The sequence below is a fragment of the Gouania willdenowi genome, unplaced genomic scaffold (assembly GCF_900634775.1).
Source record: "Gouania willdenowi unplaced genomic scaffold, fGouWil2.1 scaffold_62_arrow_ctg1, whole genome shotgun sequence".
NCBI classification, from domain to species: Eukaryota; Metazoa; Chordata; class Actinopteri; order Blenniiformes; family Gobiesocidae; genus Gouania; species Gouania willdenowi.
In genome coordinates this window covers 593,310-665,398 of record NW_021145227.1, presented here as the reverse complement: position 1 = coordinate 665,398, position 72,089 = coordinate 593,310, and the positions used below count along the sequence as shown (strand labels likewise).

Below are 72,089 nucleotides of genomic sequence, written 5' to 3'. Positions count from 1 at the left end.
GATGGTTGCCGGTTCATGGGCTGGGGGAAGGTTCTCCCTTGGGGGCCTTGCCTTCGGGGGTTTCTGGGGCCAAGTGGGTGCCCTCGGGGGTCTGGCTGGCTAGGCTTGCCAGCTAGGCCGGTCTTGGTGGGTGTGCGGATATGGCCCTGCTGGGCTTGGGTTTGTGCCGCCTCTGGGCTGTACGCACCACATACCAGAATGATGGTCTGACTGGGGCCCCTGGGGGGGGTGAGTCTTAGTTGTTTGACAATAACTAAGGCTCATTGTGCTGGCAACATCAATGAAGGGTGAGGCCTGGAGCTTGGTTCTTGCACAAACATTGGTCATGGTTGCACTGGCCTTGGACTGTGGGATAAGTTCGTACTGGGCTTAATCTTAGACACGTTGATTCCAAATACCAGTTTTAGGAAAAACCACTCACCCTTTCCCTCTGTTCACAGCACCCCCCATAATAGCTAAGCTAGGTGCTGTCACCACCTTCATTTTCTCCACACTTGTCACCAGACTGGCTGAACTGATTACACAACACAATAGGCCCAATATGCACAACTATAACATCACATTTCACTCTCACTTTAAAACAGTCAACTCTTCCCCACCCCTTCCATTTTCCTAGTCTGACTCCCTCTCCCCTGTTCCCTTCCCCTTCACATAGGTATAACACTGCCCACTCTTTTTATATCCTTCTTTAGATAAAGTGTTTCTTACTTTTCCTTATGGAGGGCTGCTGCTGGTCACAATTATGTACTAAAATAAACTCATTTATTTAATTGCAATTAAAAAAAAAACATGCATTGTTGTAAAAAGATTGCACTTCATGTAGTGTTGACCTTAGACAGCATGTGCAGACAAGGTAAAAAAAAAAAAAGAACCACTGTGTCAGGAATGTCTGGCCCACAAACCATATCCTTCCAACATTATGGCCCACAGCAAGATGTAGTTGAATAGCCCTGCACTACATACTACTATGTATTTAATTATTATTATTTTTTCATTTCAAAGCATTGTTTTCCTTTCTTCTTATTGTCAGTTACACTTTCTAACCTTTTTACTTTTGTAGCACGTCATATTTTCAACTGCACACAGCTGTCAATTTTTTTTCATCGTCAATGATTTTGAATTTTCCTCATTGTGGGATTAATTATTTTATAGTTTATAGTCTGTGCTGTACAGACTTTGAGTTTAAAGCCCCTTCCACCAAAAAAGTAATGTTTTTACTGAGATGAATAAAACTGCTGTGAAATGTTTAATCATATTGTATTATTCTGCACGTCAATACATTAATGAACAGCTGTGTGATGTGGTGTTTTCCCAGAAATGAGGACACAAGCACTTTTAATTCACAGTTAGTTTTTATTTCATAAATCTTTAAAAGTAACACCATAAACAACAGGTAAAGTGTGATCGGTTCATATTTGATAGTTTCCTGCTTCACTGTTCTTAATTGCCTAACTTTAACTAACCTTTACACTATGTTTTAACCAAACTGTAATAGATGAGGTGTTTTATTCACATATGAAACATGTATGTTTTATCATTTCTATCATTTGTTGAACTCTACAGAAATCAACCTGCTGTGCATGTGATTGGTGCACATTTATCTCTACATCAGCAACTTCTGATTGTTCTTCAGATCAGTTTTACATAAAAATATAAAAACATGTCAGGTCTGTGACACAACAACAGATTGATCACTTCAAAGTTTTTTTTTTAAAGTTAGTTCACTCCACCATGCTTTCACAGTCATGAAAAATCTTCAAACATAAACAAAATAAGTAAATTGTTATAATATTTACAGTATGTTGGCCTCACTGGAGCCAGACTTCAGGATCTGAAGAGAAAAAACACATTTCACACATTTCCTGAACCAGGGATACAGAAACACACAGATCACAAATGAACTAAAAGTCTACCCTGAAAATCCTCTGCTATCAGATCACTTTTTAATATCTTTTAACATTATCCTAGAGGATCTCGCACTGTGCAATAAAATAGTTACGAGTAGAAATCTGTCCAATAGTGCTGTGGCTAAATTTAAAGAGGCCATTCCTGCTGCCTTAAACTCAGTGCACCATCCAATAAATAACTATGATATTAATTATAACCCCTCTCAACTGGATCGGCTTGTCGATAGCTCTGCTAGTCTACTAAAATCCACCTTGGACTCAATTGCCCCATTGAGGGAAAAAACTATTAAACGTCAGAGGAAAGCTCCGTGGTTTAGCTCTGAAACTCGCACACTCAAACAAACAACCCGTAAATTAGAGAGAATGTGGCGCTCCAATAAAACAGAGGAGTCACGAATACTTTGGCAAGAAAGCCATAGTAAATACATGACAGCCTTACGACATAGTCGATCTACATACTATTCCTCACTAATTGAAGAAAATAAAAATAATCCGAGGTACCTTTTCAGCACTGTAGCCAGGCTAACACAAAGTCAGAGCTCTATTGAGCCCATGATTCCTCTAGCCCTCAGCTGTGAGGACTTTATGACATTTTTTAACGATAAAATTCACAAGATTAGAGATAAAATTAGCCACTCCCTGCCTTCACCTGGGCCTGCTGTACCATTAAATGTAAATAGGCCTAACCTAAACTGTTTCACACATATAGGACTTCAGGAACTTAACTCTATTATTTCATCCTCCAAACCATCGACCTGCCTTTCAGATCCGATCCCAACTAAGCTGTTTAAAGAAATTATTCCCCTAGTCTGCCCATCTTTGTTGGAGACAATAAATATATCCCTATCAATAGGCTACGTGCCACAGTCCTTTAAAGTAGCTGTAATCAAACCCCTTCTCAAAAAACCTACTCTTGATTCCAGCACTTTAGCAAACTACAGGCCTATATCTAATCTTCCTTTTATTTCAAAGATTCTTGAGAAAGTTGTGGCAGCTCAGCTCTGTGAATTTCTTCAAAACAACAGCCTGTTCGAGGACTTCCAGTCAGGTTTTAGAGCTCAACACAGCACAGAGACTGCTTTAGTTAAAGTAACTAATGATCTACTCTGGGCTTCAGATGAAGGACGACTCTCAGTGCTGGTTTTATTAGATCTTAGTGCAGCTTTTGACACTATAGATCACTATATTCTACTAGAGAGATTAGAGAAATTACTTGGAATCACAGGGACTGCCCTAAACTGGTTTAAGTCCTACCTATCTGATAGGTACCAGTTTGTACACGTGAATAATAGGTCTTCTGTGTACACTAAAGTAAGCTACGGGGTTCCTCAGGGCTCTGTGCTAGGTCCAATCCTCTTCTGTATCTATATGATCCCCCTTGGTAATGTTATGAGAAAATACTCTGTTAACTTTCACTGCTATGCTGATGATACCCAACTGTATGTATCAATGAAGCCAGGTGAGACAAATCAGCTATCTAAACTTGAGGCCTGTCTAAAGGACATTAGGGCCTGGATGGACCAAAATTTTCTTCTTCTCAACTCAGACAAGACTGAGGTCATTGTACTGGGCCCACGACACCTTAGAGAAACCTATGCTAGCCTAACTGCCCTAGATGGCATTACTCTGGCACAAAGCACAACTGTTAAAAACCTTGGGGTTCTATTTGATCAGGACTTATCCTTCAACTCTCACATAAAACAAACTTCAAGAACTGCCTTCTTTCATCTCCGTAACATTGCTAAAATCAGATCTATCCTGTCTCAGGGCGACGCCGAAAAACTAGTCCATGCTTTTGTTACCTCTAGACTGGATTATTGTAACTCTCTTTTAGCAGGCTGCCCGAGCAAGTCGCTTAAGACACTTCAGCTGGTTCAAAATGCTGCAGCACGTGTACTGACTAAAACTAGGAGAAGAGATCACATTACTCCTGTATTAGCCTCTCTGCATTGGCTTCCCATAAAATATAGAATAGAATTCAAGATTCTTCTTCTCACTTATAAAGCCCTAAATGGACAGGCACCAGTCTATCTCAAGGAGCTTGTAGTGCCATACAATCCCCCCAGAACACTACGCTCTCAAAATGCTGGACTACTCGTTGTTCCATTCGTCTCTAAAAGTAGTATAGGAGGAAGAGCTTTCAGTTATCAGGCCCCACTTCTCTGGAACCATCTACCAACCACGGTTCGGGGGGCAGACACCCTCTCTACCTTTAAGGTTAGGCTCAAAACATTCCTCTTTGGTAAAGCTTTTAGTTAGGAACCAGCTCATAGCTCATAATTAAGATGCAATAGGCATAGACTGCCGGGGGGGGGGGTCTGGCATGCTCGGTTGGAGAGAGGTTGGAGAGGGCGTTAAGAGAGAGGTCATTTAGGTTAGAGAGGGACCGGAGAGGGTCCCATTCCTCTCTCAAACACTCCCTCTATGTCTGCTTCTTCCCTTGTGTGTTTGCTCCTGTACTCCTTCTGGCTTTTGTCTTGCAGGTCCGTGGGATCCTCAGTGTGGAGTTACAGAGTCTCAACAACTCTGTCTCCACCCTTTCCTCTGCACACACCCAACACAGCATAACGTGGATGGCTGTTCATCATAGGAATGGGATCCACACAAGGTTCCTGCTGCTTAACAGAAGGTTTTCCTTGCCGCCATGATGAATTCATGTTGGGTGTGGGATACATATGTATGTGTATATACGTATATATGCATATGTGTGTATCCATAAAATGAAGAGTTCGTCCTTAAGACTGCTCTACTGTAAAGTGTCTTGAGATACCATTGGTTATGATTTGACGCTATACAAATAAAGATTGATTGATTGATTGATTGATTGATCACAGGGTTAAGCAGAGAGTTGAAGAGTACCACACATAAAACAGAAGCAAAAGATGTTGCACTGATATCAGCAAATCCTGTTGTAAATGAAACAATGTAAAATGGAGTTAAACACAATAGAAACACAACAACCACTACACCCAGAGTTCTGGCAGTTTTCAGCTCTGACCTGTTAACCTTCAGTGAACTCTGAAGTGTCATCACTGTAACATGAGAGCGCATGGTCTGGGCCTGAGACACAGCCACCATAAACACTCTCACATACAGGACCAATATGATGCTGATTGGAATGATGTCATTCAGAAAAAGATTCACAATTTCACCAATGAATGGCATATACACTTTACAATCTCCAGCACAGGAATTAAACCTACCTGGATGTTCTAAATTATCTTTGAACATTGCACTGTAAAAGATCACAGAACAGAGCCAACACAGGACAATGTCTATCTTTGCTCTGTTTAGAGTAACTTTAGTTTGATAATGCATTGGATCACAAACAGCCACATAACGATCAACTGATATCAACACAACAGTTCCTATTGAAGCAGAGGCTACAACAAAACCTAAAACAGCATTAAAAACACACCAGTCTGCACCTAAAAACCAGCATCCATCAATAAGGAGGATCATAAAAACCCAGATGAACCCGACAGAGAAATCTGACACAGCCAGAGAGAGGAGGAGGAAGTTGGTGGGAGTGTGCAGCTTCCTGGAGGAGTTAGAGAGAAACACACTGATATCATTATATGATACAACAATTATCATCATAGCAGAAAACAGCAGGAGTCTAACAACATAACAAGTCTATTGTATATTGAGTCAGTTTCATATTTTTGTTATTTTGAAACTACACATCAGAATGTTTTGAAACTTATAGGGTCACATCATGAGGTTGTGTACTACAACCCTGAAGTGGAATGAGACTGTAATAACAGGGCGTTTTAAAAAAAATAATAATTCAAAATCATATGTAATAAGTCTCATATTTGAAAGTTTGACAAGCTTTTATTTTGAAACTACACTTCAGAATGTTTTGAAACTTATAGGGTCACATCATGAGGTTGTGTCCTACAACCCTGAAGTGGAATGAGACTGTAATAACAGAGCGACTTCTTTAAAAATGAATTCAAAATCATATGTAATAAGTCTCATATTTGAAACTTTGGTGGCCTTTTATTTTGAAACTACACATCAGAATGTTTTGAAACGTATCAGGTCACATCATGAGGTTGTGTACTACAACCCTGAAGTGGAATGAGACTGTAATAAAAGGGCGCTTTTAAAAAGAAAATGAATTCAAAATCATATGTAATAAGTCTCATATTTGAAACTTGGACAGGCTTTTATTTTGAAACTACACATCAGAATGTTTTAAAACTTATAGGGTCACACATTGGGGTCGTGTACTACAACAAGGTGGATTATTATCAGTCTGAACTGAAGTTAGTTTGTCAAAACAGGGACTTTCATCTTAATGTGGATCTGAACTTGTGGGAACTATATGTGACTATATGCTTTTATTTTGAAATTCCACATCAGAAACTCCAGCTACTGTGTTTATTTTTATGTTGGACCAATTATACACACAGATGAAATGTCATTGCCTCAATCTTCTAAGGCTTCAATGTGATCAGAATTAAAATGGTAATATTTCTGTAAATAATCAATAAATTAATTACTTATATGCTCAATTAATTACTTAACTAATCACTTAATAAATTCATCCATCAATTAACAGACTGACTGATTGATTGAATCCGTGTGAAATTGCAGACTGCCTTCATAAGTCTCTGCTTTTATTTTGAAGTACGTCCTCCGACTGCATTACCGTAAAACCGTCAATAAACAGGCACCGTAAATTGTCTGGTGGCTAGAATGACCGAGTATTTCTGAGTGGAGGCTGGCTTGACCACAGTTAACATCTAATGTTTCTACAGTCCAGAGGAAGGACTTCCTCAGCATCACTGGAACTAAGTGGGAATTATCTCCAGGAGACACAAACATGACATGTTCACGTCTACAATGAGTTTCTAAGCTGAGCTCCTGCTAACAAGAACATGCTCACAGAACATGTGGATACAGTTCCATCACGTGACAAAGATAAGGACTGATTGGAATTGATCTCATCAATATCTCACCATCTAAAGAAGACACGAGCACAATCTCCACCTCTGTGTAAACTACACAGCTGGTTTTATCATTAGAGTCTATCAAACCACGCTAACGGAATTCAGTCACCAGTTAAACACAGTCACTACTCAACCTATAACACCGGCTAGCTAGCGGGCTAAAGGCTAACCACGTGGCCTCACTGTTTCTAACCCATATTTAACAGTGAATAATAAGATGATCTGCTCCAGCTGTGTATGATAAACTACAGGAACTTTAGCAATGACTGTATCTTCATCATCACTAAGTCTATAAACAATAACATGATGAACACAGACAGGATGCTAACGTTAGCATCCTGTCTGTGTTCATGAAACCTCCACATCAGCCTTAATGCACTTTAAAACCATCAGAGGCTTTCAGTAAAACCATTAAAATAGTGTTTTTACTCTAAAACCATAAGTTAAACCATTAAAGTAGTGTTTTTACCTTCAGTCCTGACGGAAGGTGAACTTTAATCAGCTTCGGTGCTAAAGAAGTCATGGCTCCGTGTTCGCACAGTAAAAGATGGAGGAGGAGCTCGGAGACTACATCACTTCCTACACTTGAAAAAAAAAAAAAAAATTATAATATTCTGCCATGATATTTTAAATGGAAACAACCGTAAGACATTTTGAAAATATTGTTATAGTATAAATGTAAATATTTAACTGTTTTATGGTGTGTTTAATTGTTAATTGCAAAAAATTACCTAAAAAACCCATGATTTAGACGTTCACACCCGTAACATGCTTGTCAAGATGGATTCATCCATATACCAGCAGCAAATAACACGTTAATAAAATACTTTTAGATACTAAAATAATATGATTATACTAATAGAAAATAAAACTAATAATAATAATAATAATAAAAATAATAATAATAATGATAAAAGTTATTTATATTTGGTTTAAAAATTTAACACACTCCTTCAACTGGCAATGTTTGTTATTTCAATGATCAGATTTTTTAAAATTTTCTTAAAGGAACAACACACATTCATAAACGTTTCAGTAAAATTGTGATCGATAATTAATTAGAATTATGGTGTAATTATAATGGTAATTGTAATTTTAAAAATCTGTTGCTGTTGTAATTCCAATCAAATTGTAATTGGGTTCAGATAATTTACATTGTAATTGTAATTGGCATGAAAATTCTATAAAAATTGTCAATTACAATTGAACGCAAAACTGGGGAACCATGTTACAGTTCTATGTACAGTTCTACACATCTGTAATTAACAATTATTCAATTATATTTCAAATCACAAAACTGCTGGTCACTGTAGTAGTAAATTAATTGTAATTGAAAACGTAATTGCAACTGAAAAATGTTACCCTGGATGAAAGATTCTCAACTGGTCTCACCCTGGGACCCACATTTTACCACAGTCAAAAAATCGTGACCCACTTTTTTTTTTTTTTTTTTTAGAATTCAACCAAACAAATTTAGTTTTTCAAAAATAGCTGCTGAAAACACACATATGTAAAAAAAATTTAAATGTAAATCTATATCATATGCAACATGCATTTTACAGAATGCCTGTCAAAAAAAAGGTTCTTTCAAATTAAGAGAAAGTCCAAATGAGAGACATTATGTATTTATTTATTTATGTTTGACTAGCTGTCTGCGACCCAACCAGTACATGTTCAAGACCTACTTTCCAGACCCACCAGTTGAGAATAGCTGACGTATCTTAACCAGTTATATAAATAAAAAGATTTTTTATTTATCTCCAAAACTTTTCAAAATAAAATAGTAACATGCTGACTTTGTGATAAATATAAATAACACCATTTAAATAAATCCAGTGATGTTTGATTGAACCTGAGGAATTATTAACATTTTATTTTTATTGACATATATTTTAACTTATTTTGAAAAACAACAGGTTTTGCCGCTGGGTGGCGCTAATTTATATACTTGGGTTGGACGGACACGCCTCCGTTTCTTCTTCTCCACTTTTCTCCAAGTTTGGAGCAAACATTCCTTTACACAGGTGGTCGTGATGACGTAGCTCAGCCTTCATCATCATCATCATCATCATCATCATCATCATCATCATCACTGTCCGTCTCACTCAGCTTCACTTCCCTCCATAATATTTCTTCTTTCTCTTCTTCTTCTAGTTTAACGGTAGTCATCATCCAGCTCTGTCCGTCCTCCATTTCACTGCTTTGTTCCTGACTCTAGCTGGTTGCCAGATACAAACGACGATTCCCCGCATGAAATATGATGAATATCCACAGAAACGCCCCAAAAACCATCCGTTCATCATCTAAATAAAACATAAATATCACCTTTAACCAACGTTATTCACTGTTTGATCACTAAGTTAGTTATTTTATAATCTCACAATCAGCGGGAAAATACTCAACCTGGCAACCACTCTCAACTTTTGCGCTGACGTCACAACCAACTTTTTATAAACTTTATGACAAACCAGTCAGAATAAATGTGTTTAATGGTGATTTAAGAGTGAATAAAGTAGTTACAGCCTGAAGGATTTGGTCTGTGGATGATTTAATGAATTTCAGAAGAAATCTGTTGAGTATAAATTAATTTCAAAATTAAATTATGATGGTTTGTTCTCTGAAACAATAGAAAAATGTCTAATGAATAAATATTTAATGAGCAGTGAGAGTAAAGTCACTGTAGATCAAATTAAATCCACAGTTGCTTTTACTTTATTTGAAAAAAAATGTTTATTAAAAAAGAGAAATAAATTATTTAAGCAGACATTGAACCATAATGTTTTTCTTCTTCCTTTGAAAATAAATTATATTTTAAAAGTTATTAACTCTGATTTTAGTGAAAATATTCAGAAAATCAATTTGGAAAACGGTTTTAAAAAAAATTAATTCGGAAAACGGATTAATAAAAAAATTTAAATAATTCGGTAAACAGTTTTAAAAACAAAAATTCGGAAAACGGTTTAGAAAAATTATTCGGAAAACGAATTTAAATTTTTAAAAAATCGAAAAAATAATTAAATAATAATAATTCGAAAAACGAATTAAAAAAAAAAATATTTGGAAAACAGATTTTTTTTTTTTTTTTTTTTACTGACTACAATGCTCCATCGCAATCTATCAAATATCTGATTAAACGGTTCACATGAGCTCACTATGACTTTAATACAAAAATACAAAGACATTTTACTTAATAAAATAACTTTGTATTGGTCTTTTTTCCTCTAAGGACAAATCAAAGGACATAAGGACTGCTATTTTCCCAAGGTAAGTTTTAATCTCCCCAGATCCTCCAAAACTATGGAGAAACATAATACATCGCTAGACTACATAGGTGATCCCATTGGGAGTCAGTGTCTGTGAGCGGCTGACAAACAGAGTAAACTGTATACAATCAAACTAGTCACTTCAAACAGAATCAGTTTAGAACTCACTGGACTAGAAATACGCAAGAGAGGTAAACTGTAAAAGCACAAGGTCGTCCGTCAACGACGTTACTTCACCAGACAGGAGTGTACAAGTACTTCGTTTGACCAGTGGCGGCCACGGTTTCCCAACAATAGAAAGTGTGTTGTTACAGTTGCCGAAGTACTTAGGGTTAGTGTTAGGTTTAGTTTTAGTCATGTGACCTAAGCTAGCCAATGACTGACCTATCACGTCACCTAAACTGGCCAATGAGGGGCGCTGTGTACGGATAGAATGTTGGTATATTGATACATCAACCGTACAGATAGCATGATGTGTTAATCAACCCTGAGTATGTAAACCTTGGGTTACTAATGTGCACGCGCGCGATAAAAAGCCATCATCAATGGATCGAAGATGACTCGAGCTGCCATGGCAACCACCCGGAAAATAGTGATTTATTCACCGTAATGGGTGAAATAAGTCGGTGTTTGAGGAATATGAGCCTGTTCTAAAGGTGTGTTCAGTCTTCAGTGACTATAGTGGCTTAAATCACCTGTAATTAGTCACACTTTTTGGTCACTTCATCACTTTATTGCTTCAGTGACGTGACGAGCGGTGAATATTATGAATAAAATGTGTTTGAGGAGACATGTCAGCAGCATAGGATGTCTGCATAGAGAGTCCTCCTGTTACACTGGATATAAAGACAGTGATTGCCGCTTGATATCGCATCATTTATATTGATTTTAATGTAATATTGTCACCAGAGTCATCTACACGTCCTAAAAAATGTCATAAAAAAACACTGAAGCCAGACTCGAACCCGCAACCCATCATTTCTAAGCACAGCGTCATAATTCACTGCACCATCCCAGCTTCAAAGTTGCATGATCTACAGATTTAATTGTATAACAATACAAAACAACAATTGAGCCTTAAAAGTGGATTCATTTAAATGATCATCTCCTCCTTTATATTATCCACAGGTTTGTATTCAGTGAACTTTACTACAGACGTCAGTAGATGTTTTAATGTAGATCAACCTCTCAGTGACTTTCACTTAATGATCTACATCTACAATGTTAGAAAGAAAACTACCGTTATCACAAAAAAAAAAAAAAAAAAAAACGTAAAGCAACACAATATTAGTAATGATGTGTGTTGAGGATTATAACCTCTGATTGCTGATTTTAGCCTAACTAACCACTGCAGGGCTCCGGTCAGAGAGCACACGGGACATCAGATGAGAATTAACTGTTTACTGACGAACTGTATGTGCACAGCGATGCATCTGGGTACAGAATAGCAGTTTCTAGAAATACACAAGAAGAAACAAAAGACTAAATTAACATTGTGTACCACTGTAAATTAAAATGCTGAAAATAAACACAATAAGTAGAGATTACATTTGCCAATATCAACCTCCTAATATATACTGAAATCACATAGCATATACATGTAATCTGGAAACAATCTGAGGCAAACAGCCATACCAACCAACTCTGTTAGCTTAAACAATGCTAAATCACAATCATGCTACAGAGTGAAAAACTCACATTATAAAGAGTGCAAATACACACCAGGAGCTAAACAACACTATCAGTAGAGGTAAGTAACAGCTATATATTAATTTCACATCACTATAAACATAACTTACATCATCAGTGACTGCTGCACCGCTGTAAACATGTCCACAGACAAACCTGGGAAGAAAACAGGAAAACACTGCATAAACACCTTTCAAAATAAGAGCGCCCATTTCAAAATAAGAAAATGAATACACAGTAGCCTACAACTTGAAGAATTCTTAACAATGTGAGTACATCTGTGGTGTGTGATGTTACTAATGTGTTTCAGAGAAAAGTGTTAAGGTTCATTTAAGTGTTGAGAAATGGTGTTCAGGTGGGCGGAGCCAGGTAGAAACCCAGGGTTTCTTTGATAAAACCTGCCAGAGACCAGGTTTAGTTCATGGACAATGTTGCCATGATAACATACTCAGAGAAGAACATACCTCGTGTTTAGGAATGAGATACTCAGAGTTTTCCTCATTTGAGCCTGAACATACTCAGAGTTTGAACATAACCTGCTTTATGGAATAAACCTCTGCTCTGGTTTGTAACTGGAAGCTGTTCACTGATATCACTTCTAAATAATCCTCCATCTACTTTCCAATCAGCTGAATGTGTCCAAATGTTAATGATGAATGTGTCAGTGTCTAATGTGACTCTGCTTGGCTTTAGAATGACTAAGAACAGGCCACAGCTGTACATTGATGTGTAACATCACAAGTCTTTATGTGTCTGTTTGGATTCATAATATTAATAATGAAGTCACTCCAAACACTTTGTATTTTATTGAATCATCAGAGTTATGAAACATGTCAGCTAATGTGTTCTTCAGTGTGTCAATGCACCACCCTGGTGTTCTGTATATACAACTTTATATTATATTCATTTACACACTTAGACATGTGCTTATTAATGGCCTTAATTAATGTAGGAACAATCTCAAACTAAAGAATTCTGCACTTGTTTGACTCATTTTATCAGAATTTGTTGGAAAGACATCATGACTGGATGTGAAAGCAGCGGTTACTCTAAAAGTCACACTCAGTTTCCAGAGGAACCTTCACTTCCTGTTCTTAGATCCATCCAGTGGATGTTCTTCTCATGGGAACCATGTGTGTTTGATGGAGGATTATGTGCTATCCAATGAAAAGCTCTCCCTCTCTCTGACATGTTTCTCTGTTCAAAGAAATCCAGCACAGACAATAACACGTCTTTATTTAAAGGAACAAAGCTTCACTGGACATTTGATATCATTACATTTACATTGATTCAAACTTTATGTCAGAAGGAAGATTTAAGAAGAACTTTAGGATTTATCATGGTTACATAGAACATTGTAAGTTCTAAAGAAAGGCTGGACAGGCTAAAGAACAGATTAAAGAACATTTCAGAGTTAGAATAAATCTATGAGCTGTAATCACAGAGTTGATAGAAATGTAAATATGGTGATAAAATGGGAGTGTTTGGACACTTTGGGCTCCCCTTCCCCTTGTTATGGCAATTTTTATATTCATCATCATATCCTCAAATGTATGTTCATGTGTACAATTTGTCATGTTTTAATACATGACGACTCCATTAATCTTTACACTTTTGAACAGCTGAATCATGATTAAACAGTACAGATCGTATTATTCTCAGTGCAGCACAGTCTCTGCCAAGGCCAGAATCTCTGCTCACATGCAGACACACACTGACGCACACACTTATCAAGACAGATAAAGACTGGAGCCAAACCTTCTCATAACATCTTCATCATCCTCCAACATTTCCACTATGGGCATCTGACTCCCTCCCTTTTGTCTCTCACTGCTGGGACCTTTTCTTATCTGTATAAAAAGCTTAAGCTTTGAAACTGTTGGAGCGGGGCGCGGCACTTCCTTCGGACGTCCGCCTGGACGGACGCTAATTTTGTTTCACTTTGTTCCATTTTGTACCTTTTTACTTAGCAATAGAATAAACTTTTTATATAAAATCATCAATGCTTCTCCTGGATTCCATCATTCAACCAGAGCAATGAATCATGTCACTAAATGAGGTCAACCGTAAATTCTGCCGTAACAATTGGCGTCGACGAACTGAATCCATCTTCTGCTCTGTGGGGCGTCGATCGTGGACCAGCACTGGGTCGACACATTTGAAGCCCCGGGGCTGGCCCGCGGTGGTCCGCCCTCGGACAGAGACTGGAGCACGAACCATCGGTTGAAGCTCAAACACCAATTCGGACTAAGGTAAAGCTGCCTTTATAAACATATATGTATAAATTTTCATTTACATATATATTTGCTCTGTGTTGATTTTTTTTTTTTGGAACCAGTCAAGCATTGTATTGATTTTCAGCTTTGAGCTTTGATTTTGATCCTCAGCTGTTCTGTGTTTTGACGCAGTGAATAGCCATGAGAAAGGCTCAAATGGTTGAGGTTCTATGCTTTTTAATGCTGTAGGTTCTCTCTGGTTTTCTTCGGGCTCGGATATTTTGTTTAGGCATAAAATACGGCTGGTCATTATTTACTTTGGTTTTGTTCGTACACCCACAGCCTGTGAGGTCCTGACCATAGATAGACGGGCAACAAGGTTTCCAAAACATCCCAGCGGTGCCATGATCTGAGTTCACCTCTGTACCGAAAGATTAAAACCCCAAATCTAACCTAAATTGTGTTTCTGTGAATCAAACAGATGAACAACCCAATAAACAAATAATATATGCATACGCATATACAATCTTGGTATGATGTGAACTCAGATCATGCTTTCAGGCGAGTTTTACTTTTTTTTTTATCTTTGTTTTTATTTTGTTTAAACGTGGAATCAGATTTCTCCCTTTGGCTTGGCTTTAATGCTTTCATTTGGACGAGTGTCAGCTTTTGTTTTTTTTTCTCTCTCAAACACACACACACACACAAGAGAGAGAAAGGGAGAGAAAGACAGAGAGCTGTGTTTTTTTTTTTTTTTTTTTGGACGTGTGACCACACACACACACACACACACACACACACACACACACACACACACACACACACACACACACACACACACACACACACACACACGTACAGAGAGAGAGAAAGGGAGAGAGAGAGAGCACACACACAGGCACGCGCACGGGCGCACGCACACGCACAGCCACACCCATCCCAAGAGAGAGGTGGCGCCCCTCACTGGCCAGTTTAATGCACTACACACTTGTGACACAACATTGTGATTTCTCACCTCTCCTGTGCCTACAGAATAGTGCCATTACACACAGACACTATTTTTATTTTATTTTGATTTCATGTTTGATGGGCAACACACACTCAAACACACACACACAGATGAATACAGTATTTCATTTTATTTTATTTTAATATTACTGTTACCATCATTATCATTTTTTATTATTTAAATTGTTAGTTTCTGTTGGCTTTGTGGTTGCCCCCTGAAGAAACGACATCTTCAATGAAAGAATGAAATCACCTTCAACTCTTACGCTAATGGAATGTCAACATCATTCAAAGGACCAAGCATCAGAAGGAAATGGACAATCAAAGGTGTGTGACCTTTCAGGACTCAAGGACTCAACTCCCATTCAGCAAAGCAATGCTGAAATAACTCGCTCAGTCCCAAGTCAACTCTTCATCGTCTATGAATGGGCCGCATGCCAATGCCCCATCATCAAAGACTGAGAACCTGTGGGCGTCGGAGTGGACACTCCCCCCACCAATGAGTTGCGAGTTAAACGCCACGACTACTGCCTGAATGATGGGCAGCAACTGCAGACTGGTCACACGTCTGCTGGAAATCTTCACCAAAAAGACACTGTTTCAAAAGCCACAAGGATACCAAGCCACAAGAAGTCCACCACAGCCTTTGGTGGTAGTGCTAAATCACTTTAGCCTTGAACTTTGGCATGGAGGGGGACAACTAGCAAATAGCCAACAAGCTTCTCCTTCGCACAATACTAACCCCTCTATCTTCTGACTGTGCACTAGATTATTTTGTTTTCATTTATTCTCTCACACGCAGACAGACCAGGCATACAGTCACACACCCACATTCATAACTATGAGAAACACAGAACTTCACACAGAACCCTTCTGTTTGCCACATAAGACCATGTGTGCCCATCATTTATCTTTGCTTTTATTCATTATGTTGCTCATTTATTTACACTGCTTTGGCCTTTATGAGAAAACAACAAACAAAGGGGAAGAAAATAGTGTTACTGATAAGGTTGTTTTTGTTTGCTTTTCTTTCATTTATTTTCTTGATTGAGGGGAGGCCCCCCACAATGCAAGATATGGTTACATCCGCTGAAGACAGAGCCCTCTGTTGCCTCAGCTTTTGGAGCTGAAGTTTTAATTTTTATTGGCCATGATTTTTTTTGAGCTCACACGTTTTTCTCCTTTGTTATTTCTGAACGATTCTTCTTTTTCTCTTTTGTTTTTACTCAATTTCAGGAAAATTGAGACAGAGATTGAGGACTGCAGCCTCAACAAGTTTAAATTTTGACATTTTTTGACCGATACCCTCGTAAACAATCTGTACCTTACCCTTTTTGAAGCTGCTTGCGACAGACAGCCTAGTTCAACATTCATTGTTTTCATTTTGCGCGCTTCCCCCTTACCGCGTCGGACTGTCTGGCCGGCCCAAAGCCACTCGACAGCAGGGGGGGGGTACCAAATTTTTCCTGAGAAAAAATGTCCCATTAGTTGCTATGAGTACATAGGCAATTACTTTTCAAACAAGAAGTCCTGGTTTAATGTGCAGAAAAAGGATACACCTTGCTAGGGAAAGCACTCTTAGGGGGATAGTGGTCCACCTGATTTGATACATGCTTGGTAACCGAATACCGTTCTGAACAAATTTCTACGTTCCCTTAGAGTGAGGGTTATTAGAGGTTGCGTGCTCCGTTCAATGTTGAGTGATCTTAGAAGTGCCCAGAAAGTTCTGACAGTTGAGTTTCCCTCAGGTTGCAGACCGAGGTTGAGTTATTCCCAAACTCTTATTCTTCAAGAGTGGCGGTTGAGTTTCCTGCCGATTCAGAGGTTTTTTCTTAGACTTCTGGAGTTTATGGTGGTTGAGTTTTTCCCAAACTCTTATTCTTCAAGAGTGGCGGTTGAGTTTCCTGCCGATTCAGAGGTTTTTTCTTAGACTTCTGGAGTTTATGGTGGTTGAGTTATTCCCAAACTCTTATTTTTCAAGAGCGGTGGTTGAGTTTCCTGCTGATTCAGAGATTCTTTTTTACATTTCTGGAGATGGACAGCGGTTGAGTTTCCCCCAGGTTGGGTACCGGGGTTGAGTTTGGTTATTGTGCATGGCCGTGCGATTTCTGCCTGATCAGCAGCTAGTAGACTGTCAGTACTGCAAGGGACAATACTCTAAGTGTAGACTCTGCCAAGGCGGAAGTAAAAAGGAGCGTACCTCTTAGTAATCAGACAATACCAGTAAAAAGCAATTAATTAACACTAAAAGGTTGCCAAGCATGGGGGGGCAATAAGAGCTCATTGACCCCGAGAGACGAGGTGGACTGGCTATCGCCGCTGGTGGGTTAGATGAGACCTATATTCTACTTAGACACTATGCAGCAAAACCTTGTGAATGCATGGACGTGAAAATTGAGGCATGAACGTGTGCGGTGCATGAGTGACTGAATGATGACACGTTACGTATGCCTGAGAGAACCGCGTTGTGAGTGCGAATGTGCCGTGGACGTGTCATTGAGTGATTGACCGATGAATGGCTGTTTGACTACACATGTTCCTCTGTTTCACCTTCTTTTCCTCCTGGGTTCTGATGCACTTGATCTTCTCCCTGTTTTTGCCAATTATGTAGTGGGGTGTTCAGAAAACACTGCTGCTTGTTAAAAATTAAGGTTTTAGGCCTTGGGCCTTCTAAAAAGTTTACCAGGTTTTAAAGGTTTTTTTTCTGGGTGTTTAAAAACACCAAACGACGTTTTTATATATGATACCACTTTCAGTGGAATGACTGGCTTTGACCTTGACTGACCTTACTGTTCATGTTCAGTGTCCATGTTTTTTTGTTGTTATATGTGTATACTCGTTGTGGTGTGCACTTGTCTACGTCTTCGTCTTAGTTGTTGTTATTATGTAGCTTTTTCCAAAATACAGGTCGCTGTAAGGAGACGAATCAGATCCAACTAAAGAAAAGAGATATTTTAAATTATTCATTTAAGTCTTAATGTTTTCCTCTCTTTCTGTTTCTGAGTGTTTCCTAACAGAAAATGCCACCGCCTTCTCGACTCCGATCCTGCCTCCCCCAGCCGCCATGCCTGGTCACTGCTCTTATGATGAAGGATGAGAATTAAAGGGAAGTATTGTCCATAACTGTAACTGGGAAACAAAGGGGAAATAGATTGAAATAGACACGTGACAATATGACATATTGTGGATGTTCTAACATAATATCTATTCCAGAGACTACAGCGACTTCCAATCCAACTGCAAAAGTGGGGACAGATCTTCAAATTTCCAAAAGGAGCGTACAGTTGACCCTGGCTTTGACCTTTATGGCTGAGGAGAAGGAGGTCGAGGAGGTTGGAGGGCACAAAGGCAGGCGGACACAAGAGAGAGGAAAACGGAGACACATCCAAAATGATCAGATAAGTGATTTTCCAATAATATTTATCATATGGTTTTAAGAATCCAAATGTATTCTTATGTAAAAAAAGGGAAGGGAGCGGGCCAACGTCCCTCTGGTTTTTTATTTATATTTTATCATAGGAAAATATACATCAAACCCTCCAACTATTTTCTTCTTGTTCCACCAGCACTTAGCGTGCAAGACCATAAAACACCTTCACTGGGTTTAGACACTTTTAAGGGAAAAATTAAGTGTTCTCAACATTGGGTTGGTGGCCCAATCTGGGTCGCCTGAGATTTAAAAAGGGTCCTCCTGAAATTCTTGAAAATTGATTGAAATGAGAGATAGTTTAAAGTTGAGTAACTTCCAAGCATTTAAGGAAGCTCTCCAAACCGTGCTGGGGCTCGTCACCCCCACGAATGGGATAAATACAGAGAGCAAAAGACAATATGATTGTTCGACTCAACTTAACTTTAATTCTGTCTAACCTTAAAGGGCCAATAATCTTGCTAAACTCTGGTTCAGACACAGAATAGGAGACACTTTTGCCACCAATTGACCTTCAAAATTAAGTAAATTACATCTAAAATAATAATTATGAGAAATGAATGAAATAAATGAACTGACAAATTCAGCTCTATAAAAGAATTAGGCTCTGTAAATAGGTGTGGAGTGTTAACATTATTCAGAATAAATAAAGGATAGAATAAGATTTCTCCTTCACAAATAAGAGATAGCAACGAAAAAATGAAACAAACAATTTAAATAAATAAATAACATCATTTATTTATTTGGTTAAACTCATTTAGCTTTCTCACATCTCCATGTCTCCCAATTGTATGTATTCATCTTGAGAAGACATGTAATCACACTCCACACTTCTCCGTCTGACTTGCATGTCCTTCTCCGTCCGACTTGCATGTCCTTGTAAACAGTGGTTCTCAAATTGCTTCTCACCAGGTAAGTAGATGTACCACAGATAATCACTGCAACTCCAGCTATGCTTCTTCTTACTCCAGGAAAAGAAAATCGAATTAATACTTCCTGCTTTTCTTTCAGCCTCATATTTTCCCACTCGCGTGCGAATGGGCTACAGAGCTAGCATGGCTAAAAGCTCACTAACCCACACCTAACCATTGTGTGATTGTGCAGCACCTTTTAGGATCTGAAAAGCTCTCAGATCCTGACCTCTGACCTGTCTCTGCCTTCCTGGCCATACTAACTATTCATTTAGTTAGTTAACTAAACCTAACACCCCTAAACTTTTATTTTATTTTATTTTATTTTATTTTATTTTATTTTATTTTATTTTATTTTATTTTATTTTATTTTATTTTATTTTTTATTTTATTTTATTTTATTTTATTTTATTTTATTTTATTTTGGGTGAGTGTTTTTCCCCCCCACCCCCTTTTTTTTTTCTGTCCAGGTACCAGCTAAAGCCTACCAGGTACCAGGTACCAGCTAAAGCCTCAGTAGTGGGATCGCGCATGTGTTCAGGTACCAGCCAATCCCAAGAGTTCTGTTTCGGTGTTTTTCCCCCTCTTCTGTTCAGGTACCTTCCGATCCCAAGAGAGGTTGCCAGGTGTGTGGAGACTACCCTTCCTCAGACAACAACCAATCATCTACAACGCCGACCGGAACGACCCACACGGCAGTGAAGGTCGCGGAGCAGGCAACATGGATCCAAGATGATTGCCGACACCAGCTGATGCTGAGACGGAGGCTGACCGAACAATGAAGGGGGAACCGACAAGGCCACTGAGACACACACACACAAGAAAACGCTCTAGCTTTGTTTATACGCCACACCAAATGCTCATAGCTAGGTTGAGGGAGGACAACCTCACACCTAGCTGCAGGAATACAGTCATAAACCCTTCTGCTACGATTGAGGAAAATACTCAAGGTTCTTCACTCATGATGCTATTGGTTACCCCAGTTACCACTGAACTCAGCCGATGAAGACGAGTGATGTCCTTGATGCAAATGATGATTTTTGCTTATCTAGATGTAACAAAGGATGATTTTTGATGATTCATGCCATTGATAATAATGATGAAGTTTTTTTTAAGGTTTATTTCCACATTTTTCTTGATATATCTGTGCCTCACAAAAGAAGAATATATCCAATGTATGACAATAACGATGCTAATGGTTAACCCTGACAGACAGCAAAGGTGGAATATAATAATTTTGTTTCTTGATTTGGTCGTTGAGGCGACCAAAAGTGGGGAATGTTATGGCAATTTTTATATTCATCATCATATCCTCAAATGTATGTTCATGTGTACAATTTGTCATGTTTTAATACATGACGACTCCATTAATCTTTACACTTTTGAACAGCTGAATCATGATTAAACAGTACAGATCGTATTATTCTCAGTGCAGCACAGTCTCTGCCAAGGCCAGAATCTCTGCTCACATGCAGACACACACTGACGCACACACTTATCAAGACAGATAAAGACTGGAGCCAAACCTTCTCATAACATCTTCATCATCCTCCAACATTTCCACTATGGGCATCTGACTCCCTCCCTTTTGTCTCTCACTGCTGGGACCTTTTCTTATCTGTATAAAAAGCTTAAGCTTTGAAACTGTTGGAGCGGGGCGCGGCACTTCCTTCGGACGTCCGCCTGGACGGACGCTAATTTTGTTTCACTTTGTTCCATTTTGTACCTTTTTACTTAGCAATAGAATAAACTTTTTATATAAAATCATCAATGCTTCTCCTGGATTCCATCATTCAACCAGAGCAATGAATCATGTCACTAAATGAGGTCAACCGTAAATTCTGCCGTAACACCCTGATATTCATTCAGCACACTGCATGATCCATTCACAGGCTTTAGGCAGGGTTTCCCTGTCAGGAACCATTTCATCACATTCACTTCAACTGTAGAAAAACATACTTTATATAAAACACATCACATCTAAAATCAAGAAAATACTATTATGTGATGTATTAGATACTCATTTAAAACTCATTACAAATATGAATCCTTTATAAACACAGAGAAAAGAAACAGATTCAAAGGTACATGATGAAGATGGTCTGTATTAACACAGCATGTATATTCATCTACAAGTTAGGATCTGATTATTACATCTATTGGAATGTCTATAGTTTTATAGACTGATTATTATGTACAGTATACAAACACATGATGGACATCATAGACTGTCTTTCATACAGAATGTGTCAAACTTAAGGACCGGGGGCCAAATCTGGCCCTTTAGAACATCTAATTCAGCCTGCAGGAGAAAGTAAAAATGACAGAAAACATCAATTATTGTTTAAATTATAAATTAATTCAGTTGTAGATATCATGACTCCTCTAAAAACTAATAATTTTAGGTAAACTCTATAATATTAGCAGAGCTCAGTTTTCCCATGCTGATATCACATAATGGGAGTCATTTTTATATTCAAATTGTTGCAATAACTCTTCATTTTTGAAAAATCTGCAATTTTTCCTGAATTATTCCACAACATTTTCCATTATTAAAGTAAAGTTACTCACTAAGATCCTACAGGAACTGATATCTGTCAGTTATTGTATTGTTGGTGATTTACATACTTTATATTTTTTATTTATAGGTGGAAGTATAAACTATAATCTAGGGCGGGTTTTCCTATAATCTGCAGCCCTTTGGACCATAAACTGGTCCGTATTTGAACCCTCAACTAAAATGAGTCTGACAACCCTGATATAGAATCTGTCATTAGCGTATAATAATAATAATAATAATAATAATGTGAATCATGCTTCATATACATCATGTATGAACACAGAAGCTATAGAATGTATATCCTGTATAAAAAGTGAACAAAGGGAAACTTCTTCCTTTCCAACTGATCATTGTATTGATCTTTTCTTTCAGACCACACCTTCAAAGATCAACAACTTCCTGAACTGTTGGTGTCCATTTTCCAGCTGACAGCAGGTTTATGTTGGAATCCTGTGCAGCCTGATCTCTGGGTTCTTCAGTCCAACACTGGAACCAGAAGGTGTCGTCACCATCCGTGTGTCGCTGGGATCTGAAGATGATTCCTGCTCCATGTCTCCATCCACACAGAGATGTGAGTGGAGAACAGATGAAGTGCTGAAGGTCTTCCCACACTCATCACATCTGAAAACATTCTTCTCATGAACTCGTTGGTGGTAATTAAGGTGAGATTTCCACTTGTACGATTTTCCACATGTGTCACATTTATGAGGTCTTTCTGATGAGTGGCTGATTTGGTGATGTTTTAACTGGTCATATGTTGTAAAAACTTTGTCACACTGGTCACAGGGACACACTTCATGTCCAGTGTAGGGCTGCAGCAAACGATTATTTTAGTAGTCGAGTATTCTATCGATTATTCTGGCGATTAATCGAGTAATCGGATACAATTTTTTTTAAATTTCATTAAATTTCTTGAACTTAATTTAATAGTAATACATGGCAATGACAATAACAGAAGTCAGTTAAATGAATAACCAATTCAATTCCTCTTAAGATAATTTTTTTTATTGGCAGACTTAACATAGCCGAACTGGTAGCTGCTTCTTTCAAGAAAAAAGAGTGCATTTAAGTTTCATTGGCATATTCTGTATTTTAAAGATGACAAAAAAAAGTTGACAAAAAAACTGAAACATATTGCCACATTACACTCTTGTTTTTTTCTAAAGTACAAAAATAAATAACAGTAATTTCAAATTACTGTTTAAGAAGGTGTAAAAAAAAAATTAAGATAAAACTGAGGCATAATAATAAACATTAATGTCTTTCTCCATACTGTGTGTCTGTGTGCGCGCTCAGCTCTTTAAAGGAGCCTGTGGTTGCAATGAAGGAAAGTAAGCATATCAACATGCTCAGAACTGAGGCTCGCCCTGCGCTTCGATGCAATATTCCCTGCTGCAGAAAACAGGCGCTCTGATGGCGTAGATGTTGCTGGGATACACAGGAAGGACTGTGCTAGCTTTGACAGTGTTGGATAGCGCGCTGCATTCACTTTCCACCATGACAGCGGATTCTCCTTCTTGGATAGAGGATGTTCTCCAAAGTACATCAAAACTTCCTTCTGGACATTTTGACTCAACTGCTGCTCCTCATCCTCTTCATCACTGGTGCTTGAGTCTGATGACCCCAGTATCTTTTCGAGCAATGATTTAGCACTAGTTAATGGCTTGTCTTGTGTTGTGATGGGAGACCCAATTTCACTTGCATTCTTCTGCTTCGCTTCCTTTTTGGCAGCAAGTGCCAGGGTTTGTACTGTGCTTTGGACCTTGAAAACTTCATCAGGAGACAGGAACTTAAGTTTCCTAAACCTGGGATCTAAAGCAGCAGCAAGTAAGATATGGTTGGATTCAGGTTGAAACACATCTAGTCCTTGCCATCTTGCTGTGATCTGTTCTGTCACATCAGTATGGTATGACTTGACTGGTGCAGTCTCAAAGGCTGGAGTCTGTATGGACTTCTTAAGACTTTGCACAAGCTGTGGAAGTGCAGAGAGGGTAACATATTCTTGCCCACTCAGAAATACAGTTGCTCCTTCAAATGGCTCAAGGGCCTGGTTCAGCTCCTGAATCACATCCCACTGTTCAGGCTTGAGATCAAGGTAGTGTTTTCCTCTTGGTGTCACTGCTGGGTCAGATAATGCAGCAGTTACTGGCCATCTCTGTTCCAACAGCCTGGACAGCATGTGGAAAGTACTGTTCCAGCGAGTGCTTACATCCTGCACCAGCATGTGTGACGGTGTGCCCATTTGCTGCTGCTTATCCTTTAGTTTGGTGCATGCTAGCTCGCTCTTCTTAAAGTGTTCAACAAGACATCTTGCAGCAGCTACACACTTAGAGATAGCCTGGTTTTTCTTCAGAGCGCCCTGCACCACCAAGTTAAGCGTGTGTCCTGCACATCGCACTGATGCCCATCCATTTTTTTCAGCCAAAATCTTAGCTGCTGCTACAACATTAGCACCGTTGTCATGGACAACAGCTTTGATTTTTTCTGGTGAAATGTTAAACTTTGCAATAACATCCTCAATCCACTCTGCAATATTTGTAGCTGTGTGTCTCTCTTCAAGTGGCATTGTTGTCAGGCTGTGGGACTCCATTCCCCAGTCCTCCCCAAGAAAGTGGCACGTCACACCCAGATATGCTTCTGTAGCAACGCTGGTCCAGATGTCGATTGTGAGAGCGATGCTGTCGGTCTCTTTTAGCATGTTTTTTAACTTGCCTTTAATGTCCTCGTACTTTTTCTCCATAATTTTCATGAAGTAGGTTCTTGAAGGAAGCGCATAGTTTGGATTGAAAGCGAAAATCATCTTCTGGAATCCTTCATCCTCCACCATGGACAGTGGACGCATGTCTGTGACAATCATGTTCAGAATGCGGTCTGTGAAGTCAGCAGCTTGCGCAGTTGAACATGACGGAGCCCTCTGTACAAAGCTGTCCAAAGTACCACTCTGCGATTTACTGGAGAAAAACAAAAAGTAGTAGAGTATAATTAATTTTGTTATTTATTCATTGATTACCAGGCCTAAATTAATGGCAAATGTACATATTATGATGTGATCTACAACTGATGACCCTACTCTCTGCAATAGAATTAAAATGAATAAAGCCAATATATTGTCATAAAATAAATACCTAAACAAATAAATAACACGTTGACCAGGTCTGACAACCTCGTGTGTGCGCGCGCGCCTGTGTGTGAGTGAGATATAATATGAGACATAATCATAATAATCTCGTCATGTGGCCACTACAATTATTTCCCCTGTTAATCAGCCATTATTCGGCTACGTGTATGTTATTTACGTGCCGTAATCTCCAATCACTGATCTAAATCAGTGTTTTTCAACCTTTTTTGAGCCAAGGCACATTTTTTTCATTGAAAAAATCACGAGGCACACCACCAGCCAAACATGTTAAAAAATGATACTCTGTAGCCTATATTAACAATATAGCCATTCTCATCAAAGTGTCTTGAATAGGAATCAAATAAACACAAAGAATAAAGGACTTTATCATCATTTGTATTTCTTCTTTCAAATAAAAAGTGCACTTATCATGTCCACTTCAAAAATACAGCTTGAACATACAGTGATATGCAAAAGTTTGGGCACCCTTGTAAATGTTCATGATTTTCCTTAATAAATAATTGGTTGTTTGGATAACAAATTCCAGGTAAATTTATCATATAGGAGACAAACACAGTGATATTTGAGAAGTGAAATAAAGTTTATTCGATTTACAGAAAGTGTGCTAGAATTATTTAAACAGAATTAGGCATGTGCATAAGTTTAGGCACCCTTGCATCTTATTGATTTTAATACTCTTAGCACTAATTATTGGAACTCAAAATTGTTTTGGTAACCTCAGTGATCCTTGATCTCCATACACAGGTGAATCCAATCATGAGTCAGGGTATTTAAGTAGGAAAATTCTAGGTGTTTCCTCTTTGCATCTTCTCTGATTAGTGGCAACATGGGAGCCTCAAAACACCTCTCAAATGACCTGAAAACAAAAATAATTCAACATCATGGTTTAGGGGAGGGATACAAAAAGCTATCCCAGCGATTTAAGCTTCCAGTTTCAACTGTGAGGAACATTGTGAGGAATTGGAAGACCACAGGCACAGTTCTAGTTAAGGCCCGAAGTGGAAGACCAAGAAATATCTCCGAAAGGCAGCGGCGCAGGATGGTGAGAACAGTCACAGTCAACCCGCAGACCAGCTCCAAAGACCTACAACATCAGCTTGCTGCAGATGGTGTCACTGTGCATCGTTCCACTATTCAGCGCACTTTACACAAGGAGATGCTGTATGGAAGAGTAATGCGGAAAAAGCCTTTTCTCTGCACACGCCACAAACGGGGTCGCTTGAGGTATGCTAAAGCACATTTGGACAAGCCAGCTTCATTTTGGAACAAGGTGCTGTGGACTGATGAAACTAAAATAGAGTTATTTGGGCATAACCAGGGGCGTTATGCATGGCGGAAAAAGAACACAGCATTCCAAGAAAAGCACTTGCTACCTACAGTAAAGTTTGGTGGTGGTTCCATCATGCTGTGGGGCTGTGTGTCCAGTGCAGGCACTGGGAATCTTGTTAAAGTTGAGGGGCGCATGGATTCCTCTCAATATCAGCAGATTCTGGAGAACAATGTCCAGGAATCAGTGACAAAGTTGAAGTTGCGCCGGGGCTGGATCTTTCAACAAGACAATGATCCTAAACACTGCTCAAAATCTACTAAGGCATTCATGCAGAGGAACAAGTACAACATCCTGGAATGGCCGTCTCAGTCCCCAGACCTGAATATTATTGAAAATGTATGGTGTGCTTTAAAACGGGCGGTCCATGCTCGGAAACCATCAAACCTGACTGAACTAGAGATGATCTGCAGAGAAGAATGGTCCAAAATACCTCCCACCAGAATCCAGACCCTAAGATCAAGGATCACTGAGGTTACCAAAACAATTTTGAGTTCCAATAATTAGTGCTAAGAGTATTAAAATCAATAAGATGCAAGGGTGCCTAAACTTATGCACATGCCTAATTCTGTTTAAATAATTCTAGCACACTTTCTGTAAATCGAATAAACTTTATTTCACTTCTCAAATATCACTGTGTTTGTCTCCTATATGATAAATTTAACTGGACTTTGTTATCCAAACAACCAATTATTTATTAAGGAAAATCATGAACATTTACAAGGGTGCCCAAACTTTTGCATACCACTGTAACAAATGAAACAACAATGTGGTCTTAAAGGGACTGAAGCGATGCGATTACATTAAAAATCAATGTAAATGACGCAACGTCAATTTATCCCCCCCTCAGCGACGCGACTTGCATGATCAAAGTTGAAAAATTTTAACTTTTTAAGCGACGTGAAGCGATATCTCCCGTCCTCCACTGTCTGTAGAGCGGAGGCAGCAGCCCCTCCCTCCCGCTCCCGCTTCAGTGCTGACGGCTGCAGCGGAGGCTGTTCTACTTCCTCAAAGTATCAGGTTCAAAATTAAAGCGGTAAATTTCTTTAAAACCACAGTAACTACTGATCAAACACATTCTGAGTGAAGTCATCCTTTAATATCTCCGTTAAGTTGATCATTTAACCGTAGAAGCGGAGCAAGAAGGAAAAAAAAAGACGTCATCAACACTCTCTCTCTCTCTCTGTCTCTACCCTGTTACCGGGGCCACACACACACACACACACACACACACACACACACACACACACACACACACACACACACACACACACACACACACACACAGTTCCCTAGTGATCGCGTCGCTGGAGCGATGAAATGATGGACTGACAAAAAAGCACCACTATGTGCAAACTACCGATCAGGGACGATTTAAGGCAACGGCATCGCTTCCGTCGCGTTCGGTGTGCACGCACCTTTATTCACTACTGCAGCACGGACACTCGACAATGGTATATTATTTGCAGATAATAATTAATATGTTTTCAAATTTTTTTTTTAGACCAATTAGGTGAAATTGGATAATTTCCCACGGCACACCTGACGATCTCTCGCGGCACACTAGTGTGCCGCGGCACAGTGGTTGAAAAACACTGATCTAAATTAAATACTTCTGTGAACGTGACAATAACATTAGACTTACCTGTTGGATCCGCTCGGCAGACTTGATGCATAAAGCGGATGCTTTCGGCTCAGGTGTTGTAGCATTGAAGTAGTGCTGTTATGGTATGCTAATTCTGTTTTGCAGTACACGCATTGTACTGTATTTTGCTCCCGTTTTAGTTTATAATGGTCCCACACTTTCGACAGTTTACGTCGTTTTCTTTGCTCTCCTTGTCGCTCGTCTCCCTCGGTCTCCGTCTCCATTTTGTGTTCCGCACTTTGCGCGCACATGTAGGCATCAAAAGCGGAAGTGGCTTAAACGAAGCATCGAGTCAGAGAATTTTGCCTCGATGCATTTTTGTAATCGAATTACTCAAATAACTCGAGGAATCGTTTCAGCCCTAAATAAAATCCTACTTTAAACAGTGTTTGAACGCCTCATTTCACACAGTTTATACAATCATATCCTTTATAAGATAAAACGTTACTGCTTTGGTTACATTAGGCCTGGGTGATATTACGGAGCGTATTTCTGACCTGTTTAAGCACTTAATAATTCTTTGGTGTCTGTAATGCTGACATGCTGACTAGTAGTGGTGCAACGGATCAAAAAACAAACGGTTCTGATCGTATCACGGTTTTGATTCACGGATCGGATCATTTTTCTGATCAGCAGAAAAAAAAGAAAAAGACCAGACGAATAACTTTACTCTCCATTTATTTAGTAGAACACTTAGTGCAACATTTCTCTGCTCATTAAATACAAACAACATTTAACTTGGTGTCAATCCAATGCTTAAATAACATTTTTAATCATATAAGGTGTAATATAAGGCATGATACATCATCCTTTAAACAGGTAATTACATGTAATTATATACACATAAGTGTATGGAGAAAAAAAAGCAAGTTATGACACCTTCTTTTTTAAACATAGAGAGTGAATTAAAAACTAGTCTATGCCCACATCATCAAAAAGAATGAAAGAAGAAAAAAAAGCAGATCTGAGTTTATAATTTAAATTTCCTACAATAGTCAAGGATGGCCATCTGGACTAGAGCTAATATTTATTTAATAAGAGCTTTAAAAGACATGGATGGAGACATGACGACATTCATACAGACTTATTACGCACACAGAACTGTTCCTTTCTCTGCCTCCCTCTGTGTGTGTCTCTCTCTCTTCAACTCTCACACAATCACACACAGATACACGGCCAGGAGCGTGAACCACACATGCGTGGGTACGGTCCATCTGTCACGCACACACACACACACGGACGTCGCAAATGGAACAGGCTTCATCGAGGCATTACTAATAATGATTAAAAAAAAAATAATATTTCTTCCGTCAACCAATCCGCAGACCAAGTGTGTGCCGAACCATGGAGAGCGATCCGTGCCGATCATGGATCAATGATGATTCGTTGCACCACTATTGACTAGCAAATGGTGTGATTTGGCAGAGAAAAACCTTTGGATGTGCTGTGTATTGACCACAGACGGCACCGCAAGGGTTAAAATGTGAACTACAAACTGTTCTACAATCTCCGTGATTTGGGAGATCGTCATGTTTTAATCCTTAACTACGGTGGCTGGGAAGTGTCAGGTGAATGCATTTACAGAAACGAACACAAATGCAAACAGGTCACAACACGAATGCAAACCGGCCACAACGGAAGTGTTTCTGACGGACCGGTATTACAGACGGACGGGTATCCTAATCAACTTTCATACGCGTTTCGATGTCTTCTTCTTGTTCTTCTCTGTTCTGGTGGGTTAAAAACATCCGCCAGAAACGTGTCCGTCTGTAATACCGGTCCGTAGGAAACACTTCCGTTGTGGCCATTTTGCATTCGTGTTGTGACCTTTTTGCGTTTGTGTTCGTTTCTTTAAATGCATTCACCTGACACTTCCCAGCCACCGAGTTTCCGCAACTATAAGTTCCTGGACAGGAGTCCAAAGTAATATTTATCCATCATATTGGCTCTCATTATGATGAAATCACTTTTTATCAATAATTTACAGTTTTTTAAAAACAGAACATCTTTCTGTGTCTTTTTAAGAGATATACAGTATTTGTTGTGTGGATAGGAAGTAGCAGGTTATAGACCAGAAATGAGGGTATTTTATATTGACTGTTTTCTGTTTCCATCTTAACATATAATGTCTATGTTTCCACAGGAGAATCAACAGAAGTGTAAATGACATGGATGGCAGCACTGCACAACAACAGGTCAGTGTAGCTGCTCTCCACCTATTTTAACAACTGTACTGGCTGCACAACATGCTATATTAGCCAATCATACACAATAATACTTTGGTCATTTTTTAATTCTTCACTTTCATAAAAACACAATCCTAATATCACACAGTGGTAAATGAAGTAAAATACACTTAATATGATGCTACTGATGTCTTTTGTGTGTCTTGTTGCTGAAATGTGATTTAAGTAACCTTGTCTTACGTTGCCTAAATATAAGTCCTTCATTTAAAACCTGACTCACTGATCATGTGACAGTACATTTATCTCCCTGGTCCAGTATAAGAATTCATATCAACAGTCAGACGACAACTATAATGTAACAGTAATGATTTCATCTCCTTCCTAAAATCACCAGTTCTACAGATCAGTAAATGAACAATTATCAGTTGTATAATGATCCATGCATGCTTTAGAAAAGAAGGTACCACATACAATCATCACCATCAATCTATGATCAGCTGAATCTATACACATGATCAGTGTGAGTGAGTGAGTGAGTGATGTCAGTGTTTCTAAGGTGAGTGTGATATGATGAGTGAGTGAGTGAAGGACAATTGTTATTTGTTCATCTGTCTTTGTGAGTGGATCATTTCTCAATGACTGGTGTTAAAATCATTGATGTCTCATGTTATTTTATTTTTCTATTGAGATCATAACCATTGAGGCCATCTTATGTCATTATATTCCTAAGGAAATATTTGATCATCTTTAAAGTTAAGAAGCACATCAACATGCTGATGAATAGTTGACTTATAACTAGCGTACCGTAGTTTAATGAGATTTGCAAAATGTTTTAATGTTTGTGTCAATATTAAGTTTTCAAACAGTGGCTGAAATAACAGGTTATTTATTTTATATCATTTTAAAAGACGTAACAAAAATGTTTTAAATAACAGCAAAGCATAACAACAGGTTACATGTATTTTGTTTTTATTTTGCAGAAATTCTGTACTTGAATTAAGTTAACAGTAGCATAACTTAACATCTGCATTGTTTCACCCATGAATTAAATTCAGAGGGTCCAGCTCTGATAGTGGGGTCTCCTAACCCTCTTCCCCTGGTCAGGGGTCTGTAACCTTTACTCTACAAGGAACCATTTAACCTCATCTCACCTGGATTAAAGTCCTCCTGGAGCCATAAATACCTTCTCTATGAAGACAATACAGTGTATTACATTATATACAGTTAACATTATATAGAATAATGTTTGATTAAATTTGATTAGATTTTTTTATTGATCATGTAAATAGAAACCTAAGAACAGCTTAAAATAAAATAAATCAACATCAAGAAATAAAACAGTATCTTTCATCTTCAAATTCTTACACATCTCAGTTTACATGAACATAGAGCTCGGCCATTTTGCCTAAAAAAAATCTCAGATTTTTAAAAAGAAAAATTCAAGTTTCAATTTGATTTTCAATATTTTTTTTAATGCACTTTAAAATGAGTGCAGACATCAGATTTATTGTCAAAAGTGCAACTTTATTTCTGTGATTGTCCTCAAGAGTTAAAATGCATAGAACAATCTCAAAATAAAAGTAAATAAGGCTGTTATTCAACAATTTCAAACTTTAATCCAGGTTTAAGCAAAAGTGCAACAACAACTTCACAGTAGCTTAAATTTTCTAATAAAGAAATCATATAACTACATATTCTATAACATTACAGTTAAAAAAATAAACTCTGCCCTTATCATCTCAGCATAGTGTGAATAAAAAATTGAACATGCCTGTGGCACACACACACATATAGCCTACTCAATGGGTAAACAAATGTAAACAAAGAGGAGGCGGGCTCACATCGGAACGCGAAAAAGTAAAAAAAACTGTGGTGGGAAAAAAATAATAAAAAAATAAATATATAAATAATAATTGAAACTCAAATTTTCTAATTAAAAATTGTTTTTATCTACAAATTTGATTAATCGATTAAATCGTTTTTTTTGCCCAGCCCTAGTCTGTAGATGTTACAGGAGGTGAAGTCGGAAAGTGCTGAGTCATTGCACAACTTGATTTATTTTAGTTTAACAAATTGTTATATCATGATTTTATTTGTCATTAATCATTAATAGCCTCTGTAAAAAATAACTATTTATTTCAATAGTTTTTTTTAAAGCTATAAGGAGCCATTGCATAGAGTCAAAGACCCACATTAGGCTCCAGAGCCACAGGTTGCAGACCCCTGTCCTGAGAGAACCACAGCTGAACATCTGGCCTGGCTTTTACTTCATGACTCGAGCTGTTGGTAAAAGCAAAGTCAAATCAAAGACCCGCCCACAGCAAGGGATGTGGGCGGGTCATTCTGTCCAGGCTGACGAGTTGATAGCTGATCACACAATTCCTGCTTGTAGTCGCTATGTATTAGCAGGCTCGGGGAGTAACGGATTACAAGTAACAGTGTTACGTAACCAGGATACAAAAAACATGTAACTGTAATCTGTGACAGTATATTAAAAAATGTGTAATCAGATTACATGTTTTTTTTTTATAAAAACGGGGATTATTTTGAGGGATTACATTTTAAAAGCAAGCAGAATATGCATCAGTGCATCAACACACAGTGCACGTTCACTACAACAAAAGAACACGTAAAACAAGCTGTAACTATCTTGTGATGACGTAAACAGCGCGGACACCGTGCGCTTGTCTGGAAACAGACCAACGTGTCCGTGGACTCACAGAGCTGAAGAGTTTTCTAAACAGAGTTGATGGATCAGTACGTGTGTTTTATGGTTTTGTCACATCAACACTGTAGTACCGTGGGACCTCTACACAACAATCTGAAGCAGGGCATGTATGGCGTTATATTTGTGCCACAACTCTGCTGTCAGTGCCCGTCTGAACTTTATCACGACTGTAAATGGTCCACGTTATAAAGATTATCTGTTGATTGGATTAAAAGTAAACCAGCGAGTTAAAGACATGTACACAGAGCTGTGTGTGCATCTAAAGAAATAAATATAACCAATAGAAGCTGATTTTTCATCAATAACTTTAATGCACTTTGTGTTTTAATTAGATAAAATATTTAATGTGACTCTTCCAACAGCTCAGTTATAGGCCTGTACAACATTATTTAATGTATGAGTGGGGTCAGGTTAAACTATTTTATTTTATATTGTGCATTGTTGGAATGTCTGTGCTAAATAAACATTTTCTTATTTTTAATTTATTTATTCTTTAAAGCATTAACATTAATTTATACAATTGCAATGTTTTAATTTTAGTGGTTAGTTCTAAATATGGGCGATAATGATAAAAATCACAATAAATAAAAACTACAAATAAAAGAAATAAATAAAAAAATTCACAACTTAGTGTAAACAGGTTCCTTACAAACACAAATATGTGAATACATCACTAGACACATTTAAAAAGGCTACAATAAATGCTGACTCAAACAGCTCATGAGCTGATATTTTATGAAATATATTTGTGCATGTGGATCACTATTAGTGTTACTGTATGTAATTCATTTATTTCCTCACTTGAAATATAATTAATATTATTAAAAAAATCACAAATAACTTCAATAGTGTTTTTACTGCTGATGAAATATAATAAAAAATATTGAGCTCACAAAGGTGACCGTGGCTCAGGTGGTAGTGGGTCGTCCTCCGATCGAGAGGTTGGGGGTTCGATCCCAGTACCTGACTATGTGTCGAAGTGTCCTTGGGCAAGACACTGAACCCTAAGTTGCTCCCAGTGGTCGACTAGCGCCACTGTTTCAGTGGTGATAAAGCTCTATATAAAATCAAGTCCATTTACCAAGTTGGGATGAATTAATAGTGACATTAGTTAATATTTATTCCACACAACGTGTGACATGGTTTGCTTTTATTCTTCCATACAAGTGTTTAATCTGATCATAAACAAATCAATGGCTCAGTGGTTTTATGACAGTAAAAGATGTTTTTTTTTTTTTTTTTTTTTTTACTTGGTCTATTGGTCCTTATATGGAGTGGTTAGCATTAACCCTGTCTGTGTGTCGGTGGGTTAGCTTAGCATAGTTAGCTTTAGTTGAGTTTCCAGTTCATAATCGTTGCTACAGGTTCATCTCTGTTCCGTGTTTGTAGAACGTTGGGTGGATCTGATGGAGGAACTTGGACTGGTTCACTTTGTTGGATGGTTGTTTGGTTTTAACACAGTAGTGGTCCATGATGTATCACTGCAAGGCAGCTTCTGGTAGCCGTGACAAACACCTCACACACACACAGACAGTGGTGTGTGGGCGGTGGCGGTGCACGTCAGAGCTTCCGTAAACAACGTTCCGCTCCAGAGAATAATAAGTTGTTGACAACAAACAGTCCCAGTTTTGGTCCATGGAACATGTTTTTTTTGGGCATTTTTGGCTAAATTGAGGGACAAATGGCCCGTGGCCCTCGCTAATTTCTGAATTTTTGACCCTGTGGGCGGGTCATTGATTTGACTTTGCTTTTATCGACAGCTTGAGTCATGAAGTAAAAACGCAAATGGAAAAGACAAAGACAAAATGAAAAAAGCAAAATGGAAAAAGAATGACTTCATTTATATATTTTTTCATTATTGATTCTCTTTTTTATTTCCACATGCCTTTCCTTTTAATTTTGGCTTTCCTGTGATTCCATAGAATCTAACCTTTTAATATGTCTTGCTGCCTGTAGATTAGTAGGAGGGCATGGAGAGGGACCACACCACAGCTCTGCCCAAAAGGTTTTGTAAGGATGTGATTATCACAGTTGTAAAAGCCTTTTCTCAGAAAAATCCATATGCCTTACTATTGCCTTCCCTCCGATTGTGGGCATTTGCAACTTTTTGCTCTTTTTTTTTTTTTTTTCATTTTTTGTGAACACAATTGGGGATGTAGCTCAGTGGTAGAGCGCATGCTTTGCATGTATGAGGCCCCAGGTTCAATCACTGGCATCTCCAAAAAGTAAGAACTCATCGATTGTGAAGTTCTATGCCTTCTTTCTGCAATGGGTGTTTGTCACATTTTTCTCATTTTTCATGCCATTCTGCATATTAATCCCAGTTTAAGTGTGCACATCATATTTAGACTAGGTTTTAGGGTCTTTTGATAGCCTTTTCTCAGAAAAAAAAAAAAAAACTCCAAATTTTTTCAAGTCTTATGCCTTACTATAATCCTACCTCCGATTTTGGGCATTTGACACTTTTTTCTCATTTTTTTTTTTCTCATTTTTTGTGAAGACAACAGGGGATGTAGCTCAGTGGTAAAGTGCATGCATAGCTTGTATGAGGCCTCAGGTTCGATCCCTGGCATTTCCAAAAAACAAAAACTCATGGATTGTGAAGTTATGTGTTCTTTCTGAATTGGGTGTTTGTCACATTTTTCTAATTTTTTATGCTCTTCTTCATTTTAATCCCAGTTTAAGTGTGCACATAATATTTAGACTAGTTTTTAGGGTCTTTTGATAGCCTTTTATCAGAAAAAAAAGAAAACTCCAAATTTTTTTTTGTCTTATGCCTTATTATTACCCTACCTCTGATTTTGGGCATTTGCAGCTTATTTCTCAAATTTTTTTTTTCTCATTTTTTGTCTAGACAACAGGGGATGTAGCTCAGTGGTAGAGTGCATGCTTTGCATGTATGAGGCCCCAGGTTCATTCCCTGGGATCTCCAAAAAACACAAACTCATGGGTTGTGAACTTCTATGCCTTCTTTCTGAATTGGGTGTTTGCCACTTTTAATCAATTTTCATGCCATTCTGCATTTTAATTCCAGTTTAAGTGTGCACATCATATTTAGACTAGTTTTTAGAGTCTTTTGATAGCCTTTTCTCAGAAAAAAAAAAAAAAAAACTCCAAATTTTTTCAAGTCTTATGCCTTACTATTATCTTACCTCCGATTTTGGGCATTTGCAACTTTTTTCTCATTTTTTTTTTGTCCTTTTTAATCACAAAAACAGGGGATGTACCTCAGTGGTAGAGTGCATGCTTAGCATGCATGAGGCCCCAGGTTCAATCCCTGGCATCTCCAAGGAGCAAAAACTCAATGATTGTGAAGTTGTATGCCTTCTTTCTGAATTGGGTGTTTGTCATATCTTTCTCATTTTTTATGCTCTTCTGCATTTTAATCCCAGTTTTAATGTGCACATCATATTTAGACTAGTTTTTAGGGTCTTTTGATAGCCTTTTATCATAAAGAAAAAAAAAAAAATCCAAATTTTTCCAAGTCTTATGCCTTACTATTGCCTTTCGTATGATTTTGGGCATTTGCAACTTTTTGCTCATTTTTTTTTTTCCTCATTTTTTGTGTACACAATCGGGGATGTAGCTCAGTGGTAGAGCGCATGCTTAGCATGTTTGAGACCCCAGGTTCAATCTCTGGCATCTCCAAGAAACAAAAACTCAATGTTTGTGAACTTGTATGCCTTCTTTCTGCATTGGGTGTTTGTCATATTTTTCTCATTTTTCATGCCCTTCTGCATTTTAATCCCAGTTTAAGTGTGCACATCATATTTTGACTAGTTTTTAGGGTGTTTTGATAGCCTTTTCTCAGAAAAAAAAAAAAATTCAAAATTTTTTAGTCTTATGCCTTACTATTACCCTACCTCTGATTTTGGGCATTTGCAACTTTTTTCTCATTTTTTTTAAGACAACAGGGGATGTAGCTCAGTGGTAGAGTGCATGCATAGCATGTATGAGGCCTCAGGTTCAATCCCTGGCATTTCCAAAAAACAAAAACTCATGCATTGTGAAGTTCTGTGCCTTCTTTCTGAATTGGGAGTCTGTCACATTTTCTCATTTTTCTCATTTTTTTTTTTCTCATTTTTGTGAACACAATTGGGGATATAGCTCAGTGGTAGAGTGCATGCTTAGCATGTATGAGGCCCCAGGTTCAATCCCTGGCATCTCCAAAAAACAATAGCTCATGGGTTGTGAAGTTCTATGCCTTCTTTCTAAATTGGGTGTATATCATATTTTTCTAATTTTTTATGCTCTTCTGCATTTTAATCCCAGTTTAAGTGTGCACATCATATTTAGACTAGTTTTTAGGGTACTTTTGATAGCCTTTTCTCAGAAAAATCCAAATCTAAATTTTTTCAAGTCTTATGCCTTACTATTGCCTTCCCTCCGATTGTGGGCATTTGCAACTTTTTTCTCATTTTTTTTTTTTCTCATTTTCTGTGAACGCAATTGGGGTTGTAGCTCAGTGGTAGAGCGCATGCTTAGCATGTACGAAGCCCCAGGTTCAATCCCTGGCATCTCCAGAAAACAATAGCTCATTGGTTGTGAAGTTCTATGCCTTCTTTCTAAATTGGGTGTATATCATATTTTTCTCATTTTTTTATGCTCTTCTGCATTTTAATCCCAGTTTAAGTGTGCACATCATATTTAGACTAGTTTTTAGGGTACTTTTGTTAGCCTTTTCTCAGAAAAATCCAAATCTAAATTTTTTCAAGTCTTATGCCTTACTATTGCCTTTCGTATGATTTTGGGCATTTGCAACTTTTTGCTCATTTTTTTTTTTCCTCATTTTTTGTGAGCACAACTGGGGATGTAGCTCAGTGGTAGAGCGCATGCATAGCATGTATGAGGCCCCAGGTTCAATCCCTGGCATCTCCAAGGAATGGAAACTCATGGATTGTGAAGTTCTATGCCTTCTTTCTGAATTGGGTGTTTGCCACATTCAATCAATTTTTATGCCATTCTGCATTTTAATTCCAGTTTAAGTGTGCACATCATATTTAGACTAGTTTTTAGAGTCTTTTGATAGCCTTTTCTCAGAAAAAAAAAAAAAAAAAACTCCAAATTTTTTCAAGTCTTATGCCTTACTATTATCTTACCTCCGATTTTGGGCATTTGCAACTTTTTTCTCATTTTTTTTTCTCATTTTTAATCACAAAAACAGGGGATGTACCTCAGTGGTAGAGTGCATGCTTAGCATGCATGAGGCCCCATGTTCAATCCCTGGCATCTCCAAGGAGCAAAAACTCAATGATTGTGAAGTTGTATGCCTTCTTTCTAAATTGGGTGTATATCATATTTTTCTCATTTTTTTAAGCTATTCTGCATTTTAATCCCAGTTTAAGTGTGCACATCATATTTAGACTAGTTTTTAGGGTCTTTTGATAGACTTTTCTCATAAAGAAAAAAAAAAAAAAAAAAATTTTCCAAGTCTTATGCATTTGCAACTTTTTGCTAATTTTTTTTTTCCTCATTTTTTGTGAACACATTTGGGGATGTAGCTCAGTGGTAGAGCGCATGCTTAGCATGTATGAGGCCCCAGGTTCAATCCCTGGCATCTCCAAGGAACAAAAACTCTTGGATTGTGAAGTTTTATGCCTTCTTTCTGAATTTGGTGTTTGCCACTTTTAATCAATTTTCATGCCATTCTGCATTTTAATTCCAGTTTAAGTGTGCACATCATATTTAGACTAGTTTTTAGAGTCTTTTGATAGCCTTTTCTCAAAAAAAAAAAAAAAACTCCAAATTTTTTCAAGTCTTATGCCTTACTATTGCCTTCCCTCCGATTGTGGGCATTTGCAACTTTTTTCTCATTTTTTTTTTTTCTCATTTTCTGTGAACACAATTGGGGTTGTAGCTCAGTGGTAGAGCGCATGCTTAGCATGTATGAGGCCCCAGGTTCAATCCCTGGCATCTCCAAAAAACAATAGCTCATGGGTTGTGAACTTCTATGCCTTCTTTCTAAATTGGGTGTTTGTCACATTTTTCTCATTTTTTATGCTCTTCTGCATTTTAATCCCAGTTTAAGTGTGCACATCATATTTAGACTAGTTTTTAGGGTCTTTTGATAGCCTTTTCTCAAAAAAAAAAAAAAAAAAAAAAACCAAATTTTTTCAAGTCTTATGCCTTACTATTATCTTACCTCCGATTTTGGGCATTTGCAACTTTTTTCTCATTTTTTTTCCCTCATTTTTAATCACAAAAACAGGGGATGTACCTCAGTGGTAGAGTGCATGCTTAGCATGCATGAAGCCCCAGTTTCAATCCCTGGCATCTCCAAGGAGCAAAAACTCAATGATTGTGAAGTTGTATGCTTTCTTTCTGAATTGGGTGTTTGTCATATCTTTCTCATTTTTTATGCTCTTCTGCATTTTAATCCCAGTTTTAATGTGCACATCATATTTAGACTAGTTTTTAGGGTCTTTTGATAGCCTTTTATCATAAAGAAGAAAAAAAATCCAAATTTTTCCAAGTCTTATTCCTTACTATTGCCTTTCGTATGATTTTGGGCATTTGCAACTTTTTGCTCATTTTTTTTTTCCTCATTTTTTGTGTACACTATTGGGGATGTAGCTCAGTGGTAGAGCGCATGCTTAGGATGTTTGAGACCCCAGGTTCAATCTCTGGCATCTCCAAGAAACAAAAACTCAATGTTTGTGAACTTGTATGCCTTCTTTCTGCATTGGGTGTTTGTCACATTTTTCTCATTTTTTATGCTTTTCTGCATTTTAATCCCAGTTTAAGTGTGCACATCATATTTAGACTAGTTTTTAGGGTCTTTTGATAGCCTTTTCTCAAAATAAAAAAAAAAAAAAAACTCCAAATTTTTTCAAGTCTTATGCCTTACTATTATCTTACCTCCGATTTTGGGCATTTGCAACTTTTTTCTCATTTTTTTTTTCTCATTTTTTTTTCTCATTTTTTTTTTCTCATTTTTAATCACAAAAACAGGGGATGTACCTCAGTGGTAGAGTGCATGCTTAGCATGCATGAAGCCCCAGGTTCAATCCATGGCATCTCCAAGGAGCAAAAACTCTATGATTGTGAAGTTCTATGCCTTCTTTCTGAATTGGGTGTTTGTCATATCTTTCTCATTTTTTATGCTCTTCTGCATTTTAATCCCAGTTTTAATGTGCACATCATATTTAGACTAGTTTTTAGGGTCTTTTGATAGCCTTTTATCATAAAGAAAAAAAAAAATCCAAATTTTTCCAAGTCTTATGCCTTACTATTGCCTTTCGTATGATTTTGGGCATTTGCAACTTTTTGCTCATTTTTTTTTTTCCTCATTTTTTGTGTACACAATTGGGGATGTAGCTCAGTGGTAGAGCGCATGCTTAGCATGTATGAGGCCCCATGTTCAATCTCTGGCATCTCCAAGAAACAAAAACTCAATGTTTGTGAACTTGTATGCCTTCTTTCTGCATTGGGTGTTTGTCACATTTTTCTCATTTTTTATGCTCTTCTGCATTTTAATCCCAGTTTAAGTGTGCACATCATATTTAGACTAGTTTTTAGAGTCTTTTGATAGCCTTTTCTCAAAATAAAAAAAAATCCAAAATTTTTCAAGTCTCATGCCTTATTATTACCTTAAGTCCAATTCTGGGCATTTGCAACTTTTTTCTCATTTTTTTTCCCTCATTTTTCATCAGGACAACAGGGGATGTAACTCAGTGGTAGAGTGCATGCTTAGCATGCATGAGGCCCCAGGTTCAATCCCTGGTATCTCCAAGGAGCAAAAACTCAATGATTGTGAAGTTGTATGCTTTCTTTCTGAATTGGGTGTTTGTCATATCTTTCTCATTTTTTATGCTCTTCTGCATTTTAATCCCAGTTTTAATGTGCACATCATATTTAGACTAGTTTTTAGGGTCTTTTGATAACCTTTTATCATAAAGAAAAAAAAAAATCCAAATTTTTCCAAGTCTTATGCCTTACTATTGCCTTTCGTATGATTTTGGGCATTTGCAACTTTTTGCTCATTTTTTTTTTTCCTCATTTTTTCTGTACACAATTGGGGATGTAGCTCAGTGGTAGAGTGCATGCTTAGCATGTTTGAGACCCCAGGTTCAATCTCTGGCATCTCCAAGAAACAAAAACTCAATGTTTGTGAACTTGTATGCCTTCTTTCTGCATTGGGTGTTTGTCACATTTTTCTCATTTTTTATGCTCTTCTGCATTTTAATCCCAGTTTAAGTGTGCACATCATATTTAGACTAGTTTTTAGGGTCTTTTGATAGCCTTTTCTCAAAATAAAAAAAAAAAAAAAAACTCCAAATTTTTTCAAGTCTTATGCCTTACTATTATCTTACCTCCGATTTTGGGCATTTGCAACTTTTTTCTCATTTATTTTTTCTCATTTTTAATCACAAAAACAGGGGATGTACCTCAGTGGTAGAGTGCATGCTTAGCATGCATGAAGCCCCAGGTTCAATCCCTGGCATCTCCAAGGAGCAAAAACTCAATGATTGTGAAGTTGTATGCTTTCTTTCTGAATTGGGTGTTTGTCATATCTTTCTCATTTTTTATGCTCTTCTGTATTTTAATCCCAGTTTTAATGTGCACATCATATTTAGACTAGTTTTTAGGGTCTTTTGATAGCCTTTTATCATAAAGAAAAAAAAAAATCCAAATTTTTCCAAGTCTTATGCCTTACTATTGCCTTTCGTATGATTTTGGGCATTTGCAACTTTTTGCTCATTTTTTTTTTTCCTCATTTTTTGTGTACACAGTTGGGGATGTAGCTCAGTGGTAGAGCGCATGCTTAGGATGTTTGAGACCCCAGGTTCAATCTCTGGCATCTCCAAGAAACAAAAACTCAATGTTTGTGAACTTGTATGCCTTCTTTCTGCATTGGGTGTTTGTCACATTTTTCTCATTTTTTATGCTCTTCTGCATATTAATCCCAGTTTAAGTGTGCACATCATATTTAGACTAGTTTTTAGGGTCTTTTGATAGCCTTTTCTCAGAAAAAAAAAAAAAAAACTCCAAATTTTTTCAAGTTTTATGCCTTACTATTATCCTACCTCTGATTTTGGGCATTTGACACTTTTTTCTCATTTTTTTTTTTCTCATTTTTTGTCAAGACAACAGGGGATGTAGCTCAGTGGTAGAGTGCATGCATAGCATGTATGAGGCCTCAGGTTCGATCCCTGGCATTTCCAAAAAACAAAAACTCATGGATTGTGAAGTTATGTGTTCTTTCTGAATTGGGTGTTTGTCACATTTTTCTAATTTTTTATGCTCTTCTGCATTTTAATCCCAGTTTAAGTGTGCACATCATATTTAGACTAGTTTTTAGGGTCTTTTGATAGCCTTTTCTCAGAAAAATCCAAATCTAAATTTTTTCAAGTCTTATGCCTTACTATTGCCTTCCCTCCGATTGTGGGCATTTGCAACTTTTTTCTCATTTTTTTTTTTCTCATTTTCTGTGAACACATTTGGGGATGTAGCTCAGTGGTAGAGTGCATGCTTAGCATGTATGAGGCCCCAGGTTCAATCCCTGGCATCTCCAAAAAAACAATAGCTCATGGGTTGTGAAGTTCTATGTCTTCTTTCTAAATTGGGTGTATATCATATTTTTCTCATTTTTTATGCTCTTCTGCATTTTAATCCCAGTTTAAGTGTGCACATCATATTTAGGCTAGTTTTTAGGGTCTTTTGATAGACTTTTCTCATAAAGAAAAAAAAAAATCCAAATTTTTCCAAGTCTTATGCCTTACTATTGCCTTTCGTATGATTTTGGGCATTTGCAACTTTTTGCTCATTTTTTTTTTCCTCATTTTTTGTGAGCACAATTGGGGATGTAGCTCAGTGGTAGAGTGCATGCATAGTATGAGGCCCCAGGTTCAATCCCTGGCATCTCCAAGGAATGAGAACTCATGGATTGTGAAGTTCTATGCCTTCTTTCTGAATTGGGTGTTTGTCACTTTCAATCAATTTTCATGCCATTCTGCATTTTAATTCCAGTTTAAGTGTGCACATCATATTTAGACTAGTTTTTAGAGTCTTTTGATAGCCTTTTCTCAGAAAAAAAAAAAACTCCAAATTTTTTCAAGTCTCATGCCTTACTATTATCTTACCTCCGATTTTGGGCATTTGCAACTTTTTTCTCATTTTTCTTTCTCATTTTTAATCACAAAAACAGGGGATGTACCTCAGTGGTAGAGTGCATGCTTAGCATGCATGAGGCCCCAGGTTCAATCCCTGGCATCTCCAAGGAGCAAAAACTCAATGATTGTGAAGTTGTATGCTTTCTTTCTGAATTGGGTGTTTGTCATATCTTTCTCATTTTTTATGCTCTTCTGCATTTTAATCCCAGTTTTAATGTGCACATCATATTTAGACTAGTTTTTAGGGTCTTTTGATAGCCTTTTATCATAAAGAAGAAAAAAAATCCAAATTTTTCCAAGTCTTATTCCTTACTATTGCCTTTCGTATGATTTTGGGCATTTGCAACTTTTTGCTCATTTTTTTTTTCCTCATTTTTTGTGTACACTATTGGGGATGTAGCTCAGTGGTAGAGCGCATGCTTAGGATGTTTGAGACCCCAGGTTCAATCTCTGGCATCTCCAAGAAACAAAAACTCAATGTTTGTGAACTTGTATGCCTTCTTTCTGCATTGGGTGTTTGTCACATTTTTCTCATTTTTTATGCTTTTCTGCATTTTAATCCCAGTTTAAGTGTGCACATCATATTTAGACTAGTTTTTAGGGTCTTTTGATAGCCTTTTCTCAAAATAAAAAAAAAAAAAAACTCCAAATTTTTTCAAGTCTTATGCCTTACTATTATCTTACCTCCGATTTTGGGCATTTGCAACTTTTTTCTCATTTTTTTTTTCTCATTTTTTTTTTCTCATTTTTTTTTTCTCATTTTTAATCACAAAAACAGGGGATGTACCTCAGTGGTAGAGTGCATGCTTAGCATGCATGAAGCCCCAGGTTCAATCCATGGCATCTCCAAGGAGCAAAAACTCTATGATTGTGAAGTTGTATGCTTTCTTTCTGAATTGGGTGTTTGTCATATCTTTCTCATTTTTTATGCTCTTCTGTATTTTAATCCCAGTTTTAATGTGCACATCATATTTAGACTAGTTTTTAGGGTCTTTTGATAGCCTTTTATCATAAAGAAAAAAAAAAATCCAAATTTTTCCAAGTCTTATGCCTTACTATTGCCTTTCGTATGATTTTGGGCATTTGCAACTTTTTGCTCATTTTTTTTTTTCCTCATTTTTTGTGTACACAATTGGGGATGTAGCTCAGTGGTAGAGCGCATGCTTAGGATGTTTGAGACCCCAGGTTCAATCTCTGGCATCTCCAAGAAACAAAAACTCAATGTTTGTGAACTTGTATGCCTTCTTTCTGCATTGGGTGTTTGTCACATTTTTCTCATTTTTTATGCTCTTCTGCATATTAATCCCAGTTTAAGTGTGCACATCATATTTAGACTAGTTTTTAGGGTCTTTTGATAGCCTTTTCTCAGAAAAAAAAAAAAAAAACTCCAAATTTTTTCAAGTTTTATGCCTTACTATTATCCTACCTCTGATTTTGGGCATTTGACACTTTTTTCTCATTTTTTTTTTCTCATTTTTTGTCAAGACAACAGGGGATGTAGCTCAGTGGTAGAGTGCATGCATAGCATGTATGAGGTCTCAGGTTCGATCCCTGGCATTTCCAAAAAACAAAAACTCATGGATTGTGAAGTTATGTGTTCTTTCTGAATTGGGTGTTTGTCACATTTTTCTAATTTTTTATGCTCTTCTGCATTTTAATCCCAGTTTAAGTGTGCACATAATATTTAGACTAGTTTTTAGGGTCTTTTGATAGCCTTTTCTCAGAAAAATCCAAATCTAAATTTTTTCAAGTCTTATGCCTTACTATTGCCTTCCCTCCGATTGTGGGCATTTGCAACTTTTTTCTCATTTTTTTTTTTCTCATTTTCTGTGAACACATTTGGGGATGTAGCTCAGTGGTAGAGTGCATGCTTAGCATGTATGAGGCCCCAGGTTCAATCCCTGGCATCTCCAAAAAAACAATAGCTCATGGGTTGTGAAGTTCTATGTCTTCTTTCTAAATTGGGTGTATATCATATTTTTCTCATTTTTTATGCTCTTCTGCATTTTAATCCCAGTTTAAGTGTGCACATCATATTTAGGCTAGTTTTTAGGGTCTTTTGATAGACTTTTCTCATAAAGAAAAAAAAAAATCCAAATTTTTCCAAGTCTTATGCCTTACTATTGCCTTTCGTATGATTTTGGGCATTTGCAACTTTTTGCTCATTTTTTTTTTCCTCATTTTTTGTGAGCACAATTGGGGATGTAGCTCAGTGGTAGAGCGCATGCATAGTATGAGGCCCCAGGTTCAATCCCTGGCATCTCCAAGGAATGAGAACTCATGGATTGTGAAGTTCTATGCCTTCTTTCTGAATTGGGTGTTTGTCACTTTCAATCAATTTTCATGCCATTCTGCATTTTAATTCCAGTTTAAGTGTGCACATCATATTTAGACTAGTTTTTAGAGTCTTTTGATAGCCTTTTCTCAGAAAAAAAAAAAACTCCAAATTTTTTCAAGTCTCATGCCTTACTATTATCTTACCTCCGATTTTGGGCATTTGCAACTTTTTTCTCATTTTTCTTTCTCATTTTTAATCACAAAAACAGGGGATGTACCTCAGTGGTAGAGTGCATGCTTAGCATGCATGAGGCCCCAGGTTCAATCCCTGGCATCTCCAAGGAACAAAAACTCAATGATTGTGAAGTTGTATGCCTTCTTTCTGAATTGGGTTTTTGTCATATCTTTCTCATTTTTTATGCTCTTCTGCATTTTAATCCCAGTTTTAATGTGCACATCATATTTAGACTAGTTTTTAGGGTCTTTTGATAGACTTTTCTCATAAAGAAAAAAAAAAAAACAAATTTTTCCAAGTCTTATGCCTTACTATTGCCTTTCGTATGATTTTGGGCATTTGCAACTTTTTTCTCATTTTTTTTTTCTCATTTTCTGTGAACACATTTGGGGATGTAGCTCAGTGGTAGAGTGCATGCTTAGCATGTATGAGGCCCCAGGTTCAATCCCTGGCATCTCCAAAAAACAATAGCTCATGGGTTGTGAAGTTCTATGCCTTCTTTCTAAATTGGGTGTATATCATATTTTTCTCATTTTTTTATGCTCTTCTGCATTTTAATCCCAGTTTAAGTGTGCACATCATATTTAGGCTAGTTTTTAGGGTCTTTTGATAGACTTTTCTCATAAAGAAAAAAAAAAATCCAAATTTTTCCAAGTCTTATGCCTTACTATTGCCTTTCGTATGATTTTGGGCATTTGCAACTTTTTGCTCATTTTTTTTTTCCTCATTTTCTGTGAACACAATTGGGGATGTAGCTCAGTGGTAGAGCGCATGCTTAGCATGTATGAGACCCCATGTTCAATCCCTGGCATCTCCAAGGAACAAAAACTCTTGGATTGTGAAGTTCTATGCCTTCTTTCTGAATTGGGTGTTTGCCACTTTTAATCAATTTTCATGCCCTTCTGCATTTTAATCCCAGTTTAAGTGTGCACATCATAATTAGACTAGTTTTTAGGGTCTTTTAAAGGCTTTTTAATGGAGGTCATAGTAACCTGTAGACAATAGTTGATGCTAAAGATAAACAATCAAACACACAAAGAACGTCTAACACCGTCATTCACTCACACTTCCCTGTGAGAACGGAATGTAAGACACTGTGACTCTTTCTTCGCTTATGCCCCGCCCATTCCCCAGCCTTCCAGCCAATCAACACTCAGAATACATGTAAACAAAACTCACATTGGCAGAGAAAGCTGCATATAAACATGATGCCTTCACGACCATGGGAAACTATATTTGTTCCCTGTGCTCCAGCAGCAAATGATGAGAATGAGCAATGAAAAAAAAAAGGTGAAAAATGAAGTTTTCTTGAAGTTTACTGTTCACAGGAATTTTAAAGTATTTTCTTAGATTTACCAAAGACCTGACTTATTACACTTTAAGACAATTCAGAATTATTTTAATTTCTGGATGTTTGCTTTTATTTACAATTTTATTACATTGTCCTGTGCTTTGAATTGATTTAAGTCATTTCAGTTTTGGTGTGTGATCTGACGATATTAGATCATTAAGGATTAGAACATGACGACGATCTCCCAAATCACAGAGATCTTAGAACCATCTGTAGTTCACATTTGAACCCTTGCGGTGTCTTGTCTGTGTCATATGTCTGTGGTCCATACACAGAACATCCAAAGGTTTTTTTATCTGCCAAATCACATCATTTACTAGTCAGTGTGTCAGCATTACAGACATTACAGAATTATTAAGCACTTAAACAGGGCATAAGTACACTCTAAACCCCCCCCCCCCAGTGCACAGACACACTCCATCAGTTCTGAGTATTGAAGCACTGAGACACGTTTGAGGAAACACTGCATGTATTTCTCTTCTCTAACTAACTCTCTGTTGCTCCGCAGTAACAGAGCTGCTGCTGCTGCAGCTCAATGGGCTGTTTACACTTTCTTAAAGAGACAGTGTCCTGAATGTGATTTACTTTAAAAACGACTTTCAGCCACTCAGAGCTGCCCTGAAAGAAGCAATGCTACAGAATTAATAAAAGGGTCTTTGTGGCATTTTTCTCCATCGACTTTGGGCCATTATTGTTTTTCTTGTAAAACTATTAATAAAAATAAATGGTTTATATAACCTATTGCCATTTTAAGGAAAAATAGAGAGAATGAATATTGGTCCATATCACCCAGGCCTAATGTAACCAAAGCAGTAACGTTTTATCTTATAAAGGATATGAATGTCTAAATTGTGTGAAATGAGGCGTTCAAACACTGATTAAAATAGGATTTTATTAATATGAGTGTGTTACCTCAATAACTAATAGAAATCAGTAGATTGATCTGCTACCTGGTTATGTAACAAGTGTTGCTAATGCTAATGCTACACCACTTTAGTTAAACAAAGGAAAAAGACTGTGTGACTAAAATAACATGTCAGCCTTTTTGTTTGATGTTAATCGTACTTGGAACCAGTTTGATAAGTTGCTTACATACAATTTAAATGATCTTTTATTCCTTCTTTTCCATTTAGGGCGATGATTTTAAGTAAGTTTGTTTTATTAATAAATCACTTTAAAATGGTCTAAATTATTTGAATGAAAAAAACTGTGATAAAATTGTGATTGTGAATCGCCCACCCCTCTGCTCAGGTCATGTTCACTGTGGTCGGTTGTCATGCAGATATCTTGCAGTGAAGAAGAGATGCTATGCTAGCAGACAGAGCTCATAGAAAAACCTGACTTTTACAGATATTCACGTAATATTACAGATATCTTTTGGTGCTAAAGGGGTAAGGAATCATTTATGAACATGTTTAAAAGTAGAAGGCGGCCAGATAGAAAGTATTAGCAGATTACGCCCGCCGCCAACTCTTCTGAATAGCAAATTTAAATTTTCACAGTATCGATGTGAATCATGATACCTATGAATCGATTTTTACCTGCCTTCGTTACATCCCTAATGAAATTCAATTATTAATGTAAATATTCAAATTACTAATGCACCAAGATAAAGCTGTAGTTTCTACTATATACATCATTAGTTTTAATGAGAATGTTTTTCATATCCAAGTAAAATTGATACTGCTCGATATCCTTAAATCAATCAAAAGTGAATCGTGAATCAAATCGAATCGGGCACTTGTTATTCTAATCGATACCCAGCCCTAATGATACTGATACCGTTGCTATTTTTATCACACCACAGTTTTACCGTATTACTGCCCATGCCTAGTGTGTGTGTGGAGTGAATTTCTCCACGACACGGTGTCAGTTTGGCCTGAAACTTTTTTTAACAGCTTCCACATAGTGGAGTAACAATACATCGATCCACATCAATTAATTAATTAACGATCCATTTACATTGATGCACAATGAAGACATGGATGAACATCGTCATCTTTAAGATGCACCTTTATTTTGAAATAAACATACGTCCCTGCCAATATTTCCTGGTAGGAAATAGACTGTAGCTCCGGTGTTAGCCCCGCCCCATCGTGACCAATAAATGAATGATGAACCTTTTCCATCAGTGTTATATGGTTGGGTTTAGATCTTAACTTGTCATGTGGCAGTAGATTAATGGCCTACATTACCTACATGACATGTGACCTTTCATCTACAATAGTTTAAAGTAGGGACGTTACATTCTGATATAGATATCTGATACTAGTCCAATATTAGCAAAAAACTATTATCACATTATATAGGCCTGTATCTAAAATGTGTGATATAAACACTCTGATCTAATCAGTTCATTCCATATTCCGCTCCAGCTTTTCTAATTAATAGGGCCGTTTTTTTCTTTTTCTTTTTTTCCTCAACGTTGCAGAATCGGTAAAGTTAAACTGTTTCCACTGAAGACCTTCATTTTCCTCCACATCATGTGATCTCTGAACAAACTGATAGTTTTAGTCAATTTCAAAGTGATGACACTGCAAAGGATAGATGAATATTTCTAGATCCTTCATGTTCATTCTGTCTCTTCCATCCTTCAGGTGGAGCTGATTCCATGCTGATGTTACAGGTGAATGGAGGATTGTGGAACCACTCAGCCGTGACAGCAAACATGGACTCCTCAGAAAAGGTGAGAAATGAGTGGAACAAAACCAGTGAATGTAGAACCAGTGAAAGACACCATTATGGGTGTACTCATACTGCCAGCTCAGGCTGTTCCAAGCTCACAGCAGGAATCCCCCCTCCCTGTCCCTTTCTGGTACGGTACAACGGACGTGATCACCAGCTCAACTCGGTTCCCACAGAGAAACTCGTCATCTCGTTCATTTACGACACACATGGCATTACGTCATCATTAAGCGACTCTGTTCATACCTGTCAAGTTTTCGATTTGAAAATAAGGAAATTTTTCTGGCGTCCACTACGAGCCGTCCCACCCGCCGAACCGAGCTCCAGTATTTTATTTATTTTTTTCCGGAAAAAAAGATGTATAATACAAAATAAATACTAATGAATAAAAAAAACTAAATTAAACAAAAACGTATTTCAAAAATAAAGTAAGATACAATTAAAAGGTAGATATAAATTGTAGTGACAGTGATTATTCTGACTGCTCATTTTTAATTATTTATGTCATATAAAAATGTATGAGAACAACATTAATGTCACAGTCATCATATTTCCCCTCAGGGATCAATGGTTTACTGAATCTGATCAGGTTTATTGTTTAGGTTTATTTAAATTAAGTTCATCAAAACTTAATTTAAATGGTCCTGATGACATCATTCTAGACCATAATGATTACACAAAAACAAATGGAGGCAAGGATGCATCAGTTATTTCACCACTAGGGGTCAGAATATTTGACAGTATCAGAAGTTATCATTAATCTACGATGTTTCAGACTCTACAATCCCTGGTATTGATGGTCTAGTACACACATTATCAGTGCTCCCCAGAACATTTCCCCATAAAAAACATTCCTTGCCTCACGGTGACAGCGTTTCATGTTGATTCTGTCCATTTCCGCGTTTAACCGTTGTCATTGGTCGATTCCGTGATTTATAGTTCCCTATTGGTGTTCAGCTGCAGCTGAGGGGAGGGGCTTCACGTGTGTCTGTTTGTGTCTGCAGCAGCGAATGAAGTTGTCAATTGAAACAGGTGAGGGGGAAAAAACTAGAGATGAACCATAGATATATTAAGAGATGGACATGGTGCTGTTAGTATCGATACCTTTCCGAGAAAGTATAGTATCTGATACTAACTTTTTGGTATTGACACTTTATTTCGTTTTTTGACAACACTATTCTTACCAGTGGGAAAGTTCTTGATGATATATCTCTGCTAATCACGTCCATAACGTGCATACAGCTCTCAGCACAGATATATAGAAGGTAGATGAACCACTCCTCATGAAAAAACAATGTTCAGCTCCATCCACAGTATGAAAAAAATGATTGAACCATGAAAAAAACACATTTAAAATAAATACACAAGTAAAGGGAAGGGGGGGCAAGAAAAGCCCCCAGGTCTATAGAGCACTGGAGGAAACCCTGACCCACCAGTTGAGAATTACTGCTCTAAACAACTGACAGTCTGTAGTTGGTCTCCATCTACTACACCAAATATATTAACAAAACATATTTTTCTGTTTTTTGAAGAATTGTCGTTGACATAATCATTATTATTTATCATTAACTTATTCAAATATCATTCAACTACATGAAAACAGCAGATCATCAGTATTAAGTCCCTCTCTAACTACTACAGATGAGATGGTAATAAAATACTGTTTAATGGTTTTTAAATCATTTTTATTTGTAAATAATCATAAAAAATAGAATAACTTAAAAATGACTTCTTTAACAGTTACTGTAATAGGCTGAAAACAACCAACAGTCTGTATTATATCTCTCTATCCACTACAGCAAAGATATTAATAATAAAACACTCTGATTTTCTGATGGTTTTTATTGATTAAATAACCTTAAATACTGTCATTAATCAGCAAGAACTTTTTTTAAAAAAAATTACTCTCGTAGCATGAAAATAACTGACAGTCTTTATTAGGTCACATCTACACACACCTCTACTACACCAAATATATATATAGAAAAACACTAAAATATGATAATAATCAACTAAAAATATAACTTTTTTTCATTTAAAAATGATCGTGTTGATGTTTTGAACCCAGTATATCGTATGGTATTCTGCAAATTAAATATGATTAAACATTTGATTTATATTAATTAATTTATAAAACAAGTAAAGGAAACATCTCATTTTCTATATTCATAAAAAGATCATTTATGAAAAGATTTTTAGCTTGTGCTAGTAAGATGATTATTATCATTATGCAGATCTATCCTAGAATTTAATGTAACTAGAGACAGACCTGATAAAGGTAGTTTATGGTTTTCAGGTTAATAGTGACCTTAGAATAATTTATTGGTAATAATTACATTATTAATTAGTGATGCACTAAAAATCTAACCAAACATGATGTTATAAAGACGTGAGTAAACGACGCAGTCAGTGCACGCTTGTCTAGAAACAGACCAACTTGTCTGTGGACTCGTGGAGCGTCTGTATTTAATACATGTGAGCACTACAGAGTTGATGGAGCAGTAAGTGTGTTTTATGTGTGTGTGTCACTTAGACACTGTAGTTACATGTAGCCCTCCATTAACACAGACCCTTTAATACATCACAACTGTACTTGGTCCACGTTATAAACATCATTACTCTGATAGAATTAAACGGTGGAATCACAGCTTCAATGCATTTTGTGTTTTAATTAGGGCTGCACCATTTTCACAAAAAACCTAATTGTGATTTTTCTGACAGATATTTCGATTTGATTTACAATTTTTAAAAAGATTTCATACATTTAAAAGCATTTTTTTTTTCCAAATTCTGTTTTCCACATCAATTTTTTAAAATTCCGTTTTTTTAGAAATATTAATGAATTATTTCAGAAAATATTAGTTTTTAACTCCTGTAAGGAAACAAAATACTAATAAATAAATAAAAAAACCTTAATTCCTTTTGAGCACAATTATTGTAATTTTGTTATGTAAAATAAGTTTGTAATATGCTGCTCAAATGAATGAATGAATGAATGAAGAATAAAGTAGATACAATTAAAAAGAAGATATAAGTTGTACTGTGAGAAAACAAAATAAAAACTAATAAAAAGGAAACTATAATTGAACAAAAATGTATGTCAAAAATAAAAATGTAATTTAAAATAATGAGTAAAATACAATTAAAAGGTAGATATAAGTTGTAGTGACATGGATTATTCTGACTGCTCCTTTTTAATTATTCATGTCATATAAAGATGTATAAGAACAGCATTAATGTCACTATATTTACCCTCAGGGATCAATGATTTACTGATACTGATCAGGTTTATTGATTAAGTTTTGATCAACTTAATTTAAATTAACCTCATTTAAATGATCCTGATGACATCATTCCAGAACGTAATGATTAAACAAAGCTAAATGTGCAAACATCACGTGTAAGAAGTGTTTTTTCACCACTAGAGGCTAGAATATTTTACAGTATCAGAAGTTATCAATAATCTATGATGTTTCATACTCTACAATCTCTGGTATTAATGGTCTACAACAGAACAACTTTATCCAGATGTTCTGTAGCTCTGATCAAGTGAAGCTGATTAAAGCTGAGTCATGTTTTCACGGAGCACAGCAGCGCTATGAGAAACAGACAGAGCTTCACAGACATGTTAAAGTTAAACAGACACTGGTGTCTCTGATGTAGGAGTCAGTGATGATTTGTGTAGTTTTTTACCAGGTTAGACGGTGTTTAGGTGGTGTTTGAAACGACTACAAAGAGAGTTGGAAGGACATTTCTGCATAAAAAATGTTCTTTCCCTCACAGTGACGGTGTTTAAACCCAATTCTGTGAATTTCTGTTGTGTTCACCTGAGGTCAGGTGTAGATGTAGTTCTACAATTAGACACTAGATGGAGCCCCAACATAAGTATTAGGTCTAAGCTCCTCCTTCTACTACTTTGACTGAAAATCTATCACACCTGTGTGTTTGGACACTCAGATAATGTAGTGGAGGAGCTCAGAGATGTTGTTAGTGAGTGTCTTCAGATTTATTGAATTATTATGGTTTATTTTAAGCTCCTAAAAGCACGTATTTAAGTTAGAATATAGGTCATGTTAAAGTACACAGGCTGATTCCATGTTTATATGTATTTTGACCCAAATGTAAGTTAACTCTACAGCCAAAGTGTTTGGCTTTACCAGTTTGTTTATTTAGTGACATCTTAGTCAAAATACATTAAGGTACTATTTAATCCAATTGATATAATATATATATAGTGATTTCATAGTGTAATTTAGGTTAAAACAATGAAGAATAAAATCACAGATATGTTAAGAATAATAAATATTGGTTAAGAGTTTCAGATAAATAAGTTTACATAAATACTAAAGTTAATAAATAAGTTTATGGGTAAAATACATTGTTAAAAAGTTAGACTTTAATTAAAATGGATAAAATTTGTACAGCAAAGCACATGATTTAATTTGTCAAATAGAAATAGTTAAACATTGTAGGTTGATTTAAAAACATTAATTATTAAATAACAGAAAATTAATTTATTTAATAAATAAAATGTTTAAAATAGGAAAAGCTCAGGTTGTTCATTCTTTTAAAAACATTTGATTAGAACTCATTCTTCCTTTCTCTCTTTTTCATCCTTTTCTTTAAGGTTTTCAACCTGCTACAAAACCTACAACAAAACTGAATAAAATTTTAAAAGCTGAGGTGATCTCACGTCTTACTTGTTCTCCATCCATGTTCTTTCAAGCTGGACAAGCATTGTAGAAAATAAGCTTAACAAGTATCTGGTATGGTATTCTGCAAATTAAATATGGTTTAAAATTAGATTTAGATTAATTAATTGATAAAAGAAGTAAAGGAAGTTTCTCTACATTCATAAAAAGATCATTTATTTAAAGCGTGTGCAATTTCCCTTGTTTAATTTTATGAGACATGTGCATGATAAATGTGTGTTTTTTTTTTTTCACAAATCTATTTTATTTTGTTTGGTGTATTTTTCTGTAATGTATGTTTTTTGGAGCCATTATGTGTATTCAGAAAAAAAATTATGCCAACATTCACGACTCTGCCTACAAACACTGTAAAAGTTAACACAAATCCATGGATCTCTTTTGGTGTCCCACTTCTCTAGATGATCTGCAGCAACTTTGAACCCTGTCAGTGAAACACCCTATGAAAAGTGTGTTACAATAGGACATTTGTCTCATATTAAATTATCTTCACTCTGTAGGGGGCGCTAACGTGCCAATATCCATTTTTCCACATTGAGCTGGTTTAGGGCTGGAGGTTTAACAAGTGATTCACAAATGTTTGTTTGGTTCCTTCTCTGTGTTTAATCTCTAACTGTTCTACAGGACTCTGGAAGCCAGAACAAAGTGACACCTCAACGTTCTCAGGACCATGAAGCTCAGCCACAACAAAGAAACAAATCTAAGAGAAAAACTTCAGAGCAAAGAGTTCAACAGCAGAGCCAAGCTGGAGTTAAAGCTAAACATACATGTGACCAGTGTGGGAAGGACTTTAGATTTAAATCATTCCTCACTAGACATCAAAGAATCCATTCTGGAGAAAAGCCATTTAACTGTGACCAGTGTGGAAAAGCTTTTACCTACAGTTCTAACTTAATAAGTCACAAAGTCGTTCATACTGGAGTTAAAAAGTTTGAATGTGATGAATGTGGAAAGACTTTTAGTCAATCTGGACACCTCAGTCGACATGTCCTCAGTCACCGTGGAATCAAAGCTCACAGATGTGAACAGTGTGGAAAGACTTTCACACGAAGATCATCTTTAGCGAAGCACATGCAGACTCACTCCAGAACAGAGTTGTATCACTGTGACCACTGTGGGAAAATATATAAACAGAAACAAACCCTCACTGAACACCTGAGATCTCACACTGGACATGAAGTGTGTCCCTGTGACCAGTGTGACAAAGTTTTTACAACATATAGAGATTTAAAACATCACCAAATCAGCCACTCATCAGAAAGACCTCATAAATGTGACACATGTGGAAAATCTTACAAGAGGAAATCTGACCATAATCTCCACCAACGAGTTCATGAGAAGAATGTTCTCAGATGTGAAGAGTGTGGGAAGACCTTCAGCACTTCATCTGTTCTCCACTCACATCTCTGTGTGGATGGAGACATGGAGCAGGAATCATCTTCAGATCCCAGCGACACACGGATGGTGACGACACCTTCTGGTTCCAGTGTTGGACTGAAGAACCCAGAGATCAGGCTGCACAGGATTCCAACATAAACCTGCTGTCAGCTGGAAAATGGACACCAACAGTTCAGGAAGTTGTTGATCTTTGAAGGTGTGGTCTGAAAGAAAAGATCAATACAATGATCAGTTGGAAAGGAAGCAGGAAGAAGTTTCCCTTTGTTCACTTTCTATACAGGATATACATTCTATAGCTTCTGTATTCATACATGATGTATATGAAGAATGATTCACATTATTATTATTATTATTATACACTAATGACAGATTCTATATCAGGGCTGTCAGATTCATTTTAGTTGAGGGTTTAAATACAGAACAGTTTAGGGTCCAAAGGGCTGCAGATTATAGAAAAACCAGCCCTAGATTATGAGTGACTTTATTTTTATTTTCTGAAATGTTGTGGAATAATTTGAGTTTAAAATAACTCCCATCATGTGATGTCAGCATGGGAAAACTGTGAGCTCTGCTAAAATTGTGGAGCTTACTTAAAATTGTTTGTTTTTAGAGGAGTCGTGACATCTACAACTGAATTGTAGATACACAAATAATTCCTGTTTTCTGTCATTTTTACTTTCCCCTGCAGACTGAATTAGATGCTCTAGAGGGCCAAATTTGGCCCCCAGGCCTTGAGTTTGACACACATTCTATGTAAGTCTATGATGTCCATGTGTTTGTATACAGTACATAATAATCATTAGTCTATAAAACTATAGACATTCCAATAGATGTAATAATCAGATCCTAACTTGTAGATGAATATACATGCTGTGTTAATACAGACCATCTTCATCATGTACCTTTGAATCTGTTTCTTTTCTCTGTGTTTATAAAGGATTCATATTTGTAATGAGTTTTAAATGAGTATCTAATACATCACATAATAGTATTTTCTTGATTTTAGATGTGATGTGTTTTATATAAAGTATGTTTTTCTACAGTTGAAGTGAATGTGATGAAATGGTTCCTGACAGGGAAACCCTGCCTAAAGCCTGTGAATGGATCATGCAGTGTGCTGAATGAATATCAGGGGAAGGGGAGCCCAAAGTGTCCAAACACTCCCATTTTATCACCATATTTACATTTCTATCAACTCTGTGATTACAGCTCATAGATTTATTCTGACTCTGAAATGTTCTTTAATCTGTTCTTTAGCCTGTCCAGCCTTTCTTTAGAACTTACAATGTTCTATGTAACCATGATAAATCCTAAAGTTCTTCTTAAATCTTCCTTCTGACATAAAGTTTGAATCAATGTAAATGTAATGATATCAAATGTCCAGTGAAGCTTTGTTCCTTTAAATAAAGACGTGTTATTGTCTGTGCTGGATTTCTTTGAACAGAGAAACATGTCAGAGAGAGGGAGAGCTTTTCATTGGATAGCACATAATCCTCCATCAAACACACATGGTTCCCATGAGAAGAACATCCACTGGATGGATCTAAGAACAGGAAGTGAAGGTTCCTCTGGAAACTGAGTGTTTAGTGAAGCTGAAGGAGTTTAAAAATAGACTTTTAGAGTAACTGCTGCTTTCACATCCAGTCATGACGTCTTTCTAACAAATTCTGACAAAATAAGTCAAACAAGTGCAGAATTCTTTAGTTTGAGATTGTTTCTACATTAATAAGGATTATTTAGAAGTGATATCAGTGAACAGCTTCCAGTTACAAACCAGAGCTGGGCTTAGATCTATCAATGTGATCATCCAAACAATGTCTATGATGTCTTTATGTCCACATTAGTGATGCTACATGAGAAAAACTGTCCTTTAAACAAAGAGCAGGAAGCAGAAGCTTTAGAACAAGCCTTGGATTACTGAGGCCTTAGAGACTGTATGCACTAAGATAAATGTCCTGAATAAAAGCTTTATAAACCTAAAGAAGCAGAAGATAAGCATACATGATATAAAAACCAATGAGTAAACATTATGACAACTGTATACTGTATATTAACATGAAAAATTGTAGCAGTATATGAGTAACACTAAAAAAACATGGACTGTTGTAAATTAAATCATTTAAAAAAAAAATCAGCAAATAATTTAATAAAGAGTAATGATGTAGTGAAAGAATAACAGATATTAATCCTAAATATAACAGGTATTTGGTGAATGTTGGATATGACCTCACTAAGGAGATTGTTGAGCCAAGAAACACAGATGAATTCCAAAAAAGTCGTCAATAAAAGTTTAACTCCATTGTTTTTTCATTCTGTAGATTAAAAATAAATAGTTCACATTGTTAAAAATACATCATGAAATGTCAACTTATTGCTTTGAAATGAACTTTTAATGAATTAATATAGAATATATAGAAATAAGTCAAATATGTCTTCAATAAATCATTCCAAAGTGGTTTATTTGTAATAAATAATCAAACAGTGAAAGTGTTCCATGTATTAGAGTGTTAATATAAGCAGCTCTAACTACAGACCAGTATCATTGCTTCATCAGCTTTCAAACATTAGAGAAAAAGGCTTTGTTCATAGACTTGATAATCCATCCATTTTCTGACCCACTTCTTCCTTTTTCAGGGTCACGGGGAGACTTGATAAGTTGATTAAAAACACAAGTTGTTGAGCTATCACCAGTTTGGCTTCAGAATGTATCATAGTATGTGATTAAAAAGCTGTAAATGTGTGGTATCAGAGGAACAGCCCTCTTATTAAAAGTGATCAGAATGAGTTTGCTGCGTGGCAGCAGCCTGAACTTGTTGCTAGTTCAGCATGGACATCACAAGCTGAGCTGCAGGAGAAGAAAAGCTACCAAGACCTCCTGAAAACAGCAGTAGGTAGTGATCCAGCATTCTGTCCATCATCCATCAATAAACATTTCATTACTGCTAAACGTGTGTGTGTGTGTGTGTGTGTGTGTGTGTGTGTGTGTGTGTGTGTGTGTGTGTGTGTGTGTGTGTGTGTGCGTGTGTGTACTGCACACTACACACTATACATTACACTACACACTATACACTATACATTATACACTACATACTACACACTACACATTATACACTACACACTATACACTACACACTACACACTGCACACTACACACTATACACTACATACTACACACTACACATTATACACTACACACTACACAATAAATAAACACTACACACTACACATTATACACTACACACTATACACTACACACTACACATTATACACTACACACTACACACTACACATTACACACTACATACTACACACTACACACTACACACTATAACACTACACACTATACACTACACACTACACACTACACACTACACATTATACACTACACACTACACACTATAACACTACACACTATACACTACACACTACACACTATACACTACACACTACACATACACTACACACTTCACACTACACACTACACAACACACTAATACTACACATTATAAACTATACACTACATACTACACACAACACACACTATACATTATACACACACTACACACTATACAATATACACTACACACTACACACTACTAACTACACATTATACACTACACACAATACACTACACACTACACACTACACATTATACACTACACACTACACACTACATACTACATACTACACATTATACACTACACACTACACACTACACACTACACACTACACACTATACACTACACACTACACATTATACACTACACACTACACATTATACACTACACACTATACACTACACATTATACACTACACACTACACATTATACACTACACACTACACATTATACACTACACACTATACACTACACATTATACACTACACACTACACATTATACACTACACACTATACACTACACACTACATACTACACACTACACACTACACATTATACACTACACACTACACATGATACACTACAAACTACACACTACACATTATACACTACACACGACACATTATACACTACACACTACACATTATACACTACACACTACACAATATACACTACACACTATACACTGCACACTACACACTACACATTATACACTACACACTACACACTATACACTACACACTACACACTACACACTACACACTACACATTATACACTACACACTATACACTACACACTACACATTATACACTACACACTACACATTATACACTACACACTACACACTATACACTACACACTACACATTATACACTACACACTACACATGATACACTACAAACTACACACTACACATTATACACTACACACGACACATTATACACTACACACTACACATTATACACTACACACTACACACTACACAATATACACTACACACTATACACTACACACTATACACTGCACACTACACACTACACATTATACACTACACACTACACACTATACACTACACACTGCACATTATACACGACACACTACACACTACACAACACACTAATACTACACATTATAAACTATACACTACACACTACACACAACACATTATACACTACACACTAGTGTTGTGGTGGTCAAGACCGGTCTTGGTCTCGAGACCGGTCTCGAGACCAAATTTTAAAGGTCTTGGTCTTGTTTCGGACTCTGAAGCATTTTGACTCGGTCTTGTCTCGGACTTGGGCTGCCCGGACTCGGGATTTTCCGTCAAGACCATTCGAGACCAGCACTAATTCCTGCTATTTTTAAACTTTTTTATAATGTGATAATAACACGGAGAAGAACGGGATAAAACAATCCTTTATTCATTATTTAATCCACCCTGTATAATGACCACAACCTTCCTTAATGTGACTGAGTGACGTGTGTGACACATTCATACTGTGTGGCTCCGGTGTCAGTTTGGACCGCAGAGCGCAAGAGAGATATGAACTAATCACCGGTAAAAATCCCAGTAAAACTCCAGAAAACAATCACCAGTAATAAATATTATCTCCCTGGTAAAGACAGTAGCTCTAACAACTGGTAAAATGATAAACTGATGATATCACAGCCTGTGAATGCTGGATAGGGGACGCACTTACTCTGCTTCTGGGTCCTAGTGCCAGCCGGGCGGTGAAGCCTGTTCCGTTTACCGTGTTTACTGAGGTCAGTGTGTGTTTAATAAGTCCGTGTGTGTTTAATAAGTTTGTGTGTGTTTAATAAGTCAGTGTGTGTTTAATAAGTCCGTGTGTGTTTAATAAGTTTGTGTGTGTTTAATAAGTCCGTGTGTGTTTAATAAGTTTGTGTGTGTTTAATAAGTTTGTGTGTGTTTAATAAGTCCGTGTGTGTTTAATAAGTTTGTGTGTGTTTAATAAGTCCGTGTGTGTTTAATAAGTCCGTGTGTGTTTAATAAGTTTGTGTGTGTTTAATAAGTCCGTGTGTGTTTAATAAGTCCGTGTGTGTCCGTGTGAAAGTCTGCATGTTTATGCATCTGTCCATTCACTCTTTTCATTATATCCATGTCTTTTAAGGCTTTATTACATAATGTCGGCTGTAGTCCGGGCCGCCGCCATCTTGGTTTATGTCGTCACCAGCGCGTCATCGCGGCAGAGTTGCACTCAAATAATATTAAATATTTTTAAAGTGGTGTTTTTTTGTGACTTTAGACTCCAATTACATGTATGTATATAATATGTTCCCCACAATATAAACAGGTTCAAAATATAATTATTTTTTATAGTTTCTGTTTCCACTGTATCCAGAATAATAATAATTATATATATATATATATATATATATATATATATATATATATATATATATATATATATATATATATATAATAACTATTGATTAATTTGTTATTTTCCAGGGTTTGAGTTTGTTTTATTTAGTTTCACATCTACCTGTAGATCTATGTTTTTTACACTGATGACAACTTGTTTTTAGTTTTATTTCAGAAAGTTTCACTTTTACAGTTACAGTTGGAAATCTTTGTGAATTTAATATCCAGTTATATTACAGCAACCAAATTAAACTATATCAACTAAGTGAATTAATAAAAATAACCTGTGTAAAGGCTTTTTCAAACTAAAATCTTATCTTGTGAACTCTGTGACCTGTTGACCTGAACAACTGAAAGAATCAGAATAAAGAATCATTATTTCTTGGCAGAAATGCTTTTAAACACTTGCTGTACATTCAGCTGACATAAAAATCTTGTTTTCAAATATGTAGAATAATTGTGAATTTATCAGTAGTAGTTTTAATATTTTAGTTAATTTTTGCAGGCACCTTTTTTTTTTGTCCGTCAAATGTATTTAAAATAAACTAAAATTAAAGAGAGATGTTATTTAACTGTTGAACCTTGTCATAATTTTATTTATTTTTTTATTTTTTTAAATTGAAAAAAAAATGTTTATGGTCTCGGTCTCGGTTTGTCTCGGTCTTGGTCTTGACTCGGTCTCGGCTCCCGAAAGTCTTGGTCTTGTCTTGGTCTCGGTACATGCTGGTCTCGGGCAAGTCTTGGTCTCGGATAGTGCGGTCTTGAACACAACACTAACCAGCAACACACAAAACGACAATAAATAGAGAAAAATACACAACATCACTACAAAATACACAAAAATAACAGAGAAACAAACAAAACGACGTAAGAAACAAACAAAAACAAAGTACACAAAATGAATATAGATATTTTGATTCAAACATGAAATGAAAATACAATAGTGACCCTTGGTTCCAAACCATGCAGCAAATGATAAAAACAATAGAAATAAATCTAAATACTGTTATATTTCACTTATTTACAAAATTAGATTATATAAAATGTGTGTTATCACTCATTCATTCCATTATTATGATTTATAGATGTTTTTTTCACAGAATTCTGAGCAAAATGTTCCAATAGGACAAACGGGGTACATGGATTAAAAAGTTAGAGAACCTCTGATGTGGAGGTCAGTCCTTAGTCTGAATGACAGACACACAGTCATGTAACAACAAGAGGACACTGCCACCATGTGGTGAGGTTTAAGAGGTGCAGAGAGCACTGATGGTTTACTTTGTTTTTGCTCTTCGTTGCATGCTGTACATAATTATTGTTTTAGTTTTTGGGGATCATGAATACCTCGGACTCAGTTTTCTTAACAATGTGACCCATATTGTGTCATTGTAAAAAAGTTGTTGAGTTTTAGGTTGAAGCATATTTCTCTCGGCAATAAATGCTATTTTCTATTTTGAAGGGAACAGGGAGGAGAGACTCGAGGTGGTAAATATAAAGGGTGGAGAAGAGTTGATTATTGTAAAGTGAGAGTGAGATGTGAAGTTGTAGTTGTGTACATTGTGCTTATTGTGTTGTGTAATCAAACCAGTCTGGTGACCAGTGTGAAGCTTAGGTATAATAGTGGTTTTATCTACAGTCTAAGACATGCCAGTGCATCGTAGACCAATGTATGTGTAAGAACCACTGATGTAAACCCAAGCGCTGCCCAGGAACCAAAGATGCAGCCAGGCCAGCAGAGAGAGTGGCCAAGCAGCCCCCCCCCCCACGGCCCCAATTTTCCAAGCCGAGAAAGCCCCAATTTTGGTTTTCTACATTTTTAATTTTCAGAAACTATAACTTCAACAAACGACAATCATACAAAAATATAGGACTAATACACAACCTGATAAATCTTTAAAACATAAAAAATAAACTTTAATGGCATATACCAACTGTACTGATTAGGTCAAATGTTGACTTTTTAAGGCAGTGGTTGACTTAAACATTAGCTTATAGTGATTTATTTTAATGAATTTTCATATTTAATGTTTATGTTTTCTTGCCCAATTTAAAGCCATTACAAACATGTTTTCTTTGTAAATAATTGCTAATATGAGAATACATTGATTGGTTCTTTCTCCAAAATAACTAAATAAATATGCAAACTTGTTCCAATAAAGGCAAAAGAAAATATAAAAGAAATATAAGACACACAAATAAAAGATAATCATCTAAAAAACAACAATAAACAACAATATTGAAAGAAGAATATAAAAAATTACAACAGAAGAGAAAGGGAAATATTTAAAGCTGATAGTTTCTGAGAAATCTATGTTTATGTATCATTCTTTTAAAATACCTAACTATTATTTTACTGGTGGTCATTCATATACATTAATAAATATATAAGTCCCGCCTTCGTCCTTAGACCCCTATACAAATGAAAGAAAGCGCCGACTTTGCCCAGCCAATAGGCATCGACTTCCTGGAACTGGCCACTGTCAATTAAAGTGAATGCGCGCGCACCGTCACCACAACACACAGGTGTCACTGAGCAGCAGGGCGTCATGGAGGAGCGCCCCCAAACTACAGTTACCCATTCCAGGACTGACAACGTCTAAAGCTGCTACTAAAAAGAAAAGAAAAGTCCTCGTGACCTCTGAGCCCCATTTCAAAGGGGGAGGAGCCTGTTGCTTTTCAAAAGATTCTCAACGTACCTGGATTTGGCGGCATTTTTCAAAGACAGGTAATAAATATGTTTAAATCAAAAGTTATGGCACTCTAACAATAAATGTGTAGTTTTTGTAGTTATGTGACTTTGTTACGGTTCGCAATGCGCGTGCACAAACGTAGAGGCGTAGCTTCCTGTAAAACCTAAGTGAAGCTGCTCAACATCCCGCGCAAAACTCTGTGAAAATAGTTTATATCATTTGTGCTGCTTTAGTTTTTAAGAAATTAAATAAATAATAATAAAGCAGCAAAGGTCTGTGTGTGTTTGTGGAGTGAAATTCTCCCCGACAGTATGAGTTTGACCTTAAACTTTATGAACGGCTTCCAAATAGTGTGTGTGTTCTTTTCTTCTTATATTATTCTGTGTGTTAAGATGCTAGCAGCTATAATGTAAACACACTACACTTTAAATGATTATTTATTATTATTTTCCCGCTCAGCTGTCGGGTCATTTTTTATTTTGATTTTTTTTATCTCTATTACATTAATAATATTTATTAATAAACACAAAAACACTTGTATATTGTTGTGATATCATTTCTAAAGTGATTTCTGATAGTAGTGTGACAGGATATTAACAGTGTTGTGTTTAGTTGTTCACATTCACTGATGATTATTTACTGATTTTACTCATTCCTCACTTTCTGCTGGAGCTCAGAGAACAAATATGATTGGTTCTTCAGTCAGGTCTGTGCTCCACACATAGACCACCTGGTCTGGTCTACATACCGTAACAGACTGGGTTCTATGTTCTGGTTATGTTCTACTGTGTGTATTCAGTGGTTAACTGATGCTGAGATTTCCCATGGTCATGAAGGCATCATGGTTACTGCAGCTTTCTCTGCTAATGTGTGTCTTTGTTTACATGTGTTCTGACTGTTGATTAATGATATTGTTTGAGTGGCTGATTATTTCATGAACAAATACTGTTATATTCTATAGTTTATGCTTTTATACTAACTACCTTTCCATTGTGGTGGAGGACTTGACAACACACCAAGTCTGCGTCCTAATAGTTCCTCCTATCTCCTTTCCTATCCACTGTCCCTTCACCACCAGAAGTGTTTAAGCCTTGATAAAGAGCGTCCGAGTGTTCTTTAAGATAAGGAAAAGAGATTATTGCATCACCTAGAGGAAGTGTGTCTGATTGTCTAAACAAACGTGATGCCCTTTCCTAACTCCTTTCCTTAACACTGTGACGTTATCCATGTGGTTAAGGAAAAGTGAATAAGAAAGGAGATAGGAGGGACTATTTAGACACAGCCCAACACACCCTAACCCTACACCGCACACACCAATACTATAGTCATTTTGTGTGTTTTTCAGTCTTCTGTTGTTGTCTTGCTTGTAGTGAGGCATTTTGTGCAATTCTGTCGTCCTTTTGTGTATTTTTCCTGTACAATATGTTTTTTGGACTCATATTGTGTATTTGTGTCATTTTGCTTTTTTTGGGGAGTATTTTTGTGTATTTCTGTTGTTGTTTTGCTTGTTAATTAGTACTGTAGGTTTGCTGAGTCTTTTAGTGTTTTTCTCGTCTTTTTTGTACTTTTGTTGTAATTTTCCGTATTTTTGTATCTTTTTCGGAGTCATTTTGTGTATTACTGTTGTTGTTTTGTTCATTTTTGTAGTTTGTGTTTTTGGAGTGTTTTTCTCTTGTCTTTTACTATATTTTCCTGCAATGGTGTAAGTCACTGTATTTTTTTTAATGTGTTAATTTGGTTTTTGTTTTGTGTATTTTTCTGTCATTTTGTACATTTACTTAAAAGGCAGCATAAAATTAGACAGAGGACCGTATGTGGCCCCCTGGCCGCCAGTTGCCTATGTCTGGTATAAGGTGTTAAAATACATAGAGTGCCCTCTAGTGGTGAAAGTTGGCATTAGTTTGAGGCCTAGGGTGTTACAATCATTAGTTTTTAGAGCAAAAATCCCTTAGTAATTAGATTTAATATAAAAGGTATAGTTTAGTAATCAAAGAGAGTGCCATCTAGTGGTTAAATTTAGCATGAGTTTGAGTCTTGGAGTGTTAAAACTAAGGATGTCCTGATACAACTTTTTCATTCGTTGTGTGAAATAAATGTGAGCATAAATAATGTCACTATTCATTCGTCCCAACTTGTGAATTGCAGGAATATTTTAATTATATTTCACGTGTTCACAGACAAAGCTGGTCCCATTAGACAATAATAAATTAATTACATACAATAATAATAGTGACCCACATGCACTAATAAAACCCATAAAATATCAGCTCATGAACTCAATGAGTCAGCAGCTATTGTTGCCTTTTTAAATGTGTCTAATGTTGATGTATTCACATTTATTTGTGTTTGTAAAGAACCTGTTTACACTAAGTTGTGACATTTTTAATTTTTTTTTTTTTATTTATACTTTTTATTTATCGTGATTTTTATCGTTATCATGATAAATACCAGAAATATTTTTTTTTTTTTTGGTCAATATCGCCCATCCCTATTACTCAGAACAAAAGTCAGCAACAGTAGGGATGAGAAAAACTGACCCATTTATTATTAACCAGTTGGTTGTATAAATTTTAGCCTTTAGCATAATATCTACAGTATTCTACAATTGAATAAATATATATATATATATAATAAAAAAAATTGGAAAATTGAATCCGATATCCAATGTTTGTTTTCAAGCTGATATCAGACCGACATCGGATCGGGACACCCCTAGTAACAATACATATCTAAATATCACACAAACAGAACAAGATTTTTCCATTCATCTTTTTAATTTAAAACAAAAAAAAACACTGATTATGTTTTTTTCTTTTATTTCTTTTTTTGGTTTTAAATTGGTAAAACAAAACAACTTTACTGTTTATTTGTTGTTTTGATTTGGTTTTGAACCTGAATCTCCAAAGAATGAACGACGCACACAGATTGAGTAGATGACTCCGCCCCCTCCTGCTCCTGCTCACCTGCCTCAGGTGAAATTGATCAGTTTGATTAGGTTCCTTATTTAAGCTGTTGCTGCTCTACTCACGCTGTAATCTGAGCTCCAGTGTCCTCTACACGTCACATCTTCTCAGCTTTATGACACGGTACGTGAACGTTTAACAGACCAGGAAGTCAAACAGATTTACACATAAACTACCTAAATAATCTCAAATAAATAGTTTTAACTGAAACAAATGAAACTAAAATAACTAAATGAATATAAGTATTTAAAAATTAATAAAAGGAACTTTAGTTCATAAACCACAGCTTGGACTGTTGAGTGTTGTTGCTAATTATTACAAAGTTAAGTTGTGTCACTGTTGTCAACTTTAGTGTTTTTACTGAGTTATGGTTTGTCTTTAATAGATTAGCAAAAGAATGAAACTATCATAATCAATAAGTCGTGGTTTCATCGTCACAGCATTCCTTAGAATTGTTGCAGAGTCATGCTTGGTAATTTCAACCAGACATGACTTAATATGCTGAGATGTGGTTCAAACACCACAAACCACACAAAAGTTTTTGGTCTGTCACGTTCTGATGCCTAATTTATTTCTGTCAGACTTAAACGCTTGTTTTTTTTTTTTTACTCTCTCCCTGTTTAATGCCTGTTCAAGGGTGACCGTGGCTCAGGTGATAGAGGGGTCGTCTTCTGATGGAGAGGTTGGGGGTTTTGATCCCAGTTTATGCACTCAACCTGGTCATGATTCAACTAAATAACATGAAGTAAATAAACGTGACTCAGATCAAAGAATCCTCAAGGATGGAAGATAAAAGTAAGCGTGTACGTTAAAGATCGTTAGTGTTAAACCATTGGTAATCCTTTAAATCATTCACTGTAAATGGATGCTGTATGTGTTTATTATATATTAGATTTCATGCTGCAGTGATTATTTCATGCAGGTGCATCAAACAGTTAAATGGAGGCATGTGCTGTAGGTAAATAAAAGTAACTCACAACAACCTTACATCAATAACCAGTAAATGTGGAAACGTTAATTTGATAAATAAAATATTGAACTTGGACTATTAACCGGAACACGAGATAACTTGGTTTAACTTAACCTAATTTAAATGATCCTATTTCTGTAGCTCTGATGAGATGTTGTTCGAATGTAACATTCTATTAACGTGTTTGTTCAGGCAGAGTTTATTGCCTGTACAAACATGGGGGGTTGGCGGTGCACCTATTAAGTGGTCCCTGGAAACGTTTCACCATTAAAAAAAAAAAAAAAAACCTTCCTTGCCCCACGGTGATTCTGTCCATTTCCATGTTTAACCGTTTTTCATTGGTCGATTCAGTGATTCCGTCCATGATTCAGTTCACGCAGATTTTATAGGGCCTTAATGATATCATGTGCATCTTTAGATTGATTGTCAGACTCGTGGTCAGTGGAATTAGGGTTTGGGTTCTGTTATATGAGAATATTACATATATTCTGACCAACTCAAAGAATAATTAAACCCCAAAACCACTTTTTCTAGGCTTTACATCGATCTGATCGGCTATATCCGATCGCCCGATATTTAGCATTTCATGCAATTAATGTGATCGGTTGTAATGCCTTAATTTGCCGATCCGATCAACGATGTCATTGTCGTGATGAAACTTTCTGTAGATGCTCCCATTGCAGTGTTTTATCATTTCGTTTACACTGCAGAAAGTTTTGCTTTATGTGACACGGCTTTATTTCACTCGCATTTGTGCTCAAAGGTGAAAACTTGCGCGCAAACAGCAAAAATGTCGATCAGTTTAAGCGGCTGATCACAGGACTTGTTCCCCTGGTTACTGGCTCTGAAAGGGGGACAGCGTTTACTGTCAGCGCCTGTACGTGTGTTTGTATGTGTGTGTTTGTTTTGTTTATTCAGCCCAAGCCTGTTAAAAGTGAGAGTCCTAAAGCAGAGTGAGCTGTTACATAGAAATATAAATAATACACATAAACATAAAGAATACACTACTGACTATCTTTGTGACAAAAAAGTAAGCTTTTGAAACCACTAAGGAATGAGTGCACCTTCAACATTGTCTCAAGACAAAAAGCAATATTATGAAGTTATTACGCATGATGACACACTATCCATTAGCAAGGCATTGCCAAAGTTCAAGTATCAAACATGTTCCAAAATATCAATAATGACCTCAGCTGCAGGAGTAGGGTCTGCTAATACAAGATTGACATGTAACACTTTATTTTGTCTTGCACTTTTAGCATGCACTGCAACTTGACATGTATTTTCCAAAAGGTTTACAAAGGGTGTGAATTTGTTTTGCCATATTATAAAATCCTGTGTTGACTTATCAATCTGAATACTGGCCTCTGCCTGTGCTTTCCTGTAGAATGCAAATATAAGGGGAAAAAAGTTTGTTACTTCACTCAAAAGTGCATGCAAAAATAATTATTTACTCAAATACGTAGCTTTAACATTAATTTAATTACATTAAGTTTTGAAAGCTTTTGTTTTAGCGCCTTTCACTTTGGGCACAAAATGAACAAACCAAAATCACATTTCTTAGCTCATAACAATTACAACAATTCAGTTTTTAACAAGTAGATCACTTTCTTGCATATTGGTCATTCCATTAGTGTTATTGTATATAATGTATTTATTTCCTCATTAATAATTATTAATTATTTTAAAAATAAATAAATAAAAAGCACATTAAAAGCAAAAATAACTAAATTAGCATTTTTACTGTTTAATATAAACCACTGCTGCTGAATATAGTTTAGTTTATATCTAATGAATTACATAAAGATATGGTTGATAAATATATCTGATTACTATAATTAAACCAGATCAAGCTGATTTAATCATTCAGGATAGACCTGATTTATTGCTCTGGTTGAATGATGGAGTCCAGTCGAAGCATTGATGATTTTATTATAAAAGATTTATTATAAAATTAAATAAAAAAAGGAGTAAAAAAGAAGTTTCCATCCTGTGGAATGAAAGGCAAAAGGCTCCTGATAGAGCAAAAAGGCAAGACCCACTCTAACTGTTTCACAGTTTAAGCTTTTATACAGATAACAGAAAAAGTTCCACCCTGAGGTAAGGAGAAGGAGGGAGTCAGATGCCCAACAGTGGAAACGTTTGAGGATGATGAAGACGTGTATATTATGAGGAAGGTTGGGCGCCACTCTTATCTATCCTTGATAGTGTGTGTGCGTGTATATCTGCATGTGAGTTTGGCCTTCAGCAGAGACTCTGTGTTGCACTGAGTACAATACGATCTGTACTGTTTAATCTAACATGACTCAGCTGTTCAAAAGTGCAAAGAGTATTGCAGTCATCATGTATTAAAACATGACAAATCGTACACATGAACATACATTTGACGATATGATGATGAATATGAAAATTGCCATTACACTACATTACTGTCTTATAGGACCAGCTTTGTCTGTGAACACGTGAAATATAAATAAATATATTGCGTTTCACAAGCTGGTGACAGCGGAGATGTGGTGAGACTTGCACTTTCACATGACAGTCTCCTGTGGTAGGTTTGCAGTGGCACTATCCGCTCGCCATACACACAAACACTGTCGGTGTGACACAGAAACATTAAACACACTTACGTGTGGCTAAGGGTACGTAACGTATCAATATACCGACTTTATATCCGTAAGTAGCGCCCCTCATTGGCCAGTTTAAGTCACTTTCTTCTGTTTGCTATTAAGACGTAGATTCTTGTCGTACATTACAGACGTGCAGTACGGCTACATACAGGCAGAGACTTCGTATTAAAATACAGCCACTAAGCGAGTCTGTGGACAAAAAAAAAATGAAAATCCACTTTTGGCCCATTTTTGACCAAAAATATTCAGTAGCTGGAATTTTGGTGCATCACTACTCACATTAGCTAATTAACATGTATCATGCAAATTTCAGCACATATTTAAACATTAGAATTCTATTTTTAACAGGACTAGTTCAACAGTTTAAACTTTCGGTTGTAACCAAAACACTTTTTTTCCGTATTTTTGTTCTCGCTGGAATCTCTGTCATATCAGAACTAGGAAGAAGATATTTCCTTTTCAATCGGTGCATTATTTTTCCCAGAGTTGAGACCGTATACTTGGTCTAGTCACAGTGGTGGTCCGAGAACCAACGATACTAGCCAATCACAGCACCCGAAACAATAGCAAATTGGATAAACCAGCTGATGATTTTTAGAAATGAAAATATTTTTTGTATCAATTGAATAAATTCTACATATGTCATTCACCATAACTGAGGGCTGATTTTTATTTGGTCAGTTGAGTTAAGTTTTGTTAGTGTGACATCCAGAGACCACTGTTTTTAGCTTGGTATAGGATAGATGGTGTGACCATATTAGCATGACACGTGCTAACAGTATCACTGAGGAGGTGGCAGAGGTATACCATATATTATATCTTAAACATTTCATATTAGGTGTCAACCTGTTTGTTTTTTCCCCAAAGCTTTCACAAAGTTCTCCATCCCTCCTGTCAGTGAAGGTGTCAGAGTTTTTGATGAGACAGGAACTGAAATCGACGCAGACGTCTTTGAAGAAGTTGTACAGCAACCCAATGCTGGCGTATTTACCATCAGATTTGACAACGGTACACTTGCTCTTTTCTGATTCCCATTTCTTTCAGTGTAGTACATGAAATATACTGCACTTTTATTTCTCAATTTTCTCTCCTGAACAACGTTGAGGATCCCAGGGGACAGCCTCCTCCATTTGTTCACCAGGAACAACTTCATCTGCAAGTGAATTGCTTACTGTTGTGAGCAATTCACTGTTTGAAAGCTCTGCTTCTGATGACACAATCATCTTTCAACCTGCAGCTCTAATGATACAGTCAACATTGATGAAAAAAGTAAGTTACAGCTTCCTTTAGGGGGTCGCCCTTTTTTTGATTTTTCATATT

General features: G+C 36.6%; 16 non-coding genes across 16 annotated transcripts; all 16 read left to right on the top strand.

Moving 5' to 3' along the window:
* The first annotated feature begins 35,116 nt into the window (after positions 1-35,116).
* On the top strand, positions 35,117-35,188 carry trnaa-ugc (transfer RNA alanine (anticodon UGC)). The gene has a single exon. It is a non-coding gene; the product is annotated as a tRNA-Ala (tRNA).
* Positions 35,189-36,184: 996 nt separating this feature from the next.
* On the top strand, positions 36,185-36,256 carry trnaa-agc (transfer RNA alanine (anticodon AGC)). Its single transcript has one exon. It is a non-coding gene; the product is annotated as a tRNA-Ala (tRNA).
* A 1,517-nt stretch (positions 36,257-37,773) lies between these two features.
* trnaa-agc (transfer RNA alanine (anticodon AGC)) lies at positions 37,774-37,845 on the top strand. Its single transcript has one exon. It is a non-coding gene; the product is annotated as a tRNA-Ala (tRNA).
* Positions 37,846-38,458: 613 nt separating this feature from the next.
* trnaa-agc (transfer RNA alanine (anticodon AGC)) lies at positions 38,459-38,530 on the top strand. The gene has a single exon. It is a non-coding gene; the product is annotated as a tRNA-Ala (tRNA).
* A 284-nt stretch (positions 38,531-38,814) lies between these two features.
* trnaa-agc (transfer RNA alanine (anticodon AGC)) lies at positions 38,815-38,886 on the top strand. The gene has a single exon. It is a non-coding gene; the product is annotated as a tRNA-Ala (tRNA).
* Positions 38,887-39,530: 644 nt separating this feature from the next.
* Positions 39,531-39,602, top strand: trnap-agg (transfer RNA proline (anticodon AGG)). The gene has a single exon. It is a non-coding gene; the product is annotated as a tRNA-Pro (tRNA).
* Positions 39,603-40,626: 1,024 nt separating this feature from the next.
* On the top strand, positions 40,627-40,698 carry trnaa-agc (transfer RNA alanine (anticodon AGC)). Its single transcript has one exon. It is a non-coding gene; the product is annotated as a tRNA-Ala (tRNA).
* A 646-nt stretch (positions 40,699-41,344) lies between these two features.
* On the top strand, positions 41,345-41,416 carry trnaa-agc (transfer RNA alanine (anticodon AGC)). Its single transcript has one exon. It is a non-coding gene; the product is annotated as a tRNA-Ala (tRNA).
* A 285-nt stretch (positions 41,417-41,701) lies between these two features.
* On the top strand, positions 41,702-41,773 carry trnap-agg (transfer RNA proline (anticodon AGG)). Its single transcript has one exon. It is a non-coding gene; the product is annotated as a tRNA-Pro (tRNA).
* A 636-nt stretch (positions 41,774-42,409) lies between these two features.
* Positions 42,410-42,481, top strand: trnaa-agc (transfer RNA alanine (anticodon AGC)). Its single transcript has one exon. It is a non-coding gene; the product is annotated as a tRNA-Ala (tRNA).
* Positions 42,482-43,113: 632 nt separating this feature from the next.
* On the top strand, positions 43,114-43,185 carry trnaa-agc (transfer RNA alanine (anticodon AGC)). Its single transcript has one exon. It is a non-coding gene; the product is annotated as a tRNA-Ala (tRNA).
* Positions 43,186-43,469: 284 nt separating this feature from the next.
* On the top strand, positions 43,470-43,541 carry trnap-agg (transfer RNA proline (anticodon AGG)). Its single transcript has one exon. It is a non-coding gene; the product is annotated as a tRNA-Pro (tRNA).
* Positions 43,542-44,213: 672 nt separating this feature from the next.
* trnap-agg (transfer RNA proline (anticodon AGG)) lies at positions 44,214-44,285 on the top strand. The gene has a single exon. It is a non-coding gene; the product is annotated as a tRNA-Pro (tRNA).
* Positions 44,286-44,920: 635 nt separating this feature from the next.
* Positions 44,921-44,992, top strand: trnaa-agc (transfer RNA alanine (anticodon AGC)). Its single transcript has one exon. It is a non-coding gene; the product is annotated as a tRNA-Ala (tRNA).
* A 632-nt stretch (positions 44,993-45,624) lies between these two features.
* trnaa-agc (transfer RNA alanine (anticodon AGC)) lies at positions 45,625-45,696 on the top strand. The gene has a single exon. It is a non-coding gene; the product is annotated as a tRNA-Ala (tRNA).
* A 283-nt stretch (positions 45,697-45,979) lies between these two features.
* trnaa-agc (transfer RNA alanine (anticodon AGC)) lies at positions 45,980-46,051 on the top strand. The gene has a single exon. It is a non-coding gene; the product is annotated as a tRNA-Ala (tRNA).
* The last annotated feature ends 26,038 nt before the right edge of the window (positions 46,052-72,089 follow it).